Below are 66,313 nucleotides of genomic sequence, written 5' to 3' on the forward strand. Positions count from 1 at the left end.
CATCCCAGACTTCCATGTCGATGTGATCCCACCACTCAGTGCTTGTTTCCTGAGCCCAAAAGCGGCGTTCCACGGTGCTGAGCATTTCCATGAATGCCAGAAGCAATTTAGTGTCATACGCGTCAGGCGACTCGCTATCGTCAGACTCCTCATCGCTTTGGATCTTAAGGAATAGCTCAATTGCCAAACGTGATGTGCTGGCGAGACTCGTCAGCATACTCCTCAGCAGTTTGGGCTCCGTTTCCCACAGAAATTGCGCTGCCCAGAAACCGTTGAGAGAGTCAAGATGGCGTCAAACGTGGACAGAAAAACAGGGATTGCTGGGATGTGAAGCGATGCATCATGGGGCGTTGGGACAGGAAGCAGAATGACCCGCCCCCTCCGCCCCCTTCCCACAACCCACTGCGCCAAAATGGCGCCAAAATGGGACGAGGTGCTCTGTGGGATAGCTGCCCAGAACGCACCACTCCCAACACCTTTGCAAATGTGGCCACAGTGCAGCGCTGGTAGCTGTCAGTGTGGCCATACTCCAGTGCTTTCCCTACACAGTTGTATGAAGACAGCTTTAACTCCCAGCGCTGCACACCTGCAAGTGTAGCCAAACCCTCAGAGACTAACAAATTTGTTTGAGCATAAGCTTTTGTGGGCTACAGCCCACTTCTTCAGATGCATAGAATGGAACATATAGTAAGGCGCTATATATACATACAGAACATTAAAAGGTGGAAGTAGTCATATCAGCTTAGCATTGGATGTGTCTAACTGCACCAGGACAAGAGCCAGAATAGCAAAAAGTAGTCACATAAGGAACTAGTACTGCCCATCCATGGGTTCTGGGCCATAGATGGCAAAATGACATTAGAACTATATTTAGAAAGAAAAAATCAACATGGTTGTATCACAGGTGTGAATATGGAAAGTGTGCACTGAAAATCCATCTCCTCTCCACTGTGTGCTGTTGAGACATAATGAAGAGGAGACAAAATACTTCTGTGCCCTTGCATCTTACCTGGGAAACACCAGGCTTAGCAAATTAGATCCTTGAACACAGAACATATTCCTATCATGGTGAAAATCTCTTCAAGCTTGATAGTCGTCTGATTGACAAGAAAGACAGTCTAATTGCTGGCAGCTACTTTGTACACACAGTACCTACAGTGATTTAGGTCACATGAGATTAATTTCTGGAATCAGAGTAAAAACATAACTCTGCTCACTAGATAAAAATGTCCCACTCTGATTAGAAAAATATCTGCATATAGAGCTTATTGTGATGCATTTCTGCCATTGTAATAAAATATTTAAAAAACAGAAGCCAGTAATATACCAAAAAGGGACTTGATCACATGGGGCATGTGCAAATCTAGGATTCTACTGGAATGACATTACAGCATTACATTCTGTCTCCACAAACCCTAGATGATGTGGCTACAATTCTTGCCAAGCAGACTACAGGGCATATGGCAAAGGTGTTTTAACCAAATACAACTATTAGTTTCAAAACAGAAACACCATGATGTGGAATTTTCCCAGACCATCAATGAGGAAATAATGGATCCAAGGGACACAAGTACTCTCCTGTTTGGAGATGTTCTACTAGAAAGAAAAACAACTAAAATCTCTGACCAAATCTGTTTTGCAAACTTTGGCTATTTGAAAGCATTTTAACCTTGAAGGTCCAAAGACAAAATCAATGACTTTCAGATCACTGAGATCAGCATAAGGATTAATAAATGAGGTACAGCTGGCAATTTACTCATGCTGAGATATTCCCAACCTGTCCCTCTCTCACAGCTCTGATTTTACTGCTCCTGTTGTTTCTGCATGTTCAGATTTATACATTAAATTTCAGAATTAAACAAACCAGAAGCTGAAACAATGCACAGGACAGCAGAGCTTAGTCACCCTAAATCTCTGAGACTATTTTTGGGCATGTCTTTGTTTTTGTGGAACTGAGCTCATTTTAATTAAGAGCTGTTTACGTTCAGAGGCCTCCATATCACTCAGATTAACACAAGAAAACATGCAAGAACCACATTAGACAAATCAACCCAAACCCAGCTCAGTGCTATAAATGCTGTTTAGACTTGGTTTCTTGAATTATAACCAGTTTCAAGTATTTCTCAAGGTGTCTAACACCAAATCTCTTTGCTCAGGGAATCAAACTGTTTTCTGAGCCCCTCTTCGCTCCCTTAGCACTGAGGATTGTCTCATCCCATTTCATCTTGTTTATCAGCTATTGAGTGCACAGGTCTGGTCCTGTCCACCCAAGCGAGACTACCTCATTGCCCAGATGTAGTGGTGTCACGTTTGAGGCATTTGTTGACAGTGTATGGTTTAAAGCTGTAATTAAGGGAATTTAAATGACAATTTCCCCATTGGATAGAAGTAAATGATTTGGAGAAACTTTGTCAATGCTGCTTTCTACATGGACTCTTCATGCTAGTCAGGAAAGGTCAAATATTTTCCTTCAGCAATAAATTTACAAATCCTGTCAGACTCAGACCACTACAATACATTTGCTCTAAGGTTCCCTCACACTTGCAGATCAGTGCAGGTTTCTTGGTATATTGGAAACCGGCAGTCTTGTCCAGATATTGCACATGCAGGGTAACCCAACACACTCCCTATCCTTGATTTTACCCCCAAAATGTGTTGTGTACTGTTTAGTCCTCCCCTGGACCATCCAGATCTATTAGATCCATTGCACCTCTAAGAGGTCAATATACAAAAAATTGCCACTTTAAATGGAATTATCCACACGGTTCACAACACTGGACTGGTTTGATTAAAGAATAAAACAAGTTTATTTAACTACACAGAGAGAGGTTTTAAATGAGTAAAGTAATGAGGCATTAAAGTAAGAAATGGTTACCAGAAAAATAAAGATAATTTTTTGTCTAAACGTAACTAGGCTTATGAAGTCCCTTCCCACAAGTACCAGTAACATTGCTGCCCACACTCTCAGGTCAAGATCTGCTTCCACAGTCCAACAGCTGTTTTCTTATCATCTTAGGTGAAAGAGAGAGATGAGTAGGAGAGAATTTGGGGTGGTTTTGCCCCTCACTTTTATAGTTATCACCCTTTGAAAAGTGTTTGCTCAAGCTTGACCCTTAGGTAAAGTTATTTCTTTCTGAGAGCAAGGAGACATGGAGTCTGATGTAGGAAGGAGGCTTTGTGCTGTTTCTTTTCACCTGGGGATGCTGAAATTCTTCTTTCTTCCCCCTCTTGTCCTCTGTGGCCTTTGTTTACAGATGATATGCTATTTGAGGAAACATGACAGGCCTGCTTGGCCAGCGCTACTTAATCAGGGCTACGTGAATTGGAACATGTGCCTTTAACACCCTACAGGGGGATTTCATAACTTTACACAGAATGTTGCTACGTAAATTTCAACATGATAGTGTTGATCAGTGAATTATTATTTTTCAGCAGTTCCGTCACAAAGCATATCTGTCTGTGTTGCACACAGCTGTGGTGGCCTAGCTTATAAGTATTCCCTTTCTCTTTTCAGTTCCTATTAACTTTGGGTAGATGAGAGAATGGCCAGCCTTCTGGCAGAGACCAAAAGGAGCTGCCACCCTGAGACCATCCAGGGAAATGGAAACCAGACAGTTACCTGTGGAGTAAGAGCAAATAGAAGTTTGCTAAATATTGAGGGATGGCTGCAAAGACTCTTGTCAGCATGAGGTGGGTCTCTGAGAACAGTCCTTTGCATCTATGTGAGGCATGATAAGCTTGGGGGAGTCCTTTGTCCCCTCTCAAGAAGCCTATGGAGTCTTCCTGAAGTATGATAACTATGTGAAGAGCAACTTAACTAACCAGACATGCCTTAGTCCTCAACTCTCTTCCTTCTACATCACTGGATGAGCATCCCTGGTCATACCACTCTAGTCCTCCTCTCTACCAACTCTGGCTTGCTTCAGAGGATGTGAGCAGGGGGACCCGAGAGTAGCCCTTGGCCCGTGTGTCTGCTCACCAGGGTGCACCACTCAGGGCAGGTGGAGGGTCCAGGGCTGATGTGCTCTGTCCTGGGTCCCGCTCCCTGAGGTCTCTGCTGGCCTCATACCTGGGCCCTGCAACCTGGGAGGCTCTTATGGACTGTGAACAGTCAAAGGATAGTAGGGAGCTGAGGAGCAGCTGCAGACCTGCGACCCCAAGCAGCAGAAAGGCAAGATGCAGATGCTCTGTGGCTGCCTGTACCATGACATCAGCTAGTGCAGCAGTCACTTCACCTTGCCCGACTCTGGCTTTTGGCCTCTGACATGACCATGGGCCAGGGCCTTGGAGGAGAGGAGGCAGGGCTGGCAGTTCACTGAGGAGGAGCAGGGGGTAGAGCCACAGCGAGGGGCAGGGCCTCATGGCAAGGGGGATTGCAGCTGGCATCATTTACTGTCTCATCCCTCCCCACCAGAAATGGCTGGCTGTGCCCACTGCTGACCACCTGGTGTTACTGTTTTTTTTCTGAGAAACACTGTGTGCATTACTTTGACTGGTCACTTGGTGTCACCGCTGCTCCATGGAAGAGACAGTTAATGCATTATCCCAGACTAGCCTACAGTGTCTCTGCTGCTCCTAAGTAAACAGTCTGTGCATGACTCTGACTGGGGACCCACGGGTGTGTCCGCTGCTCCAGGCAGATGCAGTCTGTGATTTACCTTGACTGGCCACTGGGTGTCACTGCTGCTCCAGGGAACACCACCAGTGCATTACCTTGACTGGCCTCTAAGGGTTTGGCTACACTTGCAGCTGTACAGCGCTGGGAGTTAAAGGTGTCTTTGTACAGCTGTGTAGGGAAAGTGCTTCAGTGTGGCCACACTGACAGCAACCAGCGCTGCAGTGTGGCCACATTTGCAACATTTGCAGCAGTGTTGGGAGTGGTGCATTATTGGCAGCTATCCCAGCATTCAAGTGGCTGCAGGGCCGGTGCAACCATTTAGGCGACCTAGGCAGTCGCCTAGGGCACTGGGATTTGAGGGGCGCCATTTTCTTCAGCAGTGACCGTGGTGGCCGGATCTTCGGCCGCCCAGGTCCCCGCTGGCATTTAGGCAGAAGGAGCTGGGGCAGGGGGGCACGGGGAGGGCCACCTGCAGCAAGTAAGGTGGGGGTGTGGCACTCAGTGGAACTCCCTGCCCGAGCTCACCCCTGCTCCGCCTCCTCCTTGAGCATGCCGTGGTTGCTTCACTTCTCCCGCCTCCCAGGCTTGCGGCGCCTAAGCTGATTGGCACTGCAAGCCTGGGAGGCAGGAGAAGTGAAACAGCCATGGCATGCTCAGGGAAGAGGTGAAGCAGGGGTGAGCTGCTTCACTTCTCCTGCCTCCCAGGCTTGTGGCGCCAATCAGCTTAGGTGCCGCAAGCCTAGGAGACAGGAGAAGTGAAGCAGCCACGGTGTGCTCAGGGTGCTCGTGCACGGAGCAGGGTGAGCTGGGGTGTGGGGGGGGCCTCCGGGTGCGGGGTGGGGAGCTGCCGCAAGGGGGGCACCTCTGGGCGGGGTGGAGGAGCTGCTGTGCAGAGAGGGGCACATGTGCCTCAGGGCAGGGGCGCAGGGGGGGCGCAGGGTGGAATTTTCGCCTAGGGTGCGAAACATCCTTGCACCGGCCCTGAGTGGCTGCAACGTGCTTTTCAAAAGAGGTGGGTGGGGTGGAGTGTGACAGGGAGCGTGGGGGAGAGAGAGAGTGGATTTTTGGAGCCGACACTGTGTCAGCTCCCTGCCTTGCAAATTCCGACCACTTCCCCCACCCCTCTCTCATTCACTCTTAGGCCTTGTCCACACTACGCTGTTAAACCGATTTTAACAGCGTTAAATCGATTTAACGCTGCACCCGTCCACACTACACTGCTCTTTATATCGATTTAAAGGGCTCTTTAAATCGATTTCTGTACTCCTACAAAACGAGAGGAGTAACGCTAAAATTGATATTACTATATCGATTTAGGATTAGTGTGGACACAAATCGACGTTATTGGCCTCATTATTTTACAGTAGCTACCCACAGTTCACCGCTCCAGAAATCGATGCTAGCCTTGGACCACGGATGCACACCACCGAATTAATGTGCCTCGTGTGGACGCGCACAATCGACTTTATACTATCTGTTTTATAAAATCGGTTTAAGCTAATTTGAATTTATCCTGTAGTGTAGACGTACCCTTAAATGCAAACAGCCTTCAGACCAGATAAACAGCTGCTCTGATGGACTCCCTCCCTCCCCGCCCCCACAGTGCTGTTTCTCTCCTCAAGCAAACACTAGCTGTGGACATTCCCTGTCTGCCTCTGCTCCAGCAAACAATTTCTGTGTTTGTTTTTTAGATAAGCAGCTCCGGGAGCCCCGAGTTCACAACAAAACAGAGTTCTTTAGTTAAAAGCATTATGGGAAAATTCCGGAGGTCAGTTACAGCATAGTAAGATTAATCACTGTTTACACTGCCACTCCAGCGCTGCTGCACCAGCGCTGTTCTCTTTATTCTTCTCGTCCATGTGGAGTACAACCAGCGCTGTAGCCAGGGAGATACAGCGCTGTATGTGCCTTGCCAGTGTGGACAGGGAGTAAGTTACAGCACTGTAAAGCCACCACCAGTGCTCTAACTCTCAAGTGTAGCCAAGACCTAAGATAAATGTCTGGTAAAGGCTGAGTACAGACTCCTGCTTCCCTCTAGCTGCAGCTTGGTTTCTGATAAAAGGTTTCCTGCTCATTCTGGGTGCAGGGGGAGAATTTCCCCATCTTAGGAGTAGCTGATCTCCCAGGGCAGGGTGGAGCATGTTCTCCTGAGCAGAGGCCTGGAACCAGGAAGGTGACTACAAGTGCTGAATTTGTTCTTCCTTCATGACTTCTAATGTGTTGGCCAACATACTCTCTCTCTTTGCCTGTTGGTCTACAGCCTCCCTTCATAGACATGTTCACCTGCATGTGTCCAGTGGTGATTGAGACATAGATGTCTTCAGCTCTCTGTGCAGATCTGCTGGAGGGGTGGGGACCACAAAGAGGACTTAAAGTTGCTGCTGTTGCTTCTCACGAGTGCTTCAGTGCAGTGTGCCTTGATGCAGCAGGGGAATTGTAGTCTCTTACCTTTTTTTGCAGAATGTGGTGTCCCATCTGGTAGTTGGTGCAGCTGGAGGTGTGATTAAAAATACATAAATACATCGTATTGACAAGTTAGCAAAGACCCACTTAGGTGTTGAAAATGTATTCCCCAGAATGCCCCCCTTCCCCTGTATCTTCCACTATCCCACCCCTACTGTGTTATGCTTATAAGAAGCACACAGGATCTTTTTCAGGGGAAAAGGCAATATGCGACATTTATTGGAGATACAACAATTAGCATATGCATTCAATCACACACACACTGTCTCACCAGTAGATGTTGTAGTTACCAGTACAGAGTCTGAAGCAACCTAGTGGCCAGCTAGGTTGATCATGGATAGGGAGGAGCCAGGTTCTGTCGGTTGTGACACAATGCTCTGGGGAAGTCTTGGCAAGATGAACCCAAAATTTAATGGCAAAACATCCTGTTTATATAGTGATCTAACTTAATTGGGACCAATGAGTTTTGCATTGTCATGCTGTAATCAATTGCCATTTGATGAGTGCTTGTTTTCTAAAATTGTTCTTATTTCTTATTTTATTCCTTCATCAGTCTCTTGGGGAGTTACCCCCTGCTGGTTTTGATCACAGCTGTCTTGTCCCAGTTGATAGGTGTTTGCCTTATTTTTTAAAGTCATCAATCTGCGCTCCTTTGACATCTCAATAGAGGCATGTTGTAATCTCCTGGCACCTTTATGTCTGTCCTCCCTAGAACATTTGGTCTGGTGATGGCCTTCACATTTATTTTCTAACACACACACTCCTCATTCATGCACAAAACAGGATTGCTTTACACAGAATATTTGAACAGGAACATCAAATTGCAATGCATTCTTTTACTTATTTCAAAATGCTAATTTTAAACCTGCAACAAAGCGGTGACCCTAAAGGTCTATTACTGCCTTGAAATCAGCTTCAGACACAAGATTCTGGCTGGGAGGAGGAGGAGAATGTAATCCTTAACCTTCTACAGATGGGGAAACAAGCACTGTTGAGGCTGAACCATCACACCACAGAATATAGAAAATTTTAACAACATATAACTCTGAGTTCTTTAGTATCTCAGTCATGCTTATCACACTGGCAGCCTACTCTAAGGAGTAAGGATGTATTCTGATAGGTTGGTAGTGTTTTTTAAATAAAAATGTGTGGTGGTAAACTATGCATTCTAGCATCTCTAACTCCAACGCACCTTTGCATAACAGTGCAACTTAATCTCTGTAATAATGTATAGAAAGGTCTGTTTCTCCATTTGTACCGTCACAGCAGGTTTTTTTACATCACAATCTACTAAACATGTGGGAGGAGGGAGCAGGCTACTCCCCTCTCCCTTCACTCTGGACCACATGTGCCATGCTGGAGGAAAGATATCCCAGGATTTTTGCAGGTACCCTTTTGCCCCATCTCTATGTTGATATGTCACAGCACGGCCAAAGCACTAAGCAGGGGGTTGGATCAAGGAGAAAAAGGTATGGAGGTGGCATGGGAGATGGGAGTGTCTTGTGCTTTCTCCCACCGTGGAGTGAGGAGCCAGAAATTTCTAGCTGCCAGGGGGTGGTGAGAAGCACAAGCTGCTATGAGATGTGCCCTCTATATGTGCAACAGTGAGTCACAGAGAGAGCATCCCTGAATTGTGCTGCCAGTGGGAGCAGCCAACCTCACAATGAGGGGTATCGGTGACACCTCCCATGACTGGGGACAGCAGGTTATAGTGGAGCACCCTTAGCCATCCCCCTCCCCCCATCAACTTTGCTTTCCCTGCTTTGCTTATGTGCCTCAGTTTCCTCCTCTGAAACCACTTAATCTCTTGCTCTTACCCACCACCCAGCACTCTCACCCTCCTCCACTCACCTACATAAAGCCCCCTAATCCTTCTCATTCCCTCCCCCTGGGGCACCTGCAACCCAATCCTCCTCATCCAAAATCGTCTACTCTCTCCTATCCCCTCTGCTCCTGCCCACTCCCATGCCCCCTGACCGGGTACTAAAGCAACCTGTCCCCGCTTCAACTGAGATGGGCCTAGCCACAACCCAACACCCCAAAACTGCCAGAAGCCCCGAATCCCTCTGCTTATCCCCCATCTCCCACCTGCCCCCTCCCCCATTGCCCCTCAGCCTCAATCTTGCTCAGGACTCCACTCCCACAAGACCCTCGGCGCACAGCCACAGCCCCACTACAGCCATGTGCCCAGCTGGGGGAGGGGGGGAGGAGGCGGAGGGAAGGAATGAAGCAGAGGCTTATGGGAGTTGTAGTGTGCCTCGGCCTACAACTCCCATCAGCTACCGCGGAATCAGCGGCACCGTAGGAGAGGCGGGGTCCGGTGCCCGCTACTCGCAGCGCCTAGGGCGGGAGGCGCTTTCGGCATTACAGCTTCCGTTTGCCGAACGGGGCCGGAAACGGAAGTTGTTCGAAGAGGAAAGATATCAGTTGTCTGGACGCCAAGCGCGGTAACCAGGGAAGTCGGCTTCGTTCTGCGTGAGTCGCTCCCATCGTGAGCGACGTATCCTGGGAGTTGTGGTTTTCAAAGTGCCGCCGCCGCCTCTGGTGTGTTCGGTACCGGTGTAACGTCACTTTGAGTAACGCTCCCGTTTTGCAACTAGCTTTGCGCATGCTCGGTGCAGCCAAAGTCGGGAATCTGGAGCGGTTACTGTTTCTGTCGTTACACCGGCACGCCCAGCTGCCATGGGCCGCCCCCGTCCCGCCGCATCTCCCAGCCCGCACGCACCCACGTTCCCCCGCACCCCCAGCCGACGCGACCTTCCCCAACCCCCCACACCTCGACCCCCAACCCACCACGCGCCCCCTGTCCCCCCAGTGTGCTGTGACCTTCCCCAGGCCGCCCCACAGCCTTCCGCAGCCCGCCCCGCGCACCCCTAGGGCGCCGCGACGTTCCCCAACTGCCCCCCACATACACCGAGCCCACCACAACCTTCCTTGTCCCCCCCACACCCAACCTTCCCCAACCCGCATCCCCAGTCCCCAACCCCCCCCCACACCTACAACCTTCTCCAACCCGCACCCCCATTCTTTTAGCCAAAACCAACCCGCCCCCGTCTATTTCTCCATCCTTTGGGCACCTCAATCCTCCTTTCTTGTCCCTCCAACACCTCCCAGGCCACCCCAACTTGCACCCCATCCTTACCTTTCCTCCATCTATGCCTCTTCCCATAGCAACCCCTCAGCCCCCATCTCTTACCAACACCCTCCAGCCTGCAACAACCTTCCCCAACCCACAAGCCCTGTATCCCTCAGTTCATTCCTCCACTCATGGGACTCCATAGCCACAGTCTATCTCCAACATCCTCCCAGCTCACAACAACCTGTGCCTCTATCCATGCCTCCCTCCCAACACTCCCAGCCCAACACAACCTGCACCCCACTCTGTCCCTAGATCTGTGGGCCCCCAGTGCCCTTTTGTCCTTTCTCCAACATGCATCCCTATCCCTACCCTACCCCCACTCCCTTCATCCATCCATGGGGCCCCTCAGCCCTTCTCTCTCCTTCCTCCACAACACAAACCCTTCATAGGACATGGGCAGGGATGCTAGGTGTACATCCCCACAGGCCAGGTCTCGGGATCCATGGAGAAGTAGAAGCTGACAATAATCGTGCATAGCAGTGGCTGTTGGTGTTAACTCGGTCTCTGTTGATGGAGTGGGGCCGAGGTAGATGGGATTGGAGAGGGAGGCTGGGACGAGGGCACCAAGATTCGAAGCACCAATAGAGCTTTATGTAGTGATGGCTCATGCTTGGGTTTGCAGCTGTGTTTCCAGAGGAATCTTCCAGGAGCCCTAGACCAAGGAGAAAGTGGCAGAAGTGGACATGAACAGACTAGACATCCTTCTAAGGACACATGAACAGTTCTCAGCTTTCTGACTCCCGCATAACTGGCTGTGAGTAAGCGGTCAGTGGTCTGAATTCCTCATCTGCGCTCACTGTAGTACTCTTCACAGGCCTTGTGCTTCCTCGTTGGGTGCAGGACTCTGTGAGATTACGTCTGGGGAGGGGCCAGAGTCTGCTGTGCGGAGTGATTATTTTGGGTGCTGTTGCAAGGGGTGCTTTTTGGTTGTAATGCTAAAGGTGTGATGGGGAGCGTTGAGGGCGGAGCTCGGTCGTGTGGGTGAGACAAAAAGAAGAGCCTATGAGACGTTGCCTACTGAGATGGTAACATGCTTGTTTTTTCCCCGCTTGTGCCGGGTTTAGTACCAAGGAGAAAGAAGTCAAGTGTCACAGTCTACTGCCCTCGTGCAATGTAAAGTGAGCGAGAGCAGCGAGCCTGTGAGCACTGTTGATGCCAGGCAAGATCTGAGCAGATGCCACTCTCAATGAGATACGTGTCTGTCATAACTCTCCTACTCAGATCTGAACCTTAGAGTTCAGAACATGAGAAGCTAGCATGAAACCTCCAAACTTAATTACCAGCTTGGATCTGATATCGCTGCCACCAGCCAGAATTCCAGTGTCTGGCTCACTCTGGTCTCCCCAAAACCTTCCCTGGGGAACCCCCAAGACTCAGATGCCCTGAGTCTCACCACAAAGGGAAATAACCCACTTCCCTTCCCCCTCTTTACCTCCTCCCAGATTTCCCCGCCCTGGGTACTCTAGGAATTCCCTGCTTCAAGTCCTTGAAACACAAGTACCGAGAGATCAATTTCTCTCTCCCCTCACCGAGAGGGTATGCAAAGTCAGGCTTAGTAAATCTAACACAAAGAGATTCTCTCTTCCCCCCTGTCTTCTTCCTCCCACCAATTCCCTGCTGAGCTGCAGACACAATCCCCTTGAGCCCCCACTAAAAAAAGAAATCCACAGGTCTTAAAAAGAAAGCTTTATATAAAAAGGAAGAAAAAGACATAAAATGGTCTCTGTATCAAGGTGACAATATGCAGGGTCAATTGCTTAAAAGAAAAAAATGAATAAATAGCCTTATCCAAACAGAATACAATTTAACACATTCCAGCAACTACACACATGTAAATGCAAAAAAACAATATAAACCTATTGTCTTACTATCTTTGTACTTACAACTTGGAAACAGAAGATTAGAAAGCCTGGAGATAGAAAGATCACTCTCAGAGCCCAGAAAGAGAAGAGACCAAGAACAAAGGACTCACACCCAAAACTTCCCTCCACCCAGATTTGAAAAAGTCTTGTTTCCTGATTGGTCCTCTGGTCAGGTGTTTGGTTCCCTTTGTTAACCCTTCACAGGTAAAAGAACATTAACCCTTAGCTATCTGTTTATGACAGTGTCTTGTTTGGTGATCGCTGTGCTTGTGGCCCACCTCGGTCCTGCTAGGGCCGCCCCATTGGCTGGGGTTGGGTTTGTAAGAAATGCTTCCTGACCAGCTGTGCTTACGAGAGAGACAAGGTCCCCGTTTTCAGGGGCTGCTCATTTCTCTGGCCCAGAGCAGTGTGTCCTCCACAGCAGAAGGTTGCATCTAGGAGGATGACTCCAGGTGGTGAGTTGCTTGCCTTCCTTCCTCCTTTTTCTCTCTCTCTCTTCTCTTCTCTTCTCTAGTACGTTGGCCAACACACACCCTCTATCTCTCTGTGTCTGTCCTTGCTTTTCCTTGTACTGTCTCCCTTTGTAAGACACGGGCAGGCATGCTAGGTTTGCATCCCCAGAGGCCAGATCTCGGGAGCCATGGAGAGGTAGGAGCGGATGACAAGCATGCGGGGCAGCGGACGCTAAAGTGGAGCTGTGACTGTCTGTGTTTATTCGGTCTCCATTCGTCGAGTGGGGCTGATGTAGATGGGACTGGAGCGGGAGGCTGGGATGAGGGCAAGATTCAACGCACCGGTAGATCTCTGTGTAGTGATCGTTCTTGCTTGGCTTTATTAGTTTGCAGAGGAATCGTCCAGGAGCCCAACCGGACAAGAATATGGCAGAAGTGGACCTGAGCAGCCTGGACATCCTTCTAAGGAGACACGAATAGTCCTCATGTTTCTGCTTTCTGCATCACGGGCTATGAGTAAGATGTCAGTGCTTTGAATTCCTCATCTGTAGTCGCTGTAGTTTTCTTCACAGGCCATGTCCTTCCTCGTTGGGTACGAGGCTCCGGGATTAAGGCTGGAGAAGGCACAAGAGTCTCTGAGGAAAGTGAGTATTTTGGGTGCCGTTACAATGGGTGCCTTCTTGTTGCAGTTGTAACGTAGTAATGGGAGATGGGTTGAGGGCTGAGCGGTGGGATATGGGAGATGTGAAATGAAGAGGCTGCGTGACATTGCAGACAGAGATGCTAATTTGTTTTTGTTTTTCCCCCGTCTGCTGCATTTAGTACCAAGGAAAATGAAGTCGCGCATCAAAGTCTACTGCTCTGATGCGATGGAAAGCGAGCAAGAGCGTTGAGACTCTGACCATTGTTGATGCCACGCAAAAGCTGTCCATCTGGAAGCCGAGGAGATGCTGCTGTCAGCGAGATAAGTGTCTGGTTTGGGGAGGGCTCTGCTCACGCCCAACCTGAGTCCAGGTAGGGAAGCCCAGTACGATAAGGCTGGGTTTGTATGAAAAGGTTCCTGACTAGCTGTGGTCACAAGGGAGAAAAGGTCCCTCTTTTCAGAGGTTGCTCATTTTTCTGGTCAGGAACAGTGTCTCCTGCACAGGGGGAGGTTGGATCCAGGAGGATGACTCAGGTGGTGAGTTGTTTGCTTTCCTCCCATTTGTCTCTCTCTTCTCTAGTGTGTTGGCCAACTTTCTCACTCTCTTCCCTCTCCTCTCCTCGTGCCGTCTCACTTCCTAAGACACGGGCAGACGTGTTAGGTGTGCATCCCTACAGGCTAGGTCTCGGGATCCATGGAGTAGCGGGAGCTGACGAAAATCATGCGTAGCAGTGGCTGTTGGTGTTAACTCTGTCTCTGTTGATGGAGTGGGGCAGAGGTAGATTGGGTTGGAGAGGGATGCCAGGTTGAGGGCAAGATTCGAAGCACCAGTAGAGCTTTGTGTAGTGATGGCTCATGCTTGGCTTTTGCAGCTGCTCTTCCAAAGCAATTTTCCAGGAGTCCTAGACTGAGGAGAAAGTAGCAGAAGTGGACATGAACAATCCTCAGCTTTCTGACTCCCGCACAACTGGCTGTGAGTAAGCAGTCAGTGGTCTGAATTCCTCATCTGTGCTCGCTGTAGTACTCTTCTCAGGCCTTGTGCTTCCTCGTTGAGTGCGGGGCTCTGTCAGATTACGCTGGGGAGGGGCCAGAGTCTGCTGTGCAGAGTGATTATTTCGGGTGCCGTTGGAAGGGGTGCTTTTTAGTTGTTGTGCTAAAGGCGTAATGGGGGGGAGGGTTTGGGGCAGAGTACTACCGCGTGGGAGAGGTGAATAGAACGTTTCCCACTCTGATGATAACTGTGATTAATGTGCATAAATATTTGTTAGGCCTCAACCTTCTGGAAATTGTGTGAAGCGAGTACAGATGAATCCTGCAAGAATAAGTGTAATCTAACTAGGAAGCTTTGTAGAGTAAAGAGGAAACTCTGTAAAGGTAGATACAGACCTGTGGTTACTATGCTCTGCAACCAAATACCTCTTTAATCTCATTTGAGCATTTTTGAGTCTAGAAAATTAAACACTATTAGCCCCATAGAAAAGAGATGACCTGAGCACAGGTGCACAGTTCATAAGATCAAGACAACTGCACATACTACACGGAAACATTTGGCCGCCTTCATTGGTTGATGTGTTTTGAAACATGGCCAGCAAATGCCATATAAATAAGATGCAGAGGCGCAAGTGTGTTTGTGTGTGTGCGTTGACCTAAAAGAGGTCACTCTTTGTCAGGCTCATATACACCCCTTGAACCAAAGGGACTTGCTCTTCACTGACTGACTATGCCTGGCAGTGCAGGAAATGGTCAACTGAAGGTAATGTATCTTTGGAAGAACTCAGGGTAAGTTTTTAAAGTGAAGAGGTCTGGTTATGCTCGTGCTGGTTAATCTTAACTCTGTATTAATACTATAGTTTAATTATATTAGTAAATTGTTGAAGTTGTTTAAAGATTGTAATAGTCAATAGTTGATCAATATATAATAACTGTATATGTTTTTGTGCCTTGCTGGGAATGGGTACAGTGCTGGTGAACCTAGTAGCTTTGCATGTCGCTGTGCCTGTCTTTTATATAAGTTACCATCATAAAAGTCAATAAATGCTTATAAGTTGTTATATAAAGTTATAGGTAGGTTAAGGTTAGTAAAATATAGTTAGTCCATGTATTAATATTGCATATAGAATTGTATTTGTTGAGGTGGGTGCAGTACATGTAAGGTTACTAGGCAATCAGTAATAGTAGCATTGCATGCGCTTGTAACTATTTTCAATATTATTTACCTTTTATATGTGCACTTATAGGAATAGGCAGTTATTGCATAATATTACTTGTACTTGTGCTTGTCTCCAGTATAATTTGCCATTTGTATTAATCCTCACTAAGTGCTGGTCTTTAATTCTGTTTTTCTTATTCTATCTGTGTTGCCTTTATAGTCATAAGTCATTAAAAACCTTTCTGGAGGAATAATTAATTGCTTAGTTTCTGTTTTGCAGACACTATTCAGCCTCTTTACATCTGTGTTGGGTGGTGGGAAGTAGCGATCACCGAGAGCCCCATTAGGACCCTGACGTGAGCCCCCCTAGGGCTCTGACATCTGCCTCCTCCTTCCATTAATCTCCACAATAACTTTGTTTTTCCTTCTTGTGCTGGGTTTAGTACCCAGGGAAAAGAAATCAAATGTCAGTCTACTGCCCTCGTGCGATGTAAAGAGAGTGAGAGCAGTGAGCCCACGAGCATTGTTGATGCACGTGAGGAGCCATCCAGTTGGCAGTGGAGCAGTTGCTGTGTCTGTGCGATGAGTGTCTGGTTTGGTGAGTGCTCTGCTCAGGGCCCCCCTGGCTCCAGGTAGGGTTGCCCCATTAGCTGGGCCTGGGTTTGTAAGAAATGGTTCTTGACCAGCCATGCTTACAAGACAGACAAGTCCCCATTTTCAGGGGATGCTCATTTCTCTGGCCAGGAGCGGTGTGTCTTCCGCAGCAGAAGTTTGCATCTAGGAGGATGACTCCAGGTGATGAGTTGCTTGCCTTCCTCCCACTTCTTTCTCTCTGTCTCTCACTCTCTTTTCTAGTGCATTGGCCAGCTTTCTCACTCTCTTTCCTCTCCTCTCCTCTCCTCATGCCATCTCCCTTTGTAAGACACGGGTAGGCTTGCTAGGTGTGCATCCCCAGAGTCCAGGTCTTGGGAACCATAGAGAAGTAGGAGCAGACGAAAAGCATGCGAGGCAGTGGGTGCTAAAGTGGAACTGTGACTGTCTGCATTTACTTGGTCTCTGTTCATCTAGTGGGGCTGATGTAGACTGGACTGGAGAGGGCAGCAGGGATGAGGGCAAGATTTGCTTCCTCGTTGGGTACGGGGCTCTGTGAGATTACGGCTGGGGAGGGGCCAGAGTATGTTGTGCAGAGTGATAATTTTGGGTGCTGTTGTAAGGAGTGCTTTTTGATTGTAATGCTAATGGTGTAATGGAGAGGGTTGAGGGTGGAGAACTGCCGTGTCACCATTTGCTACACCCACAATTTCCCATCCCTGGATCTATGGGAGAGGGAGTTGTGACAGATGGCTTGGACTTTGTCAGAGTTTCAACCAGGGTTCCCTCTACTTTTTCCAACTCGTGTGGAAGGAATTTTGTTATGTGCACCAATATGGAGGTGCTGTCACACATCACCTCCATATTGGTGCACATAACAAAATTCATGTGGCAGGGTGGGGCCAAGGGGTTCAGAGTGTGGGACGGGGCTCAGGGCTGGGGCAGAGTATTGGGGTGTGGGGGAGTGAGGGCTACAGCTGGGGTGCAGGCTCTGGGGTGGGGCTGGGGATGAGGGACTCAGGGCTGGGGTGCAGGGGGTGAGGGCTCCATCTTGGGGTGTGGTCTCTGGGCTAGGGATGAGGGGTTTGTGGCCAGGCTGCCCTGGGACTACAGGAAGGGGGGGAGAGGACTCCCCGCAGCTCTCTCTCTCCGCAGCAGCACCTGGGCTGGGGGGAGAGGCACCTCTCCCTAACGTGGCAGCTCCAGGGCTGGGGCCACAGGATAGGTGCTTCTTCCCTGGCTGCAGCAGATCTGGGGCTGGGAGAGAGGCATATCTCCCTGCTGCAGCCCTGAGTGCCTGCACAGTGCTTAATATGCTGCTGCGCAGCTTAGAGGGAACTTAGGTTCAACTTGTGGGAAATCACTATCTTAAATGGTGACATTCATAAAATTTAGATTTTTCTAATTTAATGCACTTTTCATCTAAATTAGCAAAATCTTGTTTTACTTGTGTGTAAATTTTAAAAAGAGGTTCCACAGGAGCAATGGCCATCTGCCCCTCCCCTGGTCTAGAGGTAGAGATTCTGGCCCACCAGCAATTCTAGCACCAACGAAGTCATGTGATCATAAAAATAGACTTGATAATGTTTTGTTTTTAATAATGTATTAAATATGGTAAATGAGAGTCACAGTAAAACCCTAGGAAGTGTTATAAGAAGATATGAAGGGTTTTAGAGTAGTAGCTACGTTAGTTTGTTTCCGCAAAAAGAACAGGAGTACTTGTGGCACCTTAGAGACTAAGACATTTATTGTAGTATAAGCTTTCATGGGCTACAGCCCGCTTAATCGGATATGAAGGTTTCTTGAGAATTAAAGAATTAAAAGGTATGAAACTCCATTTCCTGGAGGTGGCCAGTTCAGGCAAGTGGAACAGCTGAGCAAACCAATTACTGAACACCTCTGTGCAGATGTGTCACTTGTATGTACACACCTGAATGGAGACTGTGAGTATTTAAAGAGCAGGGTGTATTGTGGAGGAGCGGGAAGGTGTCAGAAACTCATTATATCATTTCAGAGAGGGAAGAGCAGCCTTGTCTAGACCTTCCCCACCCCCCAGCCTTCCTTTTGCCCCTGTTACTGTACGTGATCAGCTTGCTCCAGCACCCTCAACAGGAAAGTAACAGGTTCTACTGGGGAACGTTTTATAACACTACAGCAGCTGGGGGGCTCTTGCTGTGGCCCAGGTATGATGTTCCAGGCTGCAATCCTGTCTAGTGCGGGGCTGTGTCACCTGACCTGCAATGGGGGGTGTGCCTCACAAGACCGGCGCTAGGGGTTTGAGTGCCCTAGGCGCATGGTAATTTCGCCGCCCCACGCGCTGGTCTCACGGCTCCGGTGGAGCTGCCGCAGTCGTGGCTGCAGACGGTTGGCTGCTCCGCAGCTCTGGTGGAGCTGCCGCAGTCGTGCCTGTGGGAGGTCCACTGGAGCCACGCGAGCAGCCGACCGTCCACAGGCACGACTGCGGCAGCTCCACCGGAGCCGCCTGCCGCCCCCTCTGGCAAAACGCCGCCCACCAATAATCCTGGCGCCCTAGGCAATTGCCTAGGCCGCCTAAATGAAAGCGCCAGCTCTGGTGCCTCACCATGCTGCTCTGTTATAGCGCTGACTTGGGAGCTCACAAATAGCCTGTTGGCGTGCTGCTCCCCCCTCTCCTCCCAAGTGTCTGTGCATGGCTACAACTCTGATCCCAGAGCTTGTCAGCACTAACTAGTCACACTTTGCTTCCATCAGACCTGGGCTACCACATGCAGAGTGACCCCAACACACTCCCTGTCCTGAACTTTACGTCAAACACGTGTTGTGCACTGTCCAGCCCTCTCTGGGACAGGGCCAGATAGATTAGGTCTGTTGTACCTCTAGGAGGTCAATGTACAAAAATCTCCCACCTTGTGGATTATTCCATTTACAGTTCACAACACTGGATTAGTTTTGGTTCAAGAATAAACAAGTTTATTTAACTACATAGAGAGGTTTTAAGTGAACACAAGTAATAAGGCATTAAAGAAGAAATGATTACAAGAAAAAATAAAGATAAAATGTTTTCTAAACTTAACAAACTAGGCTTGTGAAGTCCTTCTTACAGGTTCCAGTAATTATTGCTGCCCAAACTCTCAGGCCAGGATCTGCTTCCAGGATCCAGCAGCTGTTTCTCTGGTCATAGGTGAAAGGAAGATGAGGAAGGAGAGAGAACTTGGATGTTTTGCCCTTCACTTTTATAGCTCAGTCACCCTCTGAAAAACATTTTCCTGAGTGTTCACATTAGGTGAAGTTCTTTCTTGCTGAGAGCAAGGAGACATGGATTTTGGTGGAAGAAGGAGGCTTTGTGCTGTTTCTGTTCATCTGTGTATGCTGCTTCTTTCTTCCCCCGCTTGTCTTCTGTGGAATCTGTTTACAGCTGAAATGCAAATTGAGGCAAACACACATCCCTTTCTTTAGGACAGGTGTGCTTGACCAGTTCCACCTAATCAGGCTACGTGAATTGGAACTTGTGCTTTTAATACCCTCTAGGTGGAATTTCATAACTTTACATAGACTGTAGCTACAGCCATTTTACCAAGATAGTATTGATCACTGAGTTTCAAATGCTTCCTCAGAGGCATATTTTGTCCAAAGATTGTTACAATAGTGTGTAGGGTGTGAATACAGGGGTGCATTTGGTCACAGCGGGCTGGGAATTATCCATTTGTGGAGGGCTCTCTAACCATACCCTTCCCTGGAAATTGCCAGACAATGAAGGGAAGGAGAGAATTCTTGCTCCAATCCCGAATTGCTGGAAATCCCGGGCTCGCTGGAATTTATCTGCTTCACCACAGCCCCTCGCTAGGTTCTCTAGGTGGCGTCTCATTGCTTCACATTAAAGCTGCTGCCCTTTGAGTCTTTATGTTTTGGGGTGTTTGCTGTCATGAGTGATTGCACCGGCTTGGGCAGGTGCTGGGCAAGGTGAGGGTTGTAAAGTTCTGATGAAGTAAATAAAATTACTCTGTGACAAACAGTGGCATTTGTCCCTTAAAAGTGTGAAATAGCAACCAGGGGTCACTGCCCAAATGCGGGGGAGGGGGATGGATGGACACACATGGCACTGTCCCACCTGCGACACCCCAGCATCTTGAGTCCCCAAATCCTTGTACCTGCCATCACTCATTAACAGTGCCTCCTTCCACTCCTTACAGCAGTCCAAGCTGCAGAAAGTTGATGTGCGGGAGATCACAATATAGCGCATGGAGAGCCTGCAACAGAGCAACACCCTGGATAATGACTCCCTGGCCCCTCGTAGTCTCCCATGGGCTGGGGAGGATCCATCTTGGAGGAGGGTCTGTCTGCCCAAATGCAACCCAGAGGGAGGGTCCATGCCTCCTATCAGGCTCAGTGAGATGCACTCTCTTGCCCCCCCTGTGGTCTTCTATGAGTCATACAGGATCTGTCTGCCCCAGGCATGGTCCATGCCATGCTGAGGAGAGTTCATGCTGCCTGCCAGGCCCAAGCTGTCACTCCTCCCACATCTTCATGGGGAGTTTGGGGAGATTCTTGTTGCTGTAACGGGATCACAGAGCACGAGTGGCTGGTTGAGTATCTTCAGGGCTATGGGATCTGGGCCCGAGAGGTGTGAACTTAGAGTCATGGCTTTGGATTCAAGAGAAAAGGGGCCGAGACTAGAGATGCCCAGAGACGCACTGTCACCCTACAGCTCCAGTACTGCAGCACCCAGAAGTCTCACTCAGGTCTGGGCCTCATTGTGTCGGGCACTGCATGGAAAATTGGAGAGAAACAGATGTCTGGAGATGGATAGATGAGCATCTCTGGCATACAGAGGAGAGATGGAGAGGGCTGTGGGGGGTGGCATATGGAGGACAGATGGTGATGCTGCAGGCTGACAGGTTTGTGGGTTTGGCTGGTGGCTGATTGCCACAGCAGCTCCTTCCGCCATGTGCTGTGCTGTTTCTGATGCTGCTCTATCTCTTGCAGCCAGCACCAAGCAGAACCTGGCCACAGAGCAGCACTACAGCCATGGCTACAGCAGGTGTCCTATATGCCTGAGCTGCTCAGGGACGAAAAAGCATGTGGGCTCCTGGCTACTGAACAACCTGCCCCACATCTCACCCTCTCCTGTTCCCAGAGTAGTCTGCTCACAACAGAAACCAAGACCAGCCCCCAACTGGCCTGGCGCCCACTGCCCCTAATGTGGAAAGCCTGATGTCTGGTGCGGGAAACATCCCAGCATCTCAGCTGTAGTGTCAGGACTTACTATTACAAACGTCTCTCTGTCCCAGTTTCCAACCTGTTGCAGTTACTGACATCTACATGGCAAGTTTTTGCTGTCCTGCTGCAATTTGCTACCCCCACAATTCAGCAGGCCTGGGTCTAGGAGTAGCGATTTGTGACAGATGGGGTAGGTCTTGTTGCAATGTGCTACTTCTGGGAAATCTCTATTTGAAATTGGGACACTCATGAAATTAGTTTTCTAACTGAATACATTTTTCTAAATTAGAAAACATTTGTGTTATTGATCTCCAAATTTAATATAGAGATTTCATGGGTTAGGAAACTGACAGGGCAGACGCCATCCGTCACCCATTGCTACTCCTGGACCAGGGGTGAGGCAACCAAGGAACTCAGGCACCATTGAAGTGATATGATCACAAATAATAGCCTGACATTAGAAAACAAAAAAAAATTAGTATTAAAATCTGTAATTTACTATGTCACAATAAAAACATATGGGGTGTTATAATAATGAAACTAATGCTTTTGAAAAGTCAGTAAAAGGAATTAAGCTACATTTACAGGAAATTATGATACACAGTGGTCAACTCAAGCAATTAGAACAGCAAAAAAGACAAACTCTGAGCTGTCACCTGCTAACCCTAATTCCAAACCCTAACTCCTGTTCCCCAGTACTGTAACCCAACTCCTCCCCCTAACCTTTGACCCTAGCCCACACCACAACCAACCCTGACCCCTCCCTTCACCCTAGGCAACCCAACCCTGCACCCTAACCCTTCAACTAACCCTGATCCCCAACCATCACCCTATTATATCATAACACCCACTCTGCCCATAACCCTAACCCCTTAACTCTAACCCACCTTTGAACCCAAACTCTTACACAGCCTAATCCCTAAAGCTAATCCTAACCCTCGCATTAAGCACAACCCTCTAACCTGCCCCCAAGAACCTAAACCCCTCGCCTCCCCATAATCCAAATCTCCCTCTCAACCCCTAACCCTTTCCAAACCTAATCCACACACTAAACTTAACTCCCTCTTACCCTCACCCTTATCCAACCCTCAGACCCTGACCCTGTAATCCCAACCCTCAACCCCCAATTTCCCCCCTCCGTGGGTGGCATCATACTCTTCCCAGTGGGGGGGCTGACTTAGGGTAGAGAGAAAATTGGGGGCCTGCACTCCCCCTTGCCACAAGGCCCCACCCATCTCTATGGCTCTGCTTCCTGCTGCTCTTAAGAGCCAGCGCTGCCCCGCCCTCTGCATTGCCCTCGTCATGGCCAGGTGGTGGCTAGAGCCAGCCATTGGGGAGTGACTGATGTGCTGGCTGGTGCCAGGAGATGGGAAGCTGGGCTGCTCCTGTCATCTTCTCCTGCTGCTGCTCTTGGCCCCTGGGGCTGCGGCTGATCCTCAGCTTCCCACCGCCCTTTGACTGCTTGCAGCCCCCAAGAGCCGCCTGGGCAGGGGAACTTGGCTCTGGCAGAGCCCTCAGGGAGCATCAACCACGGGCAGCAGGCCCAGGAGCCTGAGGCAGAGTGGGTCTGTTTGGGTTGCTGTGGGGCACCCTGAACCTGCCGTGTGCTCAGGGCTGCACATAGTTAAGTGCGGACTTCTGCACTGCTGCTGGTGGCAGCCCTGTGATCAGAGCTGGGTGGCCAGAGGGCGAACCAGGTTGGCTACTGAAAAGTGTCTCCCCCATGGAGGAGCAGTGACACCCGGCGGCCAGTCAAGGTACTGCACAGTGTGGTGTTGTCCATGGAGCAGCGGTGACACCAGGTGGCCAGTTGGGGTAATGCACAGACGGTGTTTCCGTTGCAGCGCCAGTGATACCTGGTGGTCAGTCAGGGTATTGCATAGAAGGTATTTCCCTTGGCACAGCAGTGACAGCCGGTGGCCAGTCGAGATAATGCACAGAGTATCTCCCATGAAGCAGCAGCGACACCCGGTGGCTAGTCAGGGTAATGCAGAGAATATGTTCCCCTTGGCATAGCATTGACACCTGGTGGTCAGTTGGGGTAATGCCCAGGTGGTGTTTCTATTGGAGCAGCAGTGACAGCCCGTGGCCAGTCCCGGTAATGCCTAGAGTAGACAGGTCTGCTCAATGGTCTGCGGGGAGAAGTTGGATGCGATGGGTACTGAGTTGCTGCAGAGATTTCCTTCTTGGGTGCTAGCTGGTGACTCTTGCCCACATGCTCAGGGTTTAGCTGATCGCCATATTTGGGGTCGGGAAGGAATTTTCCTCCAGGGCGGATTGGCAGGTGCCCTGGAGGTTTTTCGCCTTCCCCTGCAGCGTGGGGCACGGGTCGCTTGCTGGTGGTTTCCCTGCAGCTTGAGGTCTTCAAACCATTTTTGAGGATTTCAATTACTCGGTCCTGGGATAGGGGTTGTTATAAAATTGGATGGGTGGGGTTCTGTGGCCTGCCTTGTGCAGGAGGTCAGACTAGATGATCAGATTGGTCCCTTCTGACCTATGAGTCTATGAGCAGCAGTGACACCCGGTGGTCAGTCAGGGTAATGCACTGAGCACATTTAGTTGGCGCAACAGTGACATGCAGTGGGCACTTGGGGTAATGCACAAGGGTTCCCTTATACTAGTAGTGACACCTAGTGACCAGTAGGGATGATGCACAGACAGGGGTTCCCTTAGAGGAGCAGTGACACCCGGTGGCCAGTGAGGGTAATGCACAGAGCATGCTTCCCTTGGCATAGCAGTGATACCTGGTGGCCAGTCAGGGTAATGCACAGAAGGCGTTTCCCTTGGCACAGCAGTGACAGCAGGTGACCAGTCAAGGTAATGCACAGACTGGATCGCCCATGAAGCAGCAGTGACATCCAGTTAAGAACATAAGAATGCATGATACGCCCACATCTCGAATACTGTGTACAGATGTGGTCTCCTCACCTCAAAAAAGATATTCTAGCACTAGAAAAGGTTCAGAAAAGGGCAACTAAAATGATTAGGGGGTTGGAGACGGTCCCATATGAGGAAATATTAAAGAGGCTAGGCCTCTTCATCTTGGAAAAGAGGAGACTAAGGGGGGATATGATAGAGGTATATAAAATCATGAGTGATGTGGAGAAAGTGGATAAGGAAAAGTTATTTACTTATTCCCATAATATACAAGCACTAGGGGTCACCAAATGAAATTAATAGGTAGCAGGATTAAAACAAATAAAAGGAAGTTCTTCTTCAAAAGCGCACAGTCAACTTGTGGGACTCCTTACCTGAGGAGGTTGTGAAGGCTGGAATTATAACAATGTTTAAAAGGGAACTGGATAAATTCATGGTGGCTACATCCACAAATGGCTATTAGCCAGGAAGGGTAAAGAATGGTGTCCCTAGTCTCTGTTCATCAGAGAATGGAGATGGATGGCAGGAGAGAGATCACTTGATCATTGCCTATTAGCATCACTCCCTCTGGGGCACCTGGCATTGACCACTGTCGGTAGACAGATACCGGGCTAGATGGACCTTTGGTCTGACCCGGTATGGCCGTTCTTATGTAGGGTAATGTAGAGCGTATGTTCCCCTTGGCACCACAGTGACAGCCGGTGGCCAGTCAAGGTAATGCATGGGGGGAGGTCTCCCATGGGGCAGCAGTGACACCCAGTAACCAGTTGGGGTAATGCAGGGGGCCAGCAGATGTAGTATCAGCCTCTTGCCATTTGCTGGGGTGGGGGGGGGCGGGTGAGGTGGGCTGGAGAAATAATTGAGAGACTGCAACCCCCTCATCACCTGGCTTCACCTGCATGGGGGGTATGCCTCTGCTCCTCAGTTAAAGGCCAGGCTCATCTCCTCTCCCGCTGGCCAGGATTTGCAGCAATATCACTTTTATTAAAATAAAATAGTAAATGGGATTTAATCCAAGTGCATACAAATAATCTAAATCTGTCCAAGTTTTAGTATTAAATCCCAAATCCTCTTAAATAGCCCATCAGAAACCAAAATTTGGAACTGTAAACAATGCTTAATTTAAAACATAAACATTAAGAAAAACTATTTTGTTTTTAAAAACAAAATTTAACAAATGTTATAAATTATCAAAAAAGAGTGCTACTACGGGATGATAAAATAAATAATCCCTACTATTAAAACCACCTATAAATCAATTGAATAGCTGAATACTGGCCAAATCTTTATAAAAATATGCAGAACTAGGTCAAAACCAGTATTGCATGTCAAATATTCCAATCCAGCAAACATCAATTAAAAGCTCCATCTCAATTTACAAAAAAACCCAGTAAACCAAAACAGTCAGCCTTAAACAAACCCGCACATAAGTGAATTTAAAGCTGTACCAACATTGGAACAAACTATGTAATTTTCTAATCCTAACGTCTTGTTTCACCCAGGAGGGAAAGTGTTTTGTAGCCCCAGTAACCGTGCTGTCACGCCAGCATTTCTTTCACTAAATAAGGTTTTTACCAAATATAAGTTGCCCTTAAAGTTGTCTAACAGAAATTCTAATTGTATCTTTGCAATAATATCCCAAGTATGCAAGTACGTCCCCTCAGAACAGCACCACATTCCTCAACTGCTAACGCAAGTGAGTTAAGTGGTAGTCTGCTAGAATCCCAAGTTGTTTATGCATTTGTGAACCCTGGGGCCTGAAGCTGACACCAGAAAGGTAAATGAGAAAGCTTGGAGCTCTCCAACATCACTTGCTGGAGAGGAGAGGGAATTGAGCGAGTGATGTACTAGCTAATTTAAATATCAACATTGTTCTCTGGCGGCAGCTTCCACTGGAGAGCAAGGGGAGTTGACTGAGCGCGGCAGTGTCTTATATGCATATTAAAAGCCAGAAGTTTGGGGCCATTGGGGTAAAATTTGAGTAAGTTTTGGGGTTGGGATGCATATTTTTAGTGTAGCTTAATGGGAGCCTGCCTGGGCAGAGCCTGCCACTGACTGGGTGTGAGTCACCCTGAGCTGAAAGCCTGGTGCCCAACATGGAGAAGGAGCACTGAGCATGTCAAATACCCAGCACTGTGTTTTTAGATGGCTTTGCAAGTAGAGTTTTGATCTGATCTTTTCTTGTGTCGTAAATGAGCTGTTGAGCCGTGTTAGTATCCATGTCCTGGGTGTGTTGGCATGACCGCTGCTCTGGGTAAGTGATGGAAGAGTGGCAGAGATGGGGTGGACAGATGGTCGGATTTGAAGAGGACAGTCCTGATTTTTAGGTAGTTTTTTATATAGGCTCCTATTACTGCCAATTCTGTCCCAATTTTTCACACTTGTTGTCTTGTCACCCTAGTGGGGGAGCAGTTGCGGTGCCTAGCAGGGCTAGGTGGGGCTGGTTAGTGCCCACTGGGGAGTGTGAGACATGCTGCTCTGTTACGGGGCTGAGGGGTGCTGACAGTCTGGCCACTTGAGAAGACTAGAGCTGCGGTGCTGGCTTGCCCGGCGTTTTCTGAAAGCTGATCTCCCATTGGGTCCTCACTAAGTGATGTTTTCTCACAGCTAATCTCCCATTGGGCTGTGCCTGGGTGACGCTTTCTGAAAGCAAAGCTGGGCGCAGCCGTCAGGCCCTTGTGCAGTCAGCGCTCAGCGCAGGCCTGCGAGAAGCAGACTGAGGCGGAGTGGTGTCAATTCCAGCTGCCGGGGCGGAGGAACGGAGACCCCCAGCAGCGGGCGCTGCCGTCCTCACTTGCGAAGCCGCAGAGCTCAGGGAGTTCACTGGTTGCACCTGCTTGTGTGCTAGTGTTTTCTGGCAGCCCTGAGCTGGCAGCCAATGAGCTGTCAGTGTCACTAGGTGATGGTTTCTGACCGAGCTGGCAGCCAATGGGCTGTCACTGCCTGGGGGTGGAAATTGCTGCTGCAGGCACCTGTGGCTCAGAAACTTCTCCAAGCCCCGGGACCATTTGCAGTTGCTGAAGGGAGGCGGGAAATCTCCAGGCTGGAGTGAAGGATCCAGTGGGCAGCGAACCCGCCACAGGCCCATGGGCACAGCCACTGCCACGGGGAGTTGGACCAAACTCCCTGCTTTGCGCTGGGCGCTGCCAGTGAACACATGCAATGATTGTAGCTGCAGAATCCGCTCCTGTGCGTGTGAGCGAAGTCCCTGTAGCTGGGAGGCCAGTGAAAGCAGGATTCCTGGGGTTTTCCACTGTGTGGGAGTTGGGAACTGGGCTCCAGGTTGGAGCGGTGTCGGGCTTAGGTTCGGAACTCGCAGTTAGGGTTGGGAGGAGGATTGGGCACAGTTTGGGTTAAGGGGTTTAGGGTTGGGGACCAGGTTATAGGGTGAGCAATTTTTGGTTCAATATGGGTTCCGGAAGGGGTGTGTGTTAAAACTTTGTGTTGGGGGTTAGATTTTGGCAGGAGGATTTGGCCAACAGCAGCAGCATAGAAGTGTCCCAAAGACGTGGAGCGGAAGGACCCCCAGCCGCCGAATGCTCAAAGGAGGAGCGCTGCCACCTAGGGCAGCAAAAACCATGGCGCCACTCCTGACTATGGTGTAACAGTGCCATGGTGCTACAGAGAAGACGGTGAGACATTTCCCACTCCTGAGACACCAGGGTCTCCACCTGTTTGCGTCGCTGGCTGCCTGGCTCAGCTGGGCCCTGGGCTGCAGCTCCAGCTGGATGTGGGTGGGGACAGGTGGGGTTTCTTAGCCTCAGTCTCTGTGCTTAGTAAGCTGCTTTGGGTACAGGATTTGAGGAGGTTCGAGGGACCCCGCCCCTCGGCCAGAGCATTGCGTCTCAAGAAAGATGAGACCTGTGGCAGGCTGTGGAGCAGGTGGTTAAGCAGCCGGGAGACCGCATGCTTGTACATCCCTGAGCAGCAGGGTGCGCATTGCATGTAGCACCAGTGTAGCACTGCGAGGGCAGTTTCTACTGGCTGGATGGTGCAGGAAACAGGGGTCCAGAGGTGACAGGGACAGCAGCCATGAGCTGAAGCCACCAACTTAGCAGTCTGTGACATTACCATCCATCCCTTCAGCCCTGTCCAACCCTTCAGCCATCCATGCATCCCCCTGTATGCCATATACATTGCTCCATCCATCCACATGCCTTACACACTCATCTCCATGTGCAACCCTCTGTCTCTCTGATTGGCCATGCAGTCCTCAGCACAATAAGACCCGGACCTTGAATAAGGCTTTTGGGTGCTGCAGTAATGGAGCTGGACGTGATAGTATGGGTGTGGGCAGCTCTAGTACCAGCCCCATTTCTTCTAAGCCCAAAATCTCTAGAAAGATGGGGTGTGTGTGGAAAGACCAGCCCCCCCCCGAGCTTGAGAGGCAGGTCACAACCTTCTCAGTATGGCAGTGTCACTGTTGCTTCATGAAGGAAATGTTCTGTGCATTACCCCACGTGGCCACTCAGTGTCACTGTTGCTCCATGAAGGAACTGCTCTCTGCAGTACCGCGCATGGCCACCCAGTGTCACTGTTGCTCCATGAAAGAAATTCTCTGTGCGTTATGCTGCGTGGTCACCCACTGTCACTGTTGCTGCATGCAGGAAATACTTTGTGCATTGCTTCTCTTGGCCACACAGTGTCACTGTTGCTCCATGAAGGAAATGCTCTCTACATTACCTCTCGTGACCACAGAGTGTCACTGTTGCTCCAGGAGGGAAATGCTCTGTTCATTATCTGGCGTGGCCACCCAGTATCATTCTTGCGCCATGAGGGATATGCTCTGTGCATTACCCCGTGTGGCCACCCAGTGTCACTGTTGCTCCATGAAGGAAATGCTCTGTGCATTACCCTAACTGACCAGACAGTGTCACTATTACTCCATGAGAGAAATGCTCTCTGCATTACCGGGCATGGCCACCGAGTGTCACTGTTGCTCCATAAGGGAAATGCTCTCTGCATTATCCCGTGTGGCCACACAGTGTCACTCTTCATCCATGAAGGAAAAGCTCTTTACATTACCCTAAGTTGCCACACAGTGCCACTATTACTCCATGTGGGAAATGGTCTGTACATTACCCTGCGTTGCCATCCAGTGTCACTCTTGCTTCATGAGAGAACTACTCTGTGCATTATCTCAAGTGGCCACACAGTGTCACTATTACTCCATGAGGGAAATACTCTGTTCATTAGGCCTAATGGCCACATAGTGTCACTGTTGCTCCATGAAGGAAATGCTCTGTGCATTACCCAAAGTGGCCACACAGTGTCACTATTACTCCACGAAGGAAATGCTCTGTGCATTAACCCACATGGCCACATAGTGTCACTGTTGCTCCAGGAAGGAAATACTCTGTTCATTACCCCATGCTTCCACCCAGTTTCACTGTTACGCCGTGAAGGACATGCTCTTTTTATTATCTCACGTGGCCACTTCGTGTCACTGATGCTCCATGAGGGAAATGCTCTCTGCATTACCTTGCATGGCCACACAGTGTCACTATTGTTTAGTGAAGTAAATGCTCTGTGCATTACCCCACGTGGCCACCCAGCGTCACTGTTGCTCCATGAGGGAAATGCTCTCTGCATTACCCCGTGTTGCCACACAGTGTCACTATTACTCCATGCAGGAAATGCTCTGTGTATTACCCTGCGTGGCCACACAGAGTCACTGTTGCTCCATGAGGAAAACGCTCTCTGCATTACCTTGCATGGCCACACAGTGTCACTGTTGTTTAGTGAAGTAAATGCTCTGTGCATTACCCTACGTGGCCACCCAGTGTAATTGTTGCTCCATGAGGGAAATGCTCTCTGCATTACCCCATGTGGCCACACAGTGTCACTATTACTCCATGCAGGAAATGCTCTGTGTATTACCCTGCGTGGCCACACAGTGTCACTGTTGCTCCATGAAGGAAATCCTCTCTGCATTACGCCGCCTGACCACTATGTTTCACTGTTGTATCATGAGGGAAATGCTCTGTGCAATACCCGATGTGGCCACCCAGCGTCACTGTTGCTCCATGAAGGAAATGCTCTCTGCATTACCCCATGTGGCCACACAGTGTCACTATTACTCCATGCAGGAAATGCTCTGTGTATTACCCTGCGTGGCCACACAGTGTCACTGTTGCTCCATGAAGGAAATCCTCTGTGCATTACGCCGCCTGACCACTATGTTTCACTGCTGTATCATGAGGGAAATGCTCTGTGCAATACCCGATGTGGCCACCCAGCGTCACTGTTGCTCCATGAAGGAAATGCTCTGTGCCTTTCTCCACGTGGCCATCCAGTGTCTCTGTTGATCCATGAGGGAAATGCTGTCTGCATTACCACACATGGCCACCCGGTGTCACTGTTGCTCTGTGCATTAACCCTTGCGGCAACACAGTGTCACTGTTGCTTCATGAAGGAAATCTGTGCATTACCCCATGTGGCCACCCAGTGTCACTATTACTCCCTGAGGGAAATGCTCTGTGCATTACCCCGCATGGCCACCCAGTTTCACTGCTGCTCCATAAAGGAAATCCTCTGTGCATTATCTTGCATTGCACCCAGTGTCACTGTTGCTTCATGAGAGAAATTCTCTGTGCATTACCCCAAATGGTCGCACCGTGTCACTGTTGCTCCTTAAAGAAATACTGTCTGCATTATACTGCATAGCCACACAGTATCTCTGTTTCTCCATGACGGAAGTGCTCTGTGCATAATGCTGCGTAGCCACCCAGTGTCACTGTTCATCCATGGAGGAAATCCTGTGTGCATTACCCCATATGGCCACCCAGTGTCACTGTTCCTCCATGAAAAAATTCCTCTGTGCATCACCCTGCATTGCATCCAGTGTCAGTGTTGCTTCATGGGAGAAATTCTCTGTGCATTACCCCAGGCGGTGGCACCGTGTCACTATTACTCCATGAAAGAAATGCTGTGTGCCATTACCCGGCGTGGCCACACAGTGTCACTGTTGCTCCATGAAGGAATGCTCTGTTTATTACCCCATGTTTCTACCCAGTGTCACTGTTGCGCCGTAAAGGGCATGCTCTATTTATTATGTCGCGTGGCCACTCCGTGTTACTGTTGCGCCGTGAAGGACATGCTCTCTGCATTACCCCATGTGGCCACACAGAGTCACTGTTGCTCCATGAGGAAAACGCTCTCTGCCTTACCTTGCATGGCCACACAGTGTCACTGTTGTTTAGTGAAGGAAATGCTCTGTGCATTACCCTACGTGGCCACCCAGTGTCACTGTTGCTCCATGAGGAAAATACCCTGTGTATTTCCCCAGCTGGCTGCATAGCGTTACTCTTCTCCATGAGGGAAATGCTCACTGCATTACTGCACATGGCCACCAAATGTCACTATTGCTCCATGAATGAAATCCTCTGTACATTACCCCAAGTGGCCACACAGTGTCACTATTACTACATGAGGGAAATGCTCAGTTCATTAGGCCTAATGGCCATACAGTGTCACTGTTGCTCCTTAAAGAAATACTCTCTGCATTATGCAGCATGGCCACACGGTGTCACTGTTGCTCCATGAAGGAAATGCTCTTTTCATTACCCTGTGTGGCCACACAGTGTCACTGCTGGTCCATGAAGGAAATCCTCTGTGCATTACCCTGCATTGCCACACAGTGTCACTGTTGCTTCATGAGAGAATGCTCTGTGCATTACCTCAAGTGGCCACACAGTGTCACTATTACTCCATAAAGGAAATGCTCTGTGTATTGCCCCGCGTGGGCACCCAGTGTCACTGTTGCTCCGAGAAGGAAATGCTCGGTGCATTACCACGTGTGGCCACTCTGTGTCACTGTTGCTCCATGAGGGAAATGCTCTGTGTATTACCGCATGTGGTCACAGAGAGTCACTGTTGCTCCATGAGGAAAATGCTGTGTGCATTACCTGGTGTGGCCACACAATGTCACTTTTGTTCAATGAAGGAAATGCTCTGTGCATTTCCCTGCGTGGCCACCCAGTGTCACTGTTGCTCCATGAGGGAAATGCTCTCTGCATTACCGTGCATGGCCACCCAGTGTCACTGTTGCTCCATGAATGAAATCGTCCGTGCGTTACCCCAAGTGGCCACACAGTGTCACTGTTGGTCAATGAAGGAAATTCTTTGTGCTTTACCCCGAGTGGCCACACAGTGTCACTGTTGCTTCATGAAGGAAATGCTCTGTGCATTTGTGGCATGGCCACACAATGTCACTGTTTCTCCATGAAGGAAATGCTCTCTGCATTACCGCGCATGCAATGCAGTGTCACTCTTGCTCCATAAGAAAAATGCTCTGCGCATTACCCCTCATGGCCATACAGTGTCACTGTTGCTCCATGAGGAAAATGCTCTGTGCATTACCTGGCGTAGTCACACGGTGTCACTGTTTTTCCATGAAGGAAATGCTCTGTTCATATCCGCACGTGGCCACCTAGTGTCACGATTACTCCATGAAGGAAATGCTCTGTGCATTACCTGCATGGCCACACAGTGTCACTGTTGCTCGATGAAGGAAATCCTCTGTCCATTATCCGAAGAGGCCACACAGTACCACTATTACTCCATGTGGGAAATGCTCTGTGCCTTAGCCCTAATGGCCACACAGTGTCATTGTTGCTCCTTAAAGAAATACTCTCTACATTATGCTGCATGACTACGCAGTGTCACTGTTGCTTCATGAAGGAAATCCTCTGTGCCTTACCCTGTGTTGCCACCCAGTGTCACTGTTGCTTCGTGAGAGAAATACTATGTGCATTACCCCAAGTGGCCACACAGTGTCACTATTACTCCATGAAGGAAATGTTCTGTGCATTACCCCGTGTGGCCACCCATTGTCACTGTTGCTACATGAGGGAAATGCTCTGTGCATTAACCCAAGTGGCCACACAGTGTCACTGTCCCTTGATGAGGGAAATGATTTGTTCATTACCTGGTGTGACAAAGTCGGACAGTCCTTAATGTTTCCTCTGACGTCTTTGTGCCTCAGTTTCCCTTATGCATTTCTTAGGTATCTAGGGGTGAGAGTGTTACAGAACAAAGGACCAGTGCCCTTAAATGGCGGGCATTCTGTCTTCTTGCAACTAATGGCCGAGGCCATTCCCCCCTGCAAGGAGATAGCTAATGGTGTTGGAGAACAAAGGAATCAGGTGACCTCCTGGCCCAGGAAAGGAACAAAGCCCAGAGAAGGAGGGGCTGGAGGTGAATCAGTTTGGAGCTGGCAGGGGACTTTGAGTGAAGTGCAGACGTGGGTGTCTGGCTCGCCATCCCCAGGATGGACATGGCTGAGGGGTCCTGTTCTCTGTACCTACAAGCTCTGCTTTAGACCACATTCCTGTCATCTAATAAATCTCTGTTTTACTGGCTGGCTAAGAGCCATGTCTGACTGTGAAGTGGGGGGCACAGGACCCTCTGGCTTCCCCAGAACCCCACCAGGGTGGACTCGCTGTGGGAAACACACGGAGGGGCAGAGGATGCTGAATGGTCCAAGGTCAGACCCAAGAAGGTGGAAGCCATTTGAGCTTCTTGCCCTGCTCACAAGGAGGAAACATCACTAGAGTCCTGACAGGCTTTGTAGGGAGCAGTTCCAGAGCATCACCCAGGAACTCCATGACACCTGGATTGGCCATCTGGTTTCACTCTTGCTCCAGGAGGGAAATACTTAGTGAAACCAGGTGGCCACTCCAGGTAATGTACACAGCATCTCCTTCAGTGCATTCCAACCTGCCCCTCATTGGGACCCAATCAACATCCTCCAACTTACTCCTGCGTCTCCAGGCTTGCCAGCACTCCGCTCACCCCACCCAAGCTGCCCCCTGTACGTGGACTTTCCCTTGGCCCTCCCAATCCACCCCATCTGTTCCCCAACTCAGGGTACCCGAACATCCTCCTGGACACCCTGTCCCTACACCCCAACCCCAATTGGCTCCATCCTATTTCTCCATTGCTGGGCTCCACTTTCCCAGCACCGCACTCCCCCACACCATCCACAGCCTGCCAGGTTTCCCTCTTCAATTCCTGTTCCCCTTCTCAGCCACACCGGGGCCTTTCAACCCACCTCCACCCTGCCTTTACTCTCTTCTGAATTCCACATTCCCTCAGTACACCTTGGGAACCCTACACCCCTCTATCTCACTGTGCAGCCCCCACCCCCATATATCCCAGGCAGTCATTAAGACGACTAAGCCACTGATGCCTACTGAACTTATCCATAGATCAGCCCCATAGATTCTCTCTCTCCTCTCCTCATGCCGTCTCCCTTCGTAGGACAAGGGCAGGTGTGGTAGGTGTGCATCCCCACAGGCTAGGTCTCGGGAGCCATGGAGAAGTAGGAGGGGATGAAAATCATGCAGGGCAGTGGGTGAGAGAGTGGAGCACTGACTGTCGGTATTAACTCGGTCTCTGTTCATTGAGGGAGGCCGATGTAGATAGGATGGAAGAGGAAGGCAGGGATGAGGGCAAGAGCTCTGTGTAGTGATGGCTCATGCTTGGCTTTTGCAGCTGCTCTGACAGAGGAATTGTTGTTCTGGAGCCCTAGCCAGAGGAGAAACTGGTAGAAGTGGATCTGAGCAGCCTGGACATCCTCCCAAGCAGATATGAACAGTCCTCAGCTTTCTGCCTCCCTCATAACTACACTTCATGACTTTTAGCGGTGTGGTTTAAGCATAAGATAAATGCATAGTAGAGGCGGAGTACAGACAGCTGCTTCCCTTTAGGTGATGCTTGTTTTCTCATAAAAGTTTTCCTCCTTGTTCTGGGTATGGGAGGAGAATTTCCCTATTTTGGGATCAGCTGTGGGATTACGACCTGGGAAAGAGACAATAATCTCCTCTGTACAGTGACTGTTTTGGGTGCAGGTGCAGGTGCAGGTGCAGGTGCAACAGGTTCCTTAACATCAGAATGTAAGAATGGCAATACTGGGTCAGACCAAAGGTCCATCTAGCCCAGTATCCTGTCTTCCGACTGGGTAATACCAGGTTGAAGGACATAAATCCACACTGTGTAGAGGTCAAGCATAAGAGTTTATCAAACACAGTGCTAGCGGAATGCTACCTTGCTTATTAGTCTTAGAGACACTGTCAATTAATTGATTACAATAGAATATATAGATTTTCCATGAGCGGGGGAAAGTGACAGGGGAGGCAGCTCCACACCCCGGGATAGGTTTTGCAGCAAGTCAAGATAAAGGTCTAGAGAACATGACCTATGGAGGAAGGCTGAAAGAATTGGGTTTGTTTAGTTTGGAAAAGAGAAGACAGAGGGGACATGATAGCAGTTTTCAGGTATCTCAAAGGGTGTCATAAGGAGGAGGGAGAAAACTTGTTCATCTTAGCCCCTAAGGATAGAGCAAGAAGCAATGGGCTTAAACTGCAGCAAGGGAGGTTTAGGTTGGACATTAAGAAAAAGGTCCTAACTGTCAGGGTGGTTAAACATTGGAATAAACTGCCTAGGGAGGTTGTGGAATCTCCATCTCTGGAATTATTTAAGAGTAGGTTTGTCATAACCTTAGTCCCAGATTTGGACCTTAGCGTCCAAAATATGGGGGTTAGCATGAAAACCTCCAAGCTTAGTTATCAGCTTGGACCTGGTACCTGCTGCCACCACCCAAAAAATTAGAGTGTTTTGGGGCACTCTGGTCCCTCTGAAAAACCTTCCCTGGGGACCCCAAGACCCAAATCCCTTGAGTCTCACAACCAAGGGAAATAATCCTTTTTCCCTTCCCCCCTCCAGGTGCTCCTGGAGAGATACACAGACACAAGCTCTGTGAAACTACACAGAGGGACTCCCCCTCTCCGTTCCCAATCCTGGAAACAAAAAGTACTTTCCTATTCCCCCAGAGGGAATGCAAAATCAGGCTAGCGATCCAACACACAAATCTCCCCTTGATTTCTTCCTCCCACCAATTCCCTGGTGAGTACAGACTCAATTTCCCTGAAGTAAAGAAAAACTCCAACAGGTCTTAAAAGAAAGCTTTATATAAAAAGAAAGAAAAATAAGTACAAATGTTCTCTCTGTATTAAGATGATACAACACAGGGTCAATTGCTTAAAAGAATATTGAATAAACAGCCTTATTCAAAAAGAATACAAATCAAAGCACTCCAGCACTTATATTCATGCAAATACCAAAGAAAAGAAACCATATAACTTACTATCTGATCTCTTTGTCCTTACACTTGGAAACAGAAGACTAGAAAAAAGAAACTACTTCTCCAAAGCTCAGAGAAAGCAGGCAGCCAGAAAACAAAGACAAAGACACTCAATTCCCTCCACCCAAAGTTGAAAAAATCCGGTTTCCTGATTGGTCCTCTGGTCAGGTGCTTCAGGTGAAAGAGACATTAACCCTTAGCTATCTGTTTATGACAAGGTTAGATAAATGTCTATCAGGGATGGTCTAGACCAGGGGCAGGCAACCTACGGCACAGGTGCCAAAGGCGGCACGTGAACTGATTTTCAGTGGCACTCACACTGCCTAGGTTCTGGCCAACAATCCGGGGGGCTCTGCATTTTAATTTAATTTTAAATGAAGTTTTTTAAACATTTTAAAAACCTTATTTACTTTATATACAACAATAGTTCAGTTATATATTACAGACTTATAGAATGAGACCTTCTAAAAATGTTATCATGTATTACTGGGATGCAAAACCTAAAATTAGAGCAAATAAATGAAGACTCGGCACACCACTTCTGAAAGGTTGCTGACCACTGGTCTAGACAGTATTTGGTCCTGCCATGAGGGTAGGGGACTGGACTCGATGACCTCTCAAGGCTCCTTCTAGTGCTGGGACACCTGCACCCCAATCCTCCTCAGGCAAAAATCATCTACTCTCCCCTATCCTTTGCATCCCTCCTGCTCCTGCCCATTCCCATGTCCCCTGAGCGGGTCCTCAGGACAAGCTGTCCCCACTTCAACTCAGATGGGCCTAGCCACAACCTGACACCTCAAAACTGGCAGAAGCCTGGAATACCTCCACTTATCCCCCATCTCCCACCTTCCCCCCGCCAATTCCTCTCAGCCTCAATCTTCCTGAAGACCCACCCCTGTATGACCCCCCCCCGACCCTCGGGGCCCAGCCCCCATTATTGCCTTGTGCCCACCTACGCCCGGCTGGGGGGGGGGGGGGAGCGGAGGGAAGGAAGGAAGCAGAAGTTTCTGCGAGTTGTTGTGTGCCCCGGCCTACAACTCCCATCAGCCACCGCGGATCCAGCGGCACCGTGGGAGAGGCGGGGTCTGGTGCTGGCGCCTTTGGTTTGGGTGGGCGGTGCTTTTGGCAGTACAGCGTCTGTTTGCGAAGCGGGGCCGGAAACGGAAGGTGGGAGAGGAAGTGATATAAGCGGTTTGGACGCCAACCGCGGTAACCAGGGAACTAGTTTTGTTCTATGCCAGTTGCATCCTGGGAGTTGTAGTTTTCAAAGTGTTGCCGCCTCGGGCATGTTTGGTACCGGCACGCCCAGCTGCCATGGGCCACCCCCGTCCCCCCGCATCTCCCAGCCCGCACGCACCCACGTTCCCCTGCACCCTCAGCCGACGCGACCTTCCCCAACCCCCCACACCTCGACCCCCAACCCACCACGCGCCCCCTGTCCCCCCAGTCTGCTGTGACCTTCCCCAACCCCCCACACCTCGACCCCCAACCCACCACGCGCCCCCTGCCCCCCCAGTGTGCTGTGACCTTCCCCGGGCCGCCCCACAGCCTTCCGCAGCCCGCCCCGCGCACCCCTAGGGCGCCGCGACGTTCCCCAACTGCCCCCCACATACACCGAGCCCACCACAACCTTCCTTGTCCCCCCCACACCCAACCTTCCCCAACCCGCATCCCCAACCCCCCCCACACCTACAACCTTCTCCAACCCGCACCCCCATTCTTTTAGCCAAAACCAACCCGCCCCCGTCTATTTCTCCATCCTTTGGGCACCTCAGTCCTCCTTTCTTGTCCCTCCAACACCTCCCAGGCCACCCCAACTTGCACCCCATCCCTACCTTTCCTCCATCTATGCCTCTTCCCATAGCAACCCCTCAGCCCCCATTTCTTACCAACACCCTCCAGCCTGCAACAACCTTCCCCAACCCACAAGCCCTGTATCCCTCAGTTCATTCCTCCACTCATGGGACTCCATAGCCACAGTCTATTTCCAACATCCTCCCAGCTCACAACAACCTGTGCCTCTATCCATGCCTCCCTCCCAACACTCCCAGCCCAACACAACCTGCACCCCACTCTGTCCCTAGATCTGTGGGCCCCCAGTGCCCTTTTGTCCTTTCTCCAACATGCATCCCTATCCCTACCCTACCCCCCCCCCATCCATCCATGGGGTCCCTCAGCCCTTCTCTCTCCTTCCTCCACAACACAAACCCTTCATAGGACATGGGCAGGGATGCTAGGTGTACATCCCCACAGGCCAGGTCTCGGGAGCCATGGAGAAGTAGGAGTGGACGAAAAACATGTGGAGTAGTGGATGGTAAAGTGGAGTGGTGACTGGGATCAGTCTCTGTTCATCGAGTGGGACTGGAGAGGGAGGCAGGAATGAGGGCAAGATTAAAGGCACCAATAGAGCTCTGTATAATGATAGTTCTTGTTTGGCTTTATTAGTTTGCAGAGGATTCGTCCAGGAGCTCTAGCCAGATAAGAATATGGCAGAAATGGACCTGAGCAGCCTGGACATCCTTCTAAGCATACATAAACAGTCCTCATGTTTCTGCCTTCTGCATCGCTGGCTGTGAGTCAGTGCTTTCAATTCCTCATCTATGCTCACCGTGGTACTCTTCAAAGGCCGTGTGCTTCCTCGGGTGCGGGACTCTGTTAGATTACGGCTGGGGTGGGGCCAGAGTCTGCTGTACAGAGTGATTATTTTGGGTGCAGTTGCAAGGAGTGCTTTTTAGTTGTAGTGCTCAAGGGCAAATGTGGTGGGGGGAAGGTTCGGGGCGGAACCCTGCTGTGTGGGAGGGGTGAAAAGAATAGCCTAAGCGAAGTTGTCCACTGAGATAACTTTCTTTGTTTTTCCTCCTTGTGCCGGGTTTAGTACCAAGGGAAAAGAAATCAAACATCAGAGTTTACTCTCCTCATCGGATGGAAAGCGAGCAAGAGCAGTGAGCCCCCGAGCATTGTCGATGCAAGTGAAGAGCCGTCCGGTTGGCAGTTGCTACTGTCAGTGAGATACATGTCTGGTTTCGAGAGGGCTCTGCTCATGACCCGCCTGGCTCCAGATAGGGCCGCCCCATTGGCTGTGGCTGGGTTTGTGAGAAATGCTTCCTGACCAGCTGTGCTTACGAGAGAGACAAGATCCCCATTTTCAGGGGCTGCTCAGTTCTCTGGCCAGGAGCGGTGTGTCCTCCACAGCAGAAGGTTGCATCTAGGAGGATGACTCCAGGTAGTGAATTGCTTTCCTTCCTCCCACCTCTCTCTCTTTCTCTCCCCGCCCCCCCACAGTGTGTTGGCCAACTTTCTCACTCTCTTCCCTCTCCTCTTCTCATGCCGTTTCCCTTCGTAAGACACGGGCAGGTGTGCTAGGTGTGCATTCCTACAGGCTAGGTCTCGGGATCCATGGAGAAGTAGAAGCTGACAATAATCGTGCATAGCAGTGGCTGTTGGTGTTAACTCGGTCTCTGTTGATGGAGTGGGGCCAAGGTAGATGGGATTGGAGAGGGAGGCTGGGACGAGGGCACCAAGATTCGAAGCACCAATAGAGCTTTATGTAGTGATGGCTCATGCTTGGGTTTGCAGCTGTGTTTCCAGAGGAATCTTCCAGGAGCCCTAGACCAAGGAGAAAGTGGCAGAAGTGGATGGACATGAACAGAGTAGACATCCTTCTAAGGACACATGAACAGTTCTCAGCTTTCTGACTCCCGCATAACTGGCTGTGAGTAAGCGGTCAGTGGTCTGAATTCCTCATCTGCGCTCACTGTAGTACTCTTCACAGGCCTTGTGCTTCCTCGTTGGGTGCCGGACTCTGTGAGATTACATCTGGAGAGGGGCCAGAGTCTGCTGTGCAGAGTGATTATTTTGGGTGCTGTTGCAAGGGGTGCTTTTTGGTTGTAATGGTAAAGGTGTGATGGGGAGGGTTGAGGGCGGAGCTCGGTCGTGTGGGTGAGACAAAAAGAAGAGCCTATGAGACGTTGCCTACTGAGATGGTAACATGCTTGTCTTTTCCCCGCTTGTGCCGGGTTTAGTACCAAGGAGAAAGAAGTCAAGTGTCACAGTCTACTGCCCTCGTGCAATGTAAAGTGAGCGAGAGCAGCGAGCCTGTGAGCACTGTTGATGCCAGGCAAGATCTGAGCAGATGCCACTCTCAATGAGATAAGTGTCTGTCATAACTCTCCTACTCAGATCTGAACCTTAGAGTTCAGAACATGAGAAGCTAGCATGAAACCTCCAAACTTAATTACCAGCTTGGATCTGATATCGCTGCCACCAGCCAGAATTCCAGTGTCTGGCTCACTCTGGTCTCCCCAAAACCTTCCCTGGGGAACCCCCAAGACTCAGATGCCCTGAGTCTCACCACAAAGGGAAATAACCCACTTCCCTTCCCCCTCTTTACCTCCTCCCAGATTTCCCCGCCCTGGGTACTCTAGGAATTCCCTGCTTCAAGTCCTTGAAACACAAGTACCGAGAGATCAATCTCTCTCTCCCCTCACCGAGAGGGTATGCAAAGTCAGGCTTAGTAAATATAACACAAAGAGATTCTCTCTTCCCCCCTGTCTTCTTCCTCCCACCAATTCCCTGGTGAGCTGCAGACACAATCCCCTTGAGCCCCCACTAAAAAAAAAAAAATCCACAGGTCTTAAAAAGAAAGCTTTATATAAAAAGGAAGAAAAAGAAATAAAATGGTCTCTGTATCAAGGTGACAATATACAGGGTCAATTGCTTAAAAGAAAAAAAATGAATAAATAGCCTTATCCAAACAGAATACAATTTAACACATTCCAGCAACTACACACATGTAAATGCAAAAAAACAATATAAACCTATTGTCTTACTATCTTTGTACTTACAACTTGGAAACAGAAGATTAGAAAGCCTGGAGATAGAAAGATCACTCTCAGAGCCCAGAAAGAGAAGAGACCAAGAACAAAGGACTCACACCCAAAACTTCCCTCCACCCAGATTTGAAAAAGTCTTGTTTCCTGATTGGTCCTCTGGTCAGGTGTTTGGTTCCCTTTGTTAACCCTTCACAGGTAAAAGAACATTAACCCTTAGCTATCTGTTTATGACAGTGTCTTGTTTGGTGATCGCTGTGCTTGTGGCCCACCTCGGTCCTGCTAGGGCCGCCCCATTGGCTGGGGTTGGGTTTGTAAGAAATGCTTCCTGACCAGCTGTGCTTACGAGAGAGACAAGGTCCCCGTTTTCAGGGGCTGCTCATTTCTCTGGCCCAGAGCAGTGTGTCCTCCACAGCAGAAGGTTGCATCTAGGAGGATGACTCCAGGTGGTGAGTTGCTTGCCTTCCTCCCTCCTTTTTCTCTCTCTTTCTTCTCTTCTCTAGTATGTTGGCCAACACACACCCTCTATCTCTCTGTGTCTGTCCTTGCCTTTCCTTGTGCTGTCTCCCTTTGTAAGACATGGGCAGGCATGCTAGGTTTGCATCCCCAGAGGCCAGATCTCGGGAGCCATGGAGAGGTAGGAGCGGATGAAAAGCATGCGGGGCAGCGGATGCTAAAGTGGAGCTGTGACTGTCTGTGTTTATTCGGTCTCCATTCGTCGAGTGGGGCTGATGTAGATGGGACTGGAGCGGGAGGCTGGGATGAGGGCAAGATTCAACGCACCGGTAGATCTCTGTGTAGTGATCGTTCTTGCTTGGCTTTATTAGTTTGCAGAGGAATCGTCCAGGAGCCCAACCGGACAAGAATATGGCAGAAGTGGACCTGAGCAGCCTGGACATCCTTCTAAGGAGACACGAATAGTCCTCATGTTTCTGCTTTCTGCATCACGGGCTATGAGTAAGATGTCAGTGCTTTGAATTCCTCATCTGTAGTCGCTGTAGTTTTCTTCACAGGCCATGTCCTTCCTCGTTGGGTACGAGGCTCCGGGATTAAGGCTGGAGAAGGCACAAGAGTCTCTGAGGAAAGTGAGTATTTTGGGTGCCGTTACAATGGGTGCCTTCTTGTTGCAGTTGTAATGTAGTAATGGGAGATGGGTTGAGGGCTGAGCGGTGGGATATGGGAGATGTGAAATGAAGAGGCTGGGTGACATTGCAGACAGAGATGCTAATTTGTTTTTGTTTTTCCCCCGTCTGCTGCATTTAGTACCAAGGAAAATGAAGTCGCGCATCAAAGTCTACTGCTCTGATGCGATGGAAAGCGAGCAAGAGCGTCGAGACTCTGACCATTGTTGATGCCACGCAAAAGCTGTCCATCTGGAAGCCGAGGAGATGCTGCTGTCAGCGAGATAAGTGTCTGGTTTGGGGAGGGCTCTGCTCACGCCCAACCTGAGTCCAGGTAGGGAAGCCCAGTACGGTAAGGCTGGGTTTGTATGAAAAGGTTCCTGACTAGCTGTGGTCACAAGGGAGAAAAGGTCCCTCTTTTCAGAGGTTGCTCATTTTTCTGGTCAGGAACAGTGTCTCCTGCACAGGGGGAGGTTGGATCCAGGAGGATGACTCAGGTGGTGAGTTGCTTGCTTTCCTCCCATTTGTCTCTCTCTTCTCGAGTGTGTTGGCCAACTTTCTCACTCTCTTCCCTCTCCTCTCCTCGTGCCGTCTCACTTCCTAAGACACGGGCAGACGTGTTAGGTGTGCATCCCTACAGGCTAGGTCTCGGGATCCATGGAGTAGCGGGAGCTGACGAAAATCATGCGTAGCAGTGGCTGTTGGTGTTAACTCTGTCTCTGTTGATGGAGTGGGGCTGAGGTAGATTGGGTTGGAGAGGGATGCCAGGTTGAGGGCAAGATTCGAAGCACCAGTAGAGCTTTGTGTAGTGATGGCTCATGCTTGGCTTTTGCAGCTGCTCTTCCAAAGCAATTTTCCAGGAGTCCTAGACTGAGGAGAAAGTAGCAGAAGTGGACATGAACAATCCTCAGCTTTCTGACTCCCGCACAACTGGCTGTGAGTAAGCAGTCAGTGGTCTGAATTCCTCATCTGTGCTCGCTGTAGTACTCTTCTCAGGCCTTGTGCTTCCTCACTGAGTGCGGGGCTCTGTCAGATTACGCTGGGGAGGGGCCAGAGTCTGCTGTGCAGAGTGATTATTTCGGGTGCCGTTGGAAGGGGTGCTTTTTATTTGTTGTGCTAAAGGCGTAATGGGGGGGAGGGTTTGGGGCGGAGTACTGCCGCGTGGGAGAGGTGAATAGAACGTTTCCCACTCTGATGATAACTGTGATTAATGTGCATAAATATTTGTTAGGCCTCAACCTTCTGGAAATTGTGTGAAGCGAGTACAGATGAATCCTGCAAGAATAAGTGTAATCTAACTAGGAAGCTTTGTAGAGTAAAAAGGAAACTCTGTAAAGGTAGATACAGACCTGTGGTTACTATGCTCTGCAACCAAATACCTCTTTAATCTCATTTGAGCATTTTTGAGTCTAGAAAATTAAACACTATTAGCCTCATAGAAAAGAGATGACCTGAGCACAGGTGCACAGTTCATAAGATCAAGACAACTGCACATACCACACGGAAACATTTGGCCGCCTTCATTGGTTGATGTGTTTTGAAACATGGTCAGCAAATACCATATAAATAAGATGCAGAGGCGCAAGTGTGTTTGTGTGTGTGTGTGTGCGTTGACCTAAAAGAGGTCACTCTTTGTCAGGCTCATATACACCCCTTGAACCAAAGGGACTTGCTCTTCACTGACTGACTATGCCTGGCAGTGCAGGAAATGGTCAACTGAAGGTAATGTATCTTTGGAAGAACTCAGGGTAAGTTTTTAAAGTGAAGAGGTCTGGTTATGCTCGTGCTGGTTAATCTTAAGTCTGTATTAATACTATAGTTTAGTTATATTAGTAAATTGTTGAAGTTGTTTAAAGATTGTAATAGTCAATAGTTGATCAATATATAATAACTGTATATGTTTTTATGCCTTGCTGGGAATGGGTACAGTGCTGGTGAACCTAGTAGCTTTGCATGTCGCTGTGCCTGTCTTTTATATAAGTTACCATCATAAAAGTCAATAAATGCTTATAAGTTGTTATACAAAGTTATAGGTAGGTTAAGGTTAGTAAAATATAGTTAGTCCATGTATTAATATTGCATATAGAATTGTATTTGTTGAGGTGGGTGCAGTACATGTAAGGTTACTAGGCAATCAGTAATAGTAGCATTGCATGCGCTTGTAACTATTTTCAATATTATTTACCCTTTATATGTGCACTTATAGGACTAGGCAGTTATTGCATAATATTACTTGTACTTGTGCTTGTCTCCAGTGTAATTTGCCATTTGTATTAATCCTCACTCAGTGCTGGTCTTTAATTCTGTTTTTCTTATTCTACCTGTGTTGCCTTTATAGTCATAAGTCATTAAAAACTTTTCTGGAGGAATAATTAATTGCTTAGTTTCTGTTTTGCATACACTATTCAGCCTCTTTACATCTGTGTTGCGTGGTGGGAAGTAGCGATCACCCAGAGCCCCACTAGGACCCTGACGTGAGCCCCCCTAGGGCTCTGACATCTGCCTCCTCCTTCCATTAATCTCCACAATAACTTTGTTTTTCCTTCTTGTGCTGGGTTTAGTACCCAGGGAAAAGAAATCAAATGTCAGTCTACTGCCCTCGTGCGATGTAAAGAGAGTGAGAGCAGTGAGCCCATGAGCATTGTTGATGCACGTGAGGAGCCATCCAGTTGGCAGTGGAGCAGTTGCTGTGTCTGTGAGATGAGTGTCTGGTTTGGTGAGTGCTCTGCTCAGGGCCCCCCTGGCTCCAGGTAGGGTTGCCCCATTAGCTGGGCCTGGGTTTGTAAGAAATGGTTCTTGTCCAGCCATGCTTACAAGACAGACAAGTCCCCATTTTCAGGGGATGCTCATTTCTCTGGCCAGGAGCGGTGTGTCTTCCGCAGCAGAAGTTTGCATTTAGGAGGATGACTCCAGGTGTTGAGTTGCTTGCCTTCCTCCCACTTGTTTCTGTCTCTCGCTCTCTTTTCTAGTGCATTGGCCAGCTTTCTCACTCTCTTTCCTCTCCTCTCCTCTCCTCGTGCCATCTCCCTTTGTAAGACACGGGTAGGCTTGCTAGGTGTGCATCCCCAGAGTCCAGGTCTTGGGAATCATAGAGAAGTAGGAGCAGACAAAAAGCATGCGAGGCAGTGGGTGCTAAAGTGGAACTGTGACTATCTGCATTTACTTGGTCTCTGTTCATCGAGTGGGGTTGATGTAGACTGGACTGGAGAGGGCGGCAGGGATGAGGGCAAGATTTGCTTCCTCGTTGGGTACGGGGCTCTGTGAGATTACGGCTGGGGAGGGGCCAGAGTATGCTGTGCAGAGTGATAATATTGGGTGCTGTTGTAAGGAGTGCTTTTTGGTTGTAATGCTAATGGTGTAATGGAGAGGGTTGAGGGCGGAGAACTGCCGTGTCACCATTTGCTACACCCACAATTTCCCATCCCTGGATCTATGGGAGGGGGAGTTGTGACAGATGGCTTGGACTTTGTCAGAGTTTCAACCAGTGTTCCCTCTAATTTTTCCCACTCATGTGGAAGGAATTTTGTTATGTGCACCAATATGGAGGTGATGTCACACATCACCTCCATATTGGTGCACATAACAAAATTCATGTGGCAGGGTGGGGCCAAGGGGTTCAGAGTGTGGGACGGGGCTCAGGGCTGGGGCAGAGTATTGGGGTGTGGGGGAGTGAGGGCTACAGCTGGGGGTGCAGGCTCTGGGGTGGGGCTGGGGATGAGGGACTCAGGGCTGGGGTGCAGGGGGTGAGGGCTCCATCTTGGGGTGTGGTCTCTGGGCTAGGGATGAGGGGTTTGTGGCCAGGCTGCCCTGGGACTACAGGAAGAGGGGGAGAGGACTCCCCGCAGCTCTCTCTCTCCGCAGCAGCACCTGGGCTGGGGGGAGAGGCACCTCTCCCTAACACGGCAGCTCCAGGGCTGGGGCCACAGGATAGGTGCTTCTTCCCTGGCTGCAGCAGATCCGGGGCTAGGAGAGAGGCATATCTCCCTGCTGCAGCCCTGAGTGCCTGCACAGTGCTTAATATGCTGCTGCGCAGCTTAGAGGGAACTTAGGTTCAACTTGTGGGAAATCACTATCTTAAATGGTGACATTCATAAAATTTAGATTTTTCTAATTTAATGCACTTTTCATCTAAATTAGCAAAATCTTGTTTTACTTGTGTGTAAATTTTAAAAAGAGGTTCCACAGGAGCAATGGCCATCTGCCCCTCCCCTGGTCTAGAGGTAGAGATTCTGGCCCACCAGCAATTCTAGCACCAATGAAGTCATGTGATCATAAAAATAGACTTGATAATGTTTTGTTTTTAATAATGTATTAAATATGGTAAATGAGAGTCACAGTAAAACCCTAGGAAGTGTTATAAGAAGATATGAAGGGTTTCAGAGTAGTAGCTACGTTAGTTTGTTTCCGCAAAAAGAACAGGAGTACTTGTGGCACCTTAGAGACTAAGACATTTATTGTAGTATAAGCTTTCATGGGCTACAGCCCGCTTAATCGGATATGAAGGTTTCTTGAGAATTAAAGAATTAAAAGGTATGAAACTCCATTTCCTGGAGGTGGCCAGTTCAGGCAAGTGGAACAGCTGAGCAAACCAATTAGTGAACACCTCTGTGCAGATGTGTCACTTGTATGTACACACCTGAATGGAGACTGTGAGTATTTAAAGAGCAGAGTGTATTGTGGGGGAGCGGGAAGGTGTCAGAAACTCATTATATCATTTCAGAGAGGGAAGAGCAGCCTTGTCTAGACCTTCCCCACCCCCCAGCCTTCCTTTTGCCCCTGTTACTGTACGTGATCAGCTTGCTCCAGCACCCTCAACAGGAAAGTAACAGGTTCTACTGGGGAACGTTTTATAACACTACAGCAGCTGGGGGGCTCTTGCTGTGGCCCAAGTATGATGTTCCAGGCTGCAATCCTATCTAGTGCGGGGCTGTGTCACCTGACCTGCAATGGGGAGTGTGCCTCACAAGACCGGCGCTAGGGGTTTGAGTGCCCTAGGCGCATGGTAATTTCGCCGCCCCACGCGCTGGTCTCACGGCTCCGGTGGAGCTGCTGCAGTCGTGGCTGCAGACGGTTGGCTGCTCCGCAGCTCTGGTGGAGCTGCAGCTCCACCGGAGCCGCATGCCGCCCCCTCTGGCAAAATGCCGCCCACCAATAATCCTGGCACCCTAGGCAATTGCCTAGGCTGCCTAAATGAAAGCACCGGCCCTGGTGCCTCACCATGCTGCTCTGTTATAGCGCTGACTTGAGAGCTCACAAATAGCCTGTTGGCGTGCTGCTCCCCCCTCTCCTCCCAAGTGTCTGTGCATGGCTACAACTCTGATCCCAGAGCTTGTCAGCACTCACTAGTCACACTTTGCTTCCATCAGACCTGGGCTACCACATGCAGAGTGACCCCAACACACTCCCTGTCCTGAACTTTACGTCAAAAACGTGTTGTGAACTGTCCAGCCCTCTCTGGGACAGGCCAGATAGATTAGGTCTGTTGTTCCTCTAGGAGGTCAATGTACAAAAATCTGCCACCTTGTGGATTATTCCATTTACAGTTCACAACACTGGATTAGTTTTGGTTCAAGAATAAACAAGTTTATTTAACTACATAGAGAGGTTTTAAGTGAACACAAGTAATAAGGCATTAAAGAAGAAATGATTACAAGAAAAAATAAAGATAAAATGTTTTCTAAACTTAACAAACTAGGCTTGTGAAGTCCCTTCTTACAGGTTCCAGTAATTATTGCTGCCCAAACTCTCAGGCCAGGATCTGCTTCCAGGATCCAGCAGCTGTTTCTCTGGTCATAGGTGAAAGGAAGATGAGGAGGGAGAGAGAACTTGGATGTTTTGCCCTTCACTTTTATAGCTCAGTCACCCTTTGAAAAACATTTTCCTGAGTGTTCACATTAGGTGAAGTTCTTTCTTGCTGAGAGCAAGGAGACATGGATTTTGGTGGAAGAAGGAGGCTTTGTGCTGTTTCTGTTCATCTGTGTATGCTGCTTCTTTCTTCCCCCGCTTGTCCTCTGTGGAATCTGTTTACAGCTGAAATGCAAATTGAGGCAAACACACATCCCTTTCTTTAGGACAGGTGTGCTTGACCAGTTCCACCTAATCAGGCTACGTGAATTGGAACTTGTGCTTTTAATACCCTCTAGGTGGAATTTCATAACTTTACATAGACTGTAGCTACAGCCATTTTACCAAGATAGTATTGATCACTGAGTTTCAAATGCTTCCTCAGAGGCATATTTTGTCCAAAGATTGTTACAATAGTGTGTAGGGTGTGAATACAGGGGTGTATTTGGTCACAGCAGGCTGGGAATTATCCATTTGTGGAGAGCTCTCTAACCATACCCTTCCCTGGAAATTGCCAGACAATGAAGGGAAGGAGAGAATTCTTGCTCCAATCCCGAATTGCTGGAAATCCCAGGCTCGCTGGAATTTATCTGCTTCACCACAGCCCCTCGCTAGGTTCTCTAGGTGGCGTCTCATTGCTTCACATTAAAGCTGCTGCCCTTTGAGTCTTTATGTTCTGAGGTGTTTGCTGTCATGAGTGATTGCACTGGCTTGGGCAGGTGCTGGGCAAGGTGAAGGTTGTAAAGTTCTGATGAAGTAAATAAAATTACTCTGTGACAAACAGTGGCATTTGTCCCTTAAAGTGTGAAATAGCAACCAGGGGTCACTGCCCAAATGCGGGGGAGGGGGATGGATGGACACACATGGCACTGTCCCACCTGCGACACCCCAGCATCTTGAGTCCCCAAATCCTTGTACCTGCCATCACTCATTAACAGTGCCTCCTTCCACTCCTTACAGCAGTCCAGGCTGCAGAAAGTTGATGTGCGGGAGATCACAATATAGCGCATGGAGAGCCTGCAACAGAGCAACACCCTGGATAATGACTCCCTGGCCCCTCGTAGTCTCCCATGGGCTGGGGAGGATCCATCTTGGGGGAGGTTCTGTCTGCCCAAATGCAACCCAGAGGGAGGGTCTACACCTCCTATCAGGCTCAGTGAGATGCACTCTCTTGCCCCCCCTGTGGTCTTCTATGAGTCATACAGGATCTGTCTGCCCCAGGCATGGTCCATGCCATGCTGAGGAGAGTTCATGCTGCCTGCCAGGCTCAAGGTGTCACTCCTCCCACATCTTCATGGGGAGTTTGGGGAGATTCTTGTTGCTGTAACGGGATCACAGAGCACGAGTGGCTGGTTGAGTATCGTCAGGGCTATGGGATCTGGACCCGAGAGGTGTGAACTTAGAGTCATGGCTTTGGATTCAAGAGAAAAGGGGCTGAGACTAGAGATGCCCAGAGACGCACTGTCACCCTACAGCTCCAGTACTGCAGCACCCAAAAGTCTCACTCAGGTCTGGGCCTCATTGTGTTGGGCGCTGCATGGAAAATCGGAGAGAAACAGATGTCTGGAGATGGATAGATGAGCATCTCTGGCATACAGAGGAGAGATGGAGAGGGGTGTGTGTGGGGGCGTGCATATGGAGGACAGATGGTGATGCTGCAGGCTGACAGGTTTGTGGGTTTAGCTGGTGGCTGATTGCCACAGCAGCTCCTGCCGCCATGTGCTGCGCTGTTTCTGATGCTGCTCTATCTCTTGCAGCCGGCACCAAGCAGAACCTGGCCACAGAGCAGCACTACAGCCATGGCTACAGCAGGTGTCCTATATGCCTGAGCTGCTCAGGGACGAAAAAGCATGTGGGCTCCTGGCTGCTGAACAACCTGCCCCACATCTCACCCTCTCCTGTTGCCAGAGTAGTCTGCTCACAACAGAAACCAAGACCAGCCCCCAACTGGCCTGGCGCCCACTGCCCCTAATTTGGGAAGCCTGATGTCTGGTGGGGGAAACATCCCAGCATCTCAGCTGTAGTGTCAGGACTTACTATTACAAACGTCTGTCTGTCCCAGTTTCCAACCTGTTGCGGTTACTGACATCTACATGGCAAGTTTTTGCTGTCCTGCTGCAATTTGCTACCCCCACAATTCAGCGGGCCTGGGTCTAGGAGTAGCGATTTGTGACAGATGGGGTAGGTCTTGTTGCAATGTACTACTTCTGGGAAATCTCTATTTGAAATTGGGACACTCATGAAATTAGTTTTCTAACTGAATACATTTTTCTAAATTAGAAAACATGTGTTATTGATATCCAAATTTAATATAGAGATTTCATGGAGTAGGAAACTGACAGGGCAGACGCCATCCGTCACCCATTGCTACTGCTGGACCAGGGGTGAGGCAACCAAGGAACTCAGGCACCACTGAAGTGATATGATCACAAATAATAGCCTGACATTAGAAAACAAAAAAAAATTAGTATTAAAATCTGTAATTTACTATGTCACAATAAAAATATATGGGGTGTTATAATAATGAAACTAATGCTTTTGAAAAGTCAGTAAAAGGAATTAAACTACATTTACAGGAAATTGATACACAGTGGTCAACTCAAGCAATTAGAACAGCAAAAAAGACAAACCCTGAGCTGTCACCTGCTAACCCTAATTCCAAACCCTAACTCCTGTTCCCCAGTACTGTAACTCAACTCCTCCCCCTAACCTTTGACCCTAGCCCACACCACAACCAACCCTGACCCCTCCCTTCACCCTAAGCAACCCAACCCTGCACCCTAACCCTTCAACTAACCCTGATCCCCAACCATCACCCTATTATATCATAACACCCACTCTGCCCATAACCCTAACCCCTTAACTTTAACCCACCTTTGAACCCAAACTCTTACACAACCTAATCCCTAAAGCTAATCCTAACCCTCGCATTAAGCACAACCCTCTAACCTGCCCCCAAGAACCTAAACCCCTCGCCTCCCCATAATCCAAATCTCCCTCTCAACCCCTAACCCTTTCCAAACCTAATCCACACACTAAACTTAACTCCCTCTTACCCTCACCCTTATCCAACCCTCAGACCCTGACCCTGTAATCCCAACCCTCAACCCCCAATTTCCCCCCTCCGTGGGTGGCATCATACTCTTCCCAGTGGGGGGGCTGACTTAGGGTAGAGAGAAAATTGGGGGCCTGCACTCCCCCTTGCCACAAGGCCCCACCCATCTCTATGGCTCTGCTTCCTGCTGCTCTTAAGTGCCAGCGCTGCCCCACCCTCTGCATTGCCCTCCTCATGGCCAGGTGGTGGCTAGAGCCGGCCATTGGGGAGTGACTGATGTGCTGGCTGGTGCCAGGAGATGGGAAGCTGGGCTGCTCCTGTCATCTTCTCCTGCTGCTGCTTTTGGCCCCTGGGGCTGCGGCTGATCCTCAGCTTCCCGCCGCTCTTTGACTGCTTGCAGCCCCCAAGAGCCGCCTGGGTAGGGGAACTTGGCTCTGGCAGAGCCCTCAGGGAGCATCAACGACGGGCGGCAGGCCCAGGAGCCTGAGGCAGAGTGGGTCTGTTTGGGTTGCTGTGGGGCACCCTGAACCTGCCATGCGCTCTGGGCTGCACATAGTTAAGTGGGGACTTCTGCACTGCTGCTGGTGGCAGCCCTGTGATCAGAGCTGGGTGGCCAGAGGGCGAACCAGGTTGGCTACTGAAAAGTGTCTCCCCCATGGAGGAGCAGTGACACCCGGCGGCCAGTCAAGGTACTGCACAGTGTGGTGTTGTCCATGGAGCAGCGGTGACACCAGGTGGCCAGTTGGGGTAATGCACAGACGGTGTTTCCGTTGCAGCGCCAGTAATACCTGGTTGTCAGTCAGGGTATTGCATAGAAGGTATTTCCCTTGGCACAGCAGTGACAGCCGGTGGCCAGTCGAGATAATGCACAGAGTATCTCCCATGAAGCAGCAGCGACACCCGGTGGCTAGTCAGGGTAATGCAGAGAGTATGTTCCCCTTGGCATAGCATTGACATCTGGTGGTCAGTTGGGGTAATGCCCAGGTGGTGTTTCTATTGGAGCAGCAGTGACAGCCCGTGGCCAGTCCCGGTAATGCTGAGACTATGTCTCCCTTGGAGCAGCAGTGACACCTGGCGGCTAGTCAAGGTACTGCAGAGTGTGGTGTTTTCCATGGAGCAGCGGTGACACCAGGTGGCCAGTTCGGGTAATGCACAGACGGTGTTTCCGTTGCAGCGCCAGTAATACCTGGTTGTCAGTCAGGGTATTGCATAGAAGGTTTTTCCCTTGGCACAGCAGTGACAGCCGGTGGCCAGTCGAGATAATGCACAGAATATCTCCCACGAAGCAGCAGCGACACCCGGTGACTAGTCAGGGTAATGCAGAGAGTATGTTCCCCTTGGCATAGCATTGACACCTGGTGGTCAGTTGGGGTAATGCACAGGTGGTGTTTCTATTGGAGCAGCAGTGACAGCCCGCGGCCAGTCCCGGTAATGCCTAGAGTATGTCTCCCTTGGAGCAGCAGTGACACCCGGTGGTCAGTCAGGGTAATGCACTGAGCACATTTAGTTGGCGCAGCAGTGACATGCAGTGGGCACTTGGGGTAATGCACAAGGGTTCCCTTATACTAGTAGTGACACCTAGTGACCAGTAGGGATGATGCACAGACAGGGGTTCCCTTAGAGGAGCAGTGACACCCGGTGGCCAGTGAGGGTAATGCACAGAGCATGCTTCCCTTGGCATAGCAGTGATACCTGGTGGCCAGTCAGGGTAATGCACAGAAGGCGTTTCCCTTGGCACAGCAGTGACAGCAGGTGACCAGTCAAGGTAATGCACAGACTGGATCGCCCATGAAGCAGCAGTGACATCCAGTTAAGAACATAAGAATGCATGATACGCCCACATCTCGAATACTGTGTACAGATGTGGTCTCCTAACCTCAAAAAAGATATTCTAGCACTAGAAAAGGTTCAGAAAAGGGCAACTAAAATGATTAGGGGGTTGGAGACGGTCCCATATGAGGAAATATTAAAGAGGCTAGGCCTCTTCATCTTGGAAAAGAGGAGACTAAGGGGGGATATGATAGAGGTATATAAAATCATGAGTGATGTGGAGAAAGTGGATAAGGAAAAGTTATTTACTTATTCCCATAATATACAAGCACTAGGGGTCACCTAATGAAATTAATAGGTAGCAGGATTAAAACAAATAAAAGGAAGTTCTTCTTCAAACAGCGCACAGTCAACTTGTGAGACTCCTTACCTGAGGAGGTTGTGAAGGCTGGAATTATAACAATGTTTAAAAGGGAACTGGATAAATTCATGGTGGCTACATCCACAAATGGCTATTAGCCAGGAAGGGTAAAGAATGGTGTCCCTAGTCTCTGTTCATCAGAGAATGGAGATGGATGGCAGGAGAGAGATCACTTGATCATTGCCTGTTAGCATCACCCCCTCTGGGGCACCTGGCATTGACCACTGTCGGTAGACAGATACCGGGCTAGATGGACCTTTGGTCTGACCCGGTATGGCCGTTCTTATGTAGGGTAATGTAGAGCGTATGTTCCCCTTGGCACCACAGTGACAGCCGGTGGCCAGTCAAGGTAATGCATGGGGGGAGGTCTCCCATGGGGCAGCAGTGACACCCAGTAACCAGTTGGGGTAATGCAGGGGGCCAGCAGATGTAGTATCAGCCTCTTGCCATTTGCTGGGGTGGGGTGGGGGCGGGTGAGGTGGGCTGGAGAAAAAAATTGAGAGACTGCAACCCCCTCATCACCTGGCTTCACCTGCATGGGGGGTATGCCTCTGCTCCTCAGTTAAAGGCCAGGCTCATCTCCTCTCCCCCTGGCCAGGATTTGCAGCAATATCACTTTTATTAAAATAAAATAGTAAATGGGATTTAATCCAAGTCCATACAAATAATCTAAATCTGTCCAAGTTTTAGTATTAAATCCCAAATCCTCTTAAATAGCCCATCAGAAACCAAAATTTGGAACTGTAAACAATGCTTAATTTAAAACATAAACATTAAGAAAAACTATTTTGTTTTTAAAAACAAAATTTAACAAATGCTATAAATTATCAAAAAAGAGTGCTACTATGGGATGATAAAATAAATAATCCCTACTATTAAAACCACCTATAAATCAATTGAATAGCTGAATACTGGCCAAATCTTTATAAAAATATGCAGAACTAGGTCAAAACCAGTATTGCATGTCAGATATTCCAATCCAGCAAACATCAATTAAAAGCTCCATCTCAATTTACAAGAAGAAACCCAGTAAACCAAAACAGTCAGCCTTAAACAAACCCACACATAAGTGAATTTAAAGCTGTACCAACATTGGAACAAACTATGTAATTTTCTAATCCTAACGTCTTGTTTCACCCAGGAGGGAAAGTGTTTTGTAGCCCCAGTAACCGTGTTGTCACGCCAGCGTTTCTTTCACTAAAATAAGGTTTTTACCAAATATAAGTTGTCCTTAAAGTTGTCTAACAGAAATTCTAATTGTATCTTTGCAATAATATCCCAAGTATGCAAGTACGTCCCCTCAGAGCAGCACCACATTCCTCAACTGCTAACGCAAGTGAATAAGTGATACTCTTCTGCTAGAATTCTAGAGATGCATTTGCAAACCCTGGGGCCTGAAGCTAATGGGAGAAAGGTCAGTGAGCGAGCTTGGAGCTCTCCGACGCCACCTGCTGGAGAGCAGAGGGAATTGACCGAGTGATGTACTAGCTAATTTAAATATCAACGTTGTTTTCTGGTGTCAGGCTTCCACTGCTGGAGATCAAGGGGAGTGACTGAGGGTGGCATATCTTATTTCAGTATTAAAAAGTGGCAGTTTGGGGACAATTTGGGGTAAGTTTTGGGGTTGGGACCCATATTTTTAGTGTAGCTTATTAAGAGGCTGCCACTGACTGAGGGTGTGGTCACCCTGAACTGGAAGCCTGTAGTTTGACGTGGTGAAGGCGCGCTGGGCGCTTTGAATAAACTAAAGAAGAGACATTACATAAAATTACAGAAAACCGGTGTTGTGCCAAAACAATGTTTCCTGGTGGTTCTGGGGCTAAACCTCTGGTTTGTTACCTGGCTGTGTTGGGGGTGTTAGTGCCCACGGCTTAGGCACGCTACGTGAGGGGGGCTCTGGGTGACTGAGCGCAGAACGGAAGAGCGTGAGGGAGCGCTTGAGGTGCGCGGCAGAACCTGGATTGGAAGGCAGCGTGGGGCCGGTTAGTGCCCGCTGGGGAGTGTGAGACATGCTGCTCTGTTACGGGGTGGAGGGGTGCTGACAGTCTGGCCACTTGAGAAGACTAGAGCTGCGGTGCTGGCCTGCCCGGCGTTTTCTGAAAGCTGATCTCCCATTGGGTCCTCACTAAGTGATGTTTTCTCACAGCTAATCTCCCATTGGGCTGTGCCCGGGTGACGCTTTCTGAAAGCAAAGCTGGGCGCAGCCGTCAGGCCCTTCTGCAGTCAGCGCTCAGCGCACGCCTGCGAGAAGCAGATTGAGGCCGAGTGGTGTCGATTCCAGCTGCCGGGGCGGAGGAACGGAGACCCCCAGCAGCGGGCGCTGCCGTCCGCACTGGCGAAGCCGCAGAGCTCAGGGAGTTCACTGGTTGCACCTGCTTGTGTGCTAGTGTTTCCTGGCAGCCAATGGGCTGTCGCTAGGAGATGTTTTATGACTGAGCTGGCAGCCAATGAGCTGTCAGTGTCACTAGGTGATGGTTTCTGACCGAGCTGGCAGCCAATGGGCTGTCACTGCCTGGGGGTGGAAATTGCTGCTGCAGGCACCTGTGGCTCAGAAACTTCTCCAAGCCCCGGGACCATTTGCAGTTGCTGAAGGGAGGCGGGAAATCTCCAGGCTGGAGTGAAGGATCCAGTGGGCAGCGAACCCGCCACAGGCCCATGGGCACAGCCACTGCCGCGGGGAGTTGGACCAAACTCCCTGCTTTGCGCTGGGCGCTGCCAGTGAACACGTGCAATGATTGTAGCTGCAGAATCCGCTCCCGTGTGTGTGAGCGAAGTCCCTGTAGCTGGGAGGCCAGTAGGAAGCAGGATTCCTGGGGTTTTCCACAGTGTGGGAGTTGGGAACTGGGCTCCGGGTTGGAGCGGTGTCGGGCTTAGGTTCGGAACTCGCAGTTAGGGTTGGGAGGAGGGTTGTGCACAGTTTGGGTTAAGGGGTTTAGGGTTGGGGACCAGGTTATAGGGTGAGCAATTTTTGGTTCAATATGGGTTCCGGAAGAGGAGTGTGTTAAAACTTTGTGTTGGGGGTTAGATTTTGGCAGGAGGATTTGGCCAACAGCAGCAGCATAGAAGTGTCCCAAAGACGTGGAGCGGAAGGACCCCCAGCCGCTGAATGCTCAGAGGAGGAGCGCTGCCACCTAGGGCAGCAAAAACCATGGCGCCACTCCTGACTATGGTGTAACAGTGCCATGGTGCAAGAGAGAATATGATGAGACATTTCCCACTCCTGAGACACCAGGGTCCCCACCTGTTTGCGTCACTGTCTGCCTGGCTCAGCTGGGCCCTGGGCTGCAGCTCCAGCTGGATGTGGGTGGGGACAGGTGGGGTTTCTTAGCCTCAGTCTCTGTGCTTAGTAAGCTGCTTTGGGTACAGGATTTGAGGAGGTTCGAGGGACCCCGCCCCCTGGCCAGAGCATTGCTGCTCAAGAAAGATGTGACCTGTGGCAGGCTGTGGAGCAGGTGGTTCAGCAGCCGGGAGACCGCATGCTTGTACATCCCTGAGCAGCAGGGTGCGCATTGCATGTAGCACCAGTGTAGCACTGTGAGGGCAGTTTCTGCTGGCTGGATGGTGCAGGAAACGGGTCCAGAGGTGACACGGCCAGCAGCCATGAGCTGAAGCCACCAACTTAGCAGTCTGTGACATTACCATCCATCCCTTCAGCCCTGTCCAACCCTTCAGCCATCCATGCATCCCCCTGTATGCCATATACATTGCTCCATCCATCCACATGCCTTACACACTCATCTCCATGTGCAACCCTCTGTCTCTCTGATTGGCCATGCAGTCCTCAGCACAATAAGACCCGGACCTTGAATAAGGATTTTGGGTGCTGCAGTAATGGAGCTGGACGTGATAGTATGGGTGTGGGCAGCTCTAGTACCAGCCCCACTTCTTCTAAGCCCAAAATCTCTAGAAAGATGGTGTGTGTGTGGAAAGACCAGCCCCCCCCCGAGCCTGACAGGCAGGTCACAGCCTTCTCAGTACAGCACTGTCACTGTTCCTCCATGAAGGAAATGCTCTGTGCATTACCCCACGTGGCCACTCAGTGTCACTGTTGCTCCATGAAGGAAATCCTCTGGGCATTATCCGAAGAGGCCACACAGTGCCACTATTACTCCATGTGGGAAATGCTCTGTGCCTTAGCCCTAATGGCCACACAGTGTCACTGTTGCTCCTTAAAGAAATACTCTCTACATTATGCTGCATGACTACCCAGTGTCACTGTTGTTTCATGAAGGAAATCCTCTGTGCCTTACCCTGTGTTGCCACCCAGTGTTACTGTTGCTTCATGAGAGAAATACTATGTGCATCACCCCAAGTGACCACCGAGTGTCACTGTTGCTCCATGAAGGAAATTCTCTGTGCGTTACCCCGCATGGTCACCCACTGTCACTCTTCCTGCATGCAGGAAATACTTTGTGCATTGCCTCTCTTGGCCACACAGTGTCACTGTTGCTCCATGAAGGAAAAGCTCTCTGCAGTACCTCTCGTGACCACAGAGTGTCACTGTTGCTCCATGAGGGAAATGCTCTATGCATTACCCTAAGTGACCACACAGTGTCACTATTACTCCATGAGGGAAATGCTCTCTGCATTACCGCACATGGCCACCGAGTGTCACTGTTTCTCCATGAGGGAAATGCTCTCTGCATTACCCCGTGTGGCCACACAGTGTCACTCTTCATCCATGAAGGAAATGTTCTGTACATTACTCCAAGTGGCCACACAGTGCCACCATTACTCTATGTGGGATATGGTCTGTGCATTACCCTGCGTTAACATCCAGTGTCACTCTTGCTTCATGAGAGAACTGCTCTGTGCATTATCCCAAGTGGCCACACAGTGTCACTATTACTCCATGAGGGAAATGCTCTGTTAATTAGGTCTAATGGCCACACAGTGTCACTGTTGCTCCTTAAAGAAATCCTCTGTGCATCACACTGCATGGCCACACAGTGTCACTGCTGATCCATGAAGGAAATCCTCTGTGCATTACCCTGCGTTGCCATCCAGTGTCACTGTTGTTTCATGAGGGAAATGCTCTGTGCATTACCCTGTGTGGCCACAGAGTGTCAGTGTTGCTTCATGAAGGAAATCCTCTACGCATTACCAGTATGGATACCTAGTGTCACTATTACTCCAGGAGGGAAATGCTCTGTGCATTTCCTCACATGGCCCCCTAGTCTCAATGTTGCTTCATGAGGGAAATGCTCTCTGCATTACCGTGCATGGCCACCAAGTGTCACTATTGCTCCATGAATAAAATTCTTTGTACGATACCCCATGTGGCCACCCAGTGTCACTGTTGCTACATGAAGGAAATCCTCTGTGCATTACCTGGCGTGGCCACACAGTGTCACTGTTGATCCATGAAGGATAAGCTCTGTGCATTTCCACACATGGCCACAGAGTGTCATTGTTGCTTCATGAAAGAAATCTTCTGTGCATTACTCCATGTTGCCACCCAGTGTCACTATTACTCCATGAGGGAAATGCTCTGTGTATTACCCCCTGTGGCCACACCGTGTCACTGTTGCTCCTTAAATAAATACTCTCTGCATTATACTGCATAGCCACAAGGTATCACTGTTTCTCCATGAAGAGAATGCTCTGTGCATTATGCTGCATGGGCACCCAGTGTCACTGTTGATCCATGTAGGAAATTTTCTATGCATTACCCCACGTGGCCACCCAGTATCACTGTTGCTTCATTAGGGAAATGCTCTGTGCATTACCCTATGTGGCCACACAGTGTCACTATTGCTCCATGGAGGAAAGGCTCTCTGCATTACTGCGCATGGCCACCGAGTGTCACTGTTGCTCCATGAAGGTAATTATTTGTGCGTTACCCTGCGTGGCCACCCAATGTCACTCTTGATCCATTAAGGAAATTCTCTGTACATTACCCCAAGTGGCCACACAGTGCCGCTATTACTCCATGTGGGAAATGCTCTGTGCATTAGACCTAATGGCCACACAGTGTCAGTGTTGATCCATGAAGGATAAGCTCTGTGCATGACACTGCATGGCCACAGAGTGTCACTGTTGCTTCATGAAGGAAATCTTCTGTGCATTGCCCCATGTTGCCACCCAGTGTCACTATTACTCCATGAGGGAAATGCTCTGTGCAATACCCTGCATGGCCACACAGTGTCACTGTTGCTCCATGAAGAAAATGCTCTTTTTATTACCCTGCATGGCCACACAGTGTCACTGCTGATCCATGAAGGAAATCCTCTGTGCACCCTACATTACCACCCAGTGTCACTGTTGCTCCATAAGGGAAATGCTCTGTGCATTACCCCAAGTGGCCACACAGTGTCACTATTACTTCATGAAGGAAATGTTCTGTGCATTACCCCGTGTGGCCACACAGTGTCACTGTTGCTCCATGAAGGATATTCTCTGTTCATTACCTCATGTTTCCACCCAGTGTCACTGTTGCGCCATGAAGGACATGCTCTGTGCAATACCCCATGTGGCCACACAGAGTCACTGTTGCTCCATGAGGAAATACCCTGTGTATTTCCCCGCATGGCCACACAGTTAGTGTCCCCAACACATTCCAAGAGCTCATTGGACACTTTGTGTCTGTTTGAATTCCTTTTCTAACAGGTGTCTGGGTAGTTGAAGTCCCATGTCTTTCCCCCTGTCCCATTACTAATTGTGTTTTGAATATTTCTCTTATTTGCATGACAGAGTCGAGAACATCCATCTGCGAGGAAAGAGCCGGGGGGAATTGTGATGTGACGTGACTGTCCTGTTCTGACACGTCCTCTTCATGCCCTGACAGGCTGCAGTGTCACGTCCCATCCTCCCAGGCAAGAGAGATGGCTGCCGTGGGGCCAGCTCAGGTAGGGATTATCGGGCAGTTGCTGGTGGGCTCCTGTTGGTGGCAGAAAGGCAGTAAAGCCATAGGAGGTGGGTACTTCTGGGGGTGGTTAGGAGGTGAGAGGGGGCAGGAAATACCCAGGGTGGAGAAAGGGATGGGGAGAGGGTGTGACAAACGAGCTGGGATTAGTTTACAGTGAGGCCTAGATTCTAGCAACAGACCCATGGGATTTGTGGGTGGCAATTCCCTAATTTGTCAGTTGTCACGGTGTTCCCGGGTAATGCTCTGGAACTGCACCATACGAGGGCAGTCGGGACTCTGGGGGAGCCTCCTCTCTCTGAGCAGACTGTCACCAGGGCTTCAACCTTCCTGGGTCTGACCTCGAGCATTCACAGCAGCCCCTTCCGCACGGTGGCTTCCCACAGCGAGTCTGCCCAGGTGGGGTCCTGGGGAAGCCAGAGGGCCCTGCTCCCCAACTCCGCAGTGAGACGTGACTCTCAGCCAGCCAGTAAAACAGAAGGTTTATTAGACGACAAGAACACGGTCCAGACCAGAGCTTCTAGGTACAGGAAACAGGAGCCCTAAGTCAGGTCCATCATGGGAGGGTTAGGGAGCCCAGAACCCAGTTCTGGGCCTCCCTCCATTTCCCCAGCCAGCTTGAAACTGAAACTCCGTACAGCCCCTGCTCTGGCCTTTGTCTATTTCCCGGGCCAGGAGGCCACCTGATCTCTTTGTTCTCCAACACCTTCAGTTGGCACCTTGCAGGGGAGGAGGGGCCCAGGCCATCAGTTACCAGGAGACAGGATGTTGGCCATTCTCTGTGCAGACACCATCACACTGGCCCTCTAGGGCTCTACAACAATCACACACCCTGGTCCCCCCACCAAGATACTTAAGAAAGGCATAGGGGAAACTGAGGCATCCGCAAAATATTCAGAGACAACATTAAGAACATTCTCACTTTGGCACAGTGGGCCTGTTGGCGGCGGAAGGGCAGTAAAGACATAGGAGTTGGGTGCTTCTGGGGGTAGTCAGGAGGTGGGTGGGGGCAGGAAATACCCAGGGTGGAGAAAGGGAGAAGAAGAGGGTGTGACAAACCAGCTGGGATTTGTTTATGGTGGTGCCTAGATTCTAGCAACAGACCCATGGGGTTTGTGGGTGGAAATTCCCTAATTTGTCAGCTCCCCCTGGACTGGGCTGGGGAAATGTACCAGCCTCCAATGCTGGAGTCTGAACCTACTAGCCAGAGGGCAACCGCCAGTGAGGCCTGGAGAAGACACCCCATCCCATCCCATCCAAGTGCTGGCACTGGGGAGGCTGTTGGGATATCTGCCAGAGGCTCTATCACCTGTATCAGCCTCTGGCAGGTAGGTGAGTGTTGAATGTTCAGACCCCTCCCATCTCTCTGCTAGAAGGGGCGAGGGGCGCGCACTCTCTCTCTCTCTCTTCCCCCCTCCCCCTGATGCCTCCTGGCTGTTCTGATGGGGAGGGAGTGTGATCCTGCCTGCCTGCCTCCCAGAGCTTCCATGTGATTGGCCCTCTCCCCTGTGACCAGTGGGGTTGTCACTGGGCAGCAGGTGCAGAGTGGGGGGCTCTTTCTCTTTCAGGGGCCGGTGACTTTCGAGGAGGTGGTTGTGTATTTCACCAGGGAAGAGTGGGCTCTGCTGGACCCCGCTCAGAGAGCCCTTTACAGACATGTCATGCAGGAGAACTACAAGAACGTGACCTCGCTGGGTAAGGATTCCCATCCCCTCAGTTCTTAGAAGGGGAAATGAAGAGTTAAGGTTCACAATACACCCTCGGCGTTGCCCTGTTTCAGCGACACCCCGAGAGGCCAGTGAGACACAGACCAGTGCTCTGCCCTCCCCTCTACAGAACACTTTGGGAGCAGAGCACAGGCGCAGGACAGTGCAAATGCTGACACCATCTCTTTGCTAAGGCAAAACTTGGGGTTAGGTCCGATGTAGGGAACAGAAGCTGCCTCCCCCCGGCCTGCGCTCAGATCCTGAGCCTACTGCACACAATCCATCTTGGACTTTCATAATGTCACCACCCCTTTACCCTTCCAATGAGGATTCCTTCTGAGTCCTTGCCTTCACTTACCCCTCACTGAGCCCCAGGGACCCCAGGCGTGTATGGCACCAGCCTGCTGACAAACCTTGTGGCAAGAACACACCCTTGTGCGCCTTTATTGATGCTGCCTGCACCACTCTGCACTGAAATGAGGAATACCTGTTCCTTCCAGTTTCATGTGCACCTCTCTCGGTGTCACAGTTCTGCCAAGCTAGTCCCTCCACTGTTCATGTAAAGCTACAGCTGGCACAGTGCACGCTGCTGGAGTGCCTGCAAATAAATGCTGGTGTTCACATCTGAGGGACACAACGCACAATGGCATGTGCTAAGTCCTTCCTTCTGTCAATCAAGACATTTTAAGGCCAAGGGAGACTATTTGGTCATCTAGTCTGACCTCCTGTGTAATATGGGCCAAGAGAGGTTGTGGGATCCTGGTCACTGGAGGTTTTGAAGAAGAGGTTAAACCGATGGTCTGTGTATACTTGGTCCTGCCTCACGGCTGGAGGATGGACTAACTGACACCTTGAGGTCCTTTTACTCCATGTGTTTCTGTTATTTTATGATTCATGCTCCTAGCCCTTCACTTTGACCTTGTCTCCCTCTGGAGAATGGGGGCTTTATTTAGTGGGTTTTTTAATGAAAAATAAGCATGGGTCAGCTTCCCTCTCAATGTGCTTTGTTACTGACTGGGTGTGAAGGAGTGAATTCCTCTCCTGGGATGGAGGTGTAATTCCTGTTGAAGTAGCATAGACCTGTCTCCATTTACATGCAAACACGAACGAGAACTGTCCGCGTATGAATGCAGCACACTGGACAATGCAAAGCCTCTCTCATGTGGCTGTAAATACCTACTGGCTGCAGCACCCCAGAAGAGACGGTGTTTATAAGGAGTCTGAAATCATTGAGACTCACTGAGGTGCCATCATGACACACAAGGGTGCTGCCTCCGAAATGCCCGGTCTCAGAGTGGTGGAGCTGTGGGGAACACCCTTCCAAACAGCAAAGCCTCGTAAGTAGCACGTATTGGGATGTTTGCGCTGCCTTTGGGAGAGACCCTCCCAGTCTGGGTCCCCAGACTGGCCTTGGTGGTCTGTATGTAACTGCAAATATGTTGTAGATTGAGCTGGAGCTCAGTCTCTTAAGCCTGAGCTGCAGTGTTTACACCAGCGGTATGTGTACCCCTGGGGTACTCAGAGGTCTTCCAGAGGTGCTACAGCAAAATCACTAGCCAAGTCAGTACAGAGTAAAATTTCATACAATGACTTGTTTATACTGATCTATATAATATACATTGAAATGTAAGTACAATATTTATATTCCAATTATTTAGTTTATAATGATATGGTAAAAATGAGCAAGTCAGCAATTCATGGTGTGCAGTGACACTTTTGTATTTTATGTCTGATTTTGTAAGCAAGTAGTTTTTAAATGAGGTGTAACTCGGAGGTACGCAAGACAAATCAGACCCCTGAAAGGGGCACAGTAGTGTGGAAAGCCACCGGTCTACACAACTATTTTTAACGTGCTAGCACCTACAGTGGAGCACCCATAGGGAGACACATCTCAAAGAACCATTGTTACTGCACAAGTTGAGTAACTTCTTCTTTTGCATGTTATCTGATCTCACTGGTTGTCTTTGCCCTGAGCAGTGTTCCCACTTTTCAAACCTGATGTCATCTCCCAGCTGGAACAAGAGGAAGAGCTGTGGGCCCCAGATTTCCAGGGCTCAGAGGAAAGAGAGATCCTGAGAGGCAGCTGCATGAGTGAGGGATCATTAAACCTACTCAGCTGTTGAAGGAAACAGCTGGGATTCCCAGCAAAGACCTTGTGAGGTCTCTGGGTTCAGGGTGGTCCTCAGCAGGTGTCCTATCCTCAAGGCAGATACTGTTTCTGGCTTCCTACCCATCCTAACTCCTGGCAGTAGTTCTCTCCCCAGACTCCCTTCTCTCTGAGTGTTTCAGTGGGAACTGGATGCAGATTTGATCCTCTCGTCTCTCACTGTTGGAGAAAAATCAGGGACTGAATTTCCCCATCTCCAGCTACTGTCTTGGCTTGTCCCCTCTTTTCCCTTTCGGTTTCTGAGGTTTTCCTTTCTCTGTCCCAGCAGGTGAGGGGATGGTGAGAGAGACTGTGGAGCAGACGCCTCAGCAGGAAGAGGAGCAACTGGAAGCACGTGGGGTGTTGTTGCAAAGATGCAAAGGGAGTGTGTCCAGGAGTTGTGAGTAGGGAAAAGGCTCTCAGGGGCAGCACAGGCCAGAGAAGCGTCAGGGGAACCAGCCAGTGCAGAAAGTTGGAATATCTGTTCACTATCGGGAAACTCACAAAGGCCTCAAGGAAGCCACAGCCTGGCAGAGAATCCTTACAGGAGAGAGAAATAACACGGGCTTTGAGAGTGGGAAAAAGTTCAGGAGGTGCTCACACCATCAGAGAATCTGCACTGGAGTGAGACCCTATGGATGCTTGCGAGTGCAGGCACTGAGCGCTCAACTCTTATTCGCCATCAGAGGATCCACACAGGGGAGAAACCCCATGAATGCTGTGAGTGCGGGAAAACCTTCGCTCAGTGCTCACACCTTATTTGCCATCAGAAGATGCACACGGGGGAGAAACCCTATGGATGCTGCGACTGTGGGAAAACCTTCACTCAGCATTCAAATCTCATTGCGCATCAGAGGAGTCACACAAGGGAGAAACCCTATAAATGGTATGAGTGTGGGAAAACCTTCTCTTGGCACTCAGCCCTTATAAAACATTGGAGGATCCACACAGGTGAGAAACCCTACAACTGCCGTGAGTGCGGGAAAACCTTCATTGACAGCTCACACCTTACTTGCCATCAGAGAATCCACACAGGGGAGAACCCCTATGGATGCTGGGAGTGTGGGAAAACCTTCGCTCGGAAATCTGGCCTTATTACACATCAGAGGATCCACACAGGGGAGAAACCCTATGAATGCCATGGGTGTGGGAAAACCTTCCATCACAGCTTTTCTCTTATGTATCACCAGAGAAGGTGCAAGGGAGATAAACACCATGAAAATCTTGTCTAGGACTCAGGAAAGATTTTTTTTCCCCCTTTTCCTAATTCCAAAGTAGTGAACTTTAAGGCAGCATTTGTGGCATCTCAGCTCCCTCGCCACTGGACACAACCTCCATCACTTTTCCTAGTCTAACCAATTTTGGAGCATCACGTTTATACTTTTCCTCCCACTGCAGTGATTGTTAGTCACCAGGTTCCCCCATTAGGGACAGATTGCCTCGTTCCCAGATTGCACTGGGTTCTGCTGAATAGCAGTTGTGTCTTGTACTCTTTTTCCTCAATGTAAATATAACAGAGAAGGCGCGGGGATAGAGGGTGTGATAAAGTGGGGATTTTCCCTTGTTATGTTGTATGTGAACCTATGTGAGTTTTACATGAATACTGCGTGTTCCTCAGTTTCCCTGTGTGCTGCACCAATACCTCGGTGGTGGGAATAAGGGTGTGTGACTGTGACGAAGTGGGAATGTTCTCAATGTTTTCTTTGAATACAGGGTGGGTGCCTGTGGCACAGCAGGGAGTGGGGAGTATTGGCCTGGGAAGGTAGCAGGGGAGGTTTATTGGGACTGGCTGCATGGGGGATGGGAGACTTTCCTTGAGGGAAGCTATCTGAGCATGTAACATGAGAACCCAGGAGGGAGGTTGGAGCCAGGTGACACCTGTGCCCGAGAAACTGGACAGAGGCTGGGTGAGAGGCTGGAGGGAGGTTCAGTTTGGAGATGGCTGGGGAAATGGAGCGAAACCAGACGAGGCTCTGGTCTTCCTGCCTCCCCAGAATGGACCCGGCCGAGGGGTCCCATTCTCTGTACCTACAAGCTCTGTTTTAGACCATGCTCCTGTAATCTAATAAACCTCTGTTTTACTGTCTGGCTGAGAGTCACGTCTGACTGCAAAATTGGTTTGCAGGACCCTGTGGCTTCCCCAGGACCCCACCTGTGTGGGGCTTGCTGTGGGAAGTGTACGGTGGGGCAGCGGATGCTGAATGCTCTGGAGTCAGACTCAGGAAGGTGGAAGCTGCGTAAGCTTCTTGCCCTGGAGACAGTCTGCTCAGAGAGAGGAGGCTTCCCCAGAGTCCTGACCGGTTTCGTAGGGAGCAGTTCCAGAGCATCACCTGGTGGCTCCATGACACCCTGCTAGAATTTATCTTCTCTACTTTCTACAGTTCCACCATTCAATGTGTCCTATCATTCAGGGTTCTCAGC

General features: G+C 49.7%; 1 protein-coding gene and 1 long non-coding RNA gene across 6 annotated transcripts; both read left to right on the top strand.

The window, feature by feature from the left end:
- Positions 1-9,472: 9,472 nt before the first annotated feature.
- LOC127037590 (uncharacterized) lies at positions 9,473-44,278 on the top strand. 4 transcript variants are annotated; one of them, XR_007770421.1, is made up of 6 exons: positions 9,518-9,625; positions 38,581-38,707; positions 39,011-39,358; positions 41,792-41,928; positions 42,228-43,021; positions 43,725-44,278. It is a non-coding gene; the product is annotated as an uncharacterized LOC127037590 (long non-coding RNA). The 4 variants fall into 4 exon arrangements; XR_007770422.1 differs by having other exon boundaries at positions 9,531-9,556; XR_007770423.1 differs by lacking the exon at positions 38,581-38,707 and having other exon boundaries at positions 9,473-9,556.
- Positions 44,279-59,868: 15,590 nt separating this feature from the next.
- On the top strand, positions 59,869-64,662 carry LOC127037588 (zinc finger protein 620-like). Of its 2 annotated transcripts, XM_050929525.1 has the most exons (5): positions 59,869-60,023; positions 61,609-61,735; positions 63,724-63,837; positions 64,182-64,540; positions 64,618-64,662. In XM_050929525.1, the coding sequence occupies exons 1-4, from the start codon at positions 60,000-60,002 to the stop codon at positions 64,298-64,300; spliced, it is 384 nt and encodes a 127-aa protein (XP_050785482.1). In that variant the 5' UTR covers positions 59,869-59,999; the 3' UTR covers positions 64,301-64,540; positions 64,618-64,662. The 2 variants fall into 2 exon arrangements, 1 of the variants encoding a protein (XP_050785482.1); XR_007770417.1 differs by lacking the exon at positions 64,618-64,662 and having other exon boundaries at positions 60,009-60,090; positions 64,182-64,509.
- Positions 64,663-66,313: the final 1,651 nt, after the last annotated feature.

Source organism: Gopherus flavomarginatus, chromosome 19 (genome assembly GCF_025201925.1).
Source record: "Gopherus flavomarginatus isolate rGopFla2 chromosome 19, rGopFla2.mat.asm, whole genome shotgun sequence".
In the NCBI taxonomy this organism is placed as follows: Eukaryota; Metazoa; Chordata; order Testudines; family Testudinidae; genus Gopherus; species Gopherus flavomarginatus.

Coding starts and splice junctions, on each gene's coding strand:
- LOC127037588 (XM_050929525.1), top strand. CDS start 60,000: ATGGCTGCCGTGGGGCCAGCTCAG. Junction 60,024..61,608: donor CTGCCGTGGGGCCAGCTCAG/GTAGGGATTATC, acceptor TTTCTCTTTCAG/GGGCCGGTGACTTTCGAGGA. Junction 63,838..64,181: donor CCTGAGAGGCAGCTGCATGA/GTGAGGGATCAT, acceptor CTGTCCCAGCAG/GTGAGGGGATGGTGAGAGAG.